This window comes from Callorhinus ursinus, unplaced genomic scaffold (assembly GCF_003265705.2).
Source record: "Callorhinus ursinus isolate GAN/ISIS: 27379988/994484 unplaced genomic scaffold, GSC_fseal_2.0 scaffold25, whole genome shotgun sequence".
Taxonomy (NCBI): Eukaryota; Metazoa; Chordata; class Mammalia; order Carnivora; family Otariidae; genus Callorhinus; species Callorhinus ursinus.
Window position 1 is genome coordinate 19,787,700 of NW_027397087.1, and position 72,089 is coordinate 19,859,788.

Below are 72,089 nucleotides of genomic sequence, written 5' to 3' on the forward strand. Positions count from 1 at the left end.
GTGGGCATGTTTGCTTAACATTCAGCACTTCCCAGAAGATTGTAAAGAGGAATCCCACCTCAGATTAGTCCATGGAAGAGAGTTAAAAAGGGGGAAATATATCTGCTTCGCTCTGTGCTGTGTCCTGCTTTGCATCAGTCAAGGTTCACCCACACTAACTCCCCACCTTCCCCCGCTCAGTTGTCTTGTCCTTCCAGCTTCGTTCTTGCCTGGTATATCTGTGCCTGCCCATACGTGGTTAGGGGGCATCAAATCTCAAACCTGAAATTAAGCTGGATGTATTAGTCTGCTCAGGTTGCCATAACAAAATACCATAGTCTAGGTGGCCTAAACAACTGATTTCTCATAGTTTTGGAGTCTGGGAAGTCCAAGATCAGAGTGCCAACGTGGTCAAGTTCTGGTGAAAGCTCTCTTGCTGGCATACAGATAGCCAGCTACCTTCTTGCTGTGTCCTCACATGGCAGAGGGAGAGAGACAGACAGAAAGCTCTTTGATAGAGCCCACCCTCAGGGTTTCAATATATGGATTTTGATGGGACACAATTCAGTCTATAGCATCCACCCCCTAAAATTCATGTCCTTCTCACATGAAAAATACGTTCAGTCCATCTCAACAACCCCAATACATTTTTAAATTTTATTTTATTAAGATTTTTTATTTGTTTATTTGAGAGAGAGAGAGCACAGTGAGCAAGAGAAAACACGAATTGGGGGAGGGGCAAAGGGAGAGGGAGAAGCAGACTCTCCACTGAGCAGGGAGCCCTATGTGGGGCTCAGTCCCAGGACCCCAGGATCATGACCTGAGCCAAAGGCAGATGCTTAACTGACTGAGCCACCCAGGCACCCCAGCCCCAGTACTTACCCCCGCCTTCAGTTTTCCCTTCCTGCAATTTTCTTCTTCTTCTTCTTCTTCTTCTTCTTTTTTTTTTTTTAACAATTAATGTATTATTTGTTTCAGAGGTACAGGTCTGTGATTCAACAGTCTTACACAATTCACAGCGCTCACCATAGCACATACCCTCCCCAGTGTCTATCACCCAGCCACCCCGTCCTATCATCAAGTCTAAAGTCTGGAGTCCAGAGTCTTATCTAAACATCATTTAAAGCAGATATGGGTGAAATTCAAGATTCATCCTGAGGCAATATTCTTCTCTGTGAACCTGTGAAACCAGACCAGTGATGTGCTTTCAAAATACAATGGTATTCCCATTCTAAAAGGTAGAAATAGGAAGGAAGAAAGGGGTGACAGGTCCCAAGCAAGTCTAAAACCTAGCGAGGCAGGGGCACCTGTGTGGCTCAGTTAGTTAAACATCTGCCTTTGGCTCAGGTCATGATCCCAGGATCCTGGGATTGAGCCCTGCATTGGGCTCCCTGCTCCGGGAGGAGCCTGCTTCTCCTTCTCCCTCTGCCACTTCCCCACTTGTGCTCTCTCGCGCCCTCTCTCTGTCAAATAAATAAATTAAACAAACAAACAAACTTAGCAAGGCAAATTACATTAGATCTTCAGGTAGGGGAAAATCCTCTGGTTTGATGCTCTGCCTTTTACATCCATGAGGGTGCCTGCATACCTACCGCACCATCACCCCCATGACCCTTTGGGGCAGCCCTGTCCCTTTTGGTCAATATTGGGCAGGAAACAATAGAAATAAAATACATTGTAATCATGTAAGTTAATATAATCTTTCTAGAGAGCAACTTTGTGATGCAAATCAAAAGCCATAAAATTTGGCATGTCTTTGGAGCAGTGATTCCAAGTTTAGCTATTTATTTATTATTTATTTGTAAAGATTTTATTTACTTATTTGACAGAGAGAGACACAGCAAGAGAGGGAACACAAGCAGGGGAAGTGGGAGAGGGAAAAGCAGGCTTCCCGTGGAGCAGGGAGCCCGATGCAGGGCTCGATCCCAGGACCCTGGGATCATGACTTGAGCCGAAGACAGACGCTTAACGATTGAGCCACCCAGGCACCCCCCAAAAAAAGCTTAGCTATTTATAATAATAATATTTCTATACTTGCACAAAATATTTCAATACAAGAATGTTTATCACAATTCATATATTATTTTCAAAAATATTTTATTATTTATTTATTTGAGAGAGCGAGTGCGTGCATACATGCGAGCTGTTGGGGGGTGCAGGGAGAGAGAGAGAGAATCTCAAGCAGAGTCCCTGCTGAGCGTGGAACCGAATGAGGAGCTCTAGCCCATGACCATGAAATCATGACCTGAGCCGAAACCAAGAGTTCGTTGCTCAACTGAGCCACCTAGACGCCCTCACAATTTGCATATTATAATGAAACATGTAGAAACCCCAAATGTCAACATACAGTGTCTCAATAGCCTAATATGCAAAGAAATGACAACATCATATTCAGACCATTTCATGTCACATAAGAAATCCAATGTATAATAAATAAATGAAGCAGGTTACCAAACAACATGTGAATTGTAGATGCTGTGTGTGCCATAGCCATGTACCTTCACCCTCACTATTTCAATGTATGCTTGCTATACTTCCAGTTGGCAGCATCTACTTCTGTTTGCCTGAGGTTTTGTTGTTGTTGTTGTTGTTGTTGTTCATGTGCTTAGCAGGCCAGGAGTGCTAAAGAATAATGTTTCTGAATGAGCAGTAATTGATAGAGTTCGTGTGTGAACAGCCCAGGTCATTCACTCTTTTGTTGAGATGACTTAACAGTGCTGCATGCTGCAGAGTTCCTCATTGGGATCAGCTCCAGGGATCCACAGAGTTGCCTTCCCAGGTAATGTACCCTCTATTGGCTGCTTTCTCTTCCCTCACTTTTCTACTCCTACCCATGTTTCCTGATATCATCTCTCAAGTGAACAATTAACACTTAAATCCTTGTCTCAAGGTCTTCTAGGGACATCAACCTAAAACACCAATTCAAACAATTTCAATTAAAAGTAATATGTATATGTATATATGTATATATATTATATATAAAACTGACTGGAAATATGTACCTTGAATTAGCAATATTGGTTATGAGTGGGGTTGGTGAGATTATAGATGGACATTTTCTTCCTTTTTACCTAGTTATGTTATCTTTAATGAACCTGGAAGAAGTAAAAAGTAATAAGAGTTATTTTAAAGAGGAGAAAACAACAAGTGCTTTTTCTCTTGTTCAGTCTTTCTGAATCCCATTCTCATTTCAGTCCCTTCAAAGGAAAGCTACTTAATATGAGTTCCATTGATTTATAGTGCAAGGGCTTATTGTGTAATTATATACTGGCTTTTAGTCAAAAGAATATTAAACTAACAGGCCTCAAGCAGTTCCTGTAGCAAGTGAATTTCAGTTTTAAACTTCCAGTATTCTCTCTGCCTTGGCCACATCTTTAAATATTTCAGAGCTAAGAAATTCTGTTTTTCACCAGAAGAAGATTGACCTGGATAAGTGAATAGTATTTTCAGAATTGCAGGTATAGATATGCCTGAAAAATACCCTCTTCCTAGATTATGTTATTTTAAAATAATCCTGATTCCTTTTAGGTGAAAAGATATCAGACCTCAAGATTTCAGACGTGTTCATTTTCAAAAAAGCTTAAAGGACAGTTATGCTTATCATACAATTCTATTTGTAGGGTTAGAGAGAAAAATAAATTCTTTAGACAAATCTTTAAGTCTTTGAAATGAGTAGTGTAGTGAGTGGTAATGGACATTGAACCAAGAGTTAAGAGACCTGAATTCATAGACTTAGACCAGCTAGTAACCTGTTTGTTGAGCTGTGGATTTGATAAACTTCAAGCAGAGAGAAAACAATGAGCAAATTGAAGGAATGAATTCATTAATTTCTACTGGGAACAGACAAGTTACATAAGTAAAGTGATCTAATTTGGACCATTTTTTTTTTAATGTTTGATAAAGACATGAGTACTAAGAAATATTTCTTTACCCTAAGAAAAGCAATGGTTGCAGGTGTGACTGATGAATAGTAAATGCACTTGGCCTCAGCTATAAAGGGCATATGGGAAGTGTGGTCTGTGGTAATTGTATTAGTTTGCTAGGGCTACCAAAAATATCACAGAATGGGTGGCTTAAACAACAGAAACTCTTTCCTTCCAATATTGCAGACTGGAAGTCCAAGATCAAGGCTTCTGCAGGTGTGGTTTCTCCTGAGGCTGCTCTCCTGGTCTTACAGATGACCACCTTCTCACTGTGTCCTCTCATGGCCTTTTCTTTGTACATACACTCCTGGTTTCTCTTCTTCTTATAAGGCTACCAGTCCTATTGGATTAGGGCCCTACTCTAAGAGGCTCATTTTAACTTAATCATCCCTCCAAAGGCCTTATCTGCAAGTAGGGCTACATTCTGAGGTACTAACAGTTGGGACTTCAACTCATGAATTTTGGGGGGCACTATTAGGTCTGTAACAGTCATGTAGGTAGGAAGGTGGAAGAATGATGAAAGCTCAGATTTTGGGACCACTAAACTCCATAAATCTATTTTGAATCTCAAGCTATATTTTTCTTGATATAGCTTTGAAAATCTGTTTCTAAAATTATATTTCTATTTATATATTTCTTTTATTTTGATAAATACAGAAAATTGCTAAAAATTGGCTCCATGTAAGTTGATTATGAAACATTCACATACAAAAAAATTGATTACATATTAAGGCAAAAGAAAATTATCAACAAGTCCCCCAAAGTGGAAATCCTGAAATTACAGCAATAGAACAAGAAATCAGTGACTAAAATATGGTAAAAACAAAACCAACAAAGTAAAGGAAGACAGTAAAGTAACAGCAAAGAAATCTTTTTTTTTTCTTTTTAAGATTTTATTTATTTGTTTATTTGAGAGAGAGAGAGTGGGGGAGAGGGACAAACAGACTCACTGAGTGCAGAGTCTAATGGTGGGTTCCATCCCACAACCCTAGATCGTAACCTGAGCTGGAATCAAGAGTTGGATGCTTAACCAATTGAGTCACCCAGGTGCCCTGAAATCATTTTTAAAAAGAAACTCTTCTAAAAACTCAGGTTAAAGAGGCAAGTAAAAAAACTATGTGGTAGACAGGGGTACTAATGAAAACTTTTCAATTATTCTTCTTGAGTACTCTGAAATGATGTTGGTAAATGTTATGTTATTAAATAAATTAATGTTTATAAATAAATAGCAGTAAAAAATAAAACATATTAAAACTTTATATTTTTTGAAAACAAAAAAATTTCTTCAAAATGTATGTGTTATACCTTCCACTTCAGAAGGCAGATAAGTTGCAATACTAAAGAAATAAGAATAAAAGAATTAATGACTGTAAGAACATAAATTAATCAAATGGAAAGGAAAAATATTTGTCTTCAGAGCTTTTTCTTTTTTCTTTTTTTTAGAACTATTTCTGAAACTATTTCTTTTAAAAGACCATCTAGACAACCCAAATATAAAACATCAATTATGAAGAGGTATTTTCTCAGCTAATGAAGAAATTTAACCATTTTAAATGAATACTAACTATACATTTATATCAACAAATTTAAAAATATAGATCAAATGAATAACTTTCCTGAAAAAAAATTAGCAATTCGGACTCAAGAATAGTTGGGAACTATAACTAAAGGGACTATAAAGAATAGTTAGAAACTATAAATCAGAGCTCTCTCCCCTCTTCATCCCCAGCCCATAGGTATCATATCCAAATGTTTGGGCAAAGTCCAATTCAGCTTTTAAGGCACAAAAAATTGAGATACTAAAGCTATTGCAAAACATAAAGATATACAAATTAGTAATTCATACTATGAAAATGGTATGTTACTAGTTCCAAAAATGTTGGAGGATAACACCAAAAAATAAATTTGCAGACTTATCCCATATGTGAACATAGAAAAAAAATATTAAAAATAGCCATCTAATATAGTCTAGCACACTATTAGAACAACACTGTGCCATATTTCAGAAGTACAAAGATGGCTCAGCATTTGGAAATCTATTTGATTCACAACATCAATAATTAAGGAGAGAAAGTATACGATTTTTTTTTAAAGATTTTTATTTATTAGAGAATGAGAATGAGAGGGGGGAGGGTTAGAGGGAGAAGCAGACTCCCTGCTTAGCAGGGAGCCCGGTGCGGGACTCGATCCCAGGACCCTGAGATCATGACCTGAGCTGAAGGCAGATGCTTAACCGACTGAGCCACCCAGGTGCCCAAGAGTATATGATTGATGCTAGAAAGGCCATTTGATGAAGTTTAACATCCATTTCTGAGCAACTTCTTTAGTAACTAATAAATCAAAGAAAATATGCTTAATTTTAAGTTTTTTTTTTTTAATCAGTATTTAAACAGCAGAAATCATACTCATTGAGAAACAGAGGAATTTCTATAACCTTAGGAAAAAGACAAAGATGCCCACTCATTACTATTATTTAACATCAGGCTGGAGATCAAAGGATACGAACAAAGGGGCAGTTACAGAAGGACATACCAATGAACAATAAACATGAGAAGACATGCTCATCTGTAGTAATAATAGGAATGAAAACTAAAACTACAATAAAATATGATTTTTACTTATCAGATAAAACAATGCTTGATTTTGATACAACTGCCCTCATTACATAAGCCCTTATGTGCCTTCCTTAATGCCCCCACTTCTCTGTGGATTAACGAAAATCACTTTACAACTATTCTTCACTAATTCCAAAACCTCAAGGCATCCACTGAAAGTCAATGACTTTTCTCTTCTGAAAATAACTGCAGACAGGAGAGATCTGAGTATTTGAGGGAGGTGTGGGATGTAGTAGAGGGAGAGCTTTGGTCCTGTGGATGGTGGTGGTTTTTTTCTAAATTGTCTAAGAATAAATACACCTTGCTATTGTAAGGATTGATTTCCTTCCTGCCCATTAACATGACTTGAATCCTATTTCCTGTAAAATAATAACCCTTACATTATTTTGCTAAGGTGCAGTCTTTTCTTCCTTGTTCAAGGTTATATTACAAACCTTTATCACATTAATCTATCTATGAATAGAAAATGGCCAACTTGCTGCTCTCTAATCCCCAGAAATCTCCATTGATCACCTGACTGGATTTGCAGCAGGCAGGGAAGGGTGGAGGATATTTTAATGCATTCTCACCTCACAGCAATTGAGAAAAAAATTGTATTACATGATTGCCCTGATCAACAAAAAAATGCAGCCAGAGGCCATCTGGACTGCTGGTCTACAGTTCTTAATAACAAAAGGACTAATTTAAATGAAAAGAGGTTGGGATGCCTGAGTGGCTCAGTCAGTTAGTGGCTGCCTCCCGCTCATGACCCCAGGGTCCTGGGATTGAGCCCCACCTAGGGCTCCCTGCTCTGCGGTGAGTCGGCTTCTCCCTCTGCCTTCCACTCCCCCTACAAGTGCTCACTCTTTCTCTCTGTCAAAATAAATAAATAAAATCTTAAAAAAAAATAAATGAAGAGAGGAGGTGTAGTGATTCATCTAAGACTCTGAGTTATCTTTCCTGGATCTGGAGGCTGAATGCTGGGCTTGTTTTGTTAATTGTGCTGCAGGGGTCAGAAGAAGGATGCTCAGGGAGACCTTATAGCTTGTGCAGCCTGCCCCAGCAGGGTCCTTCCCTCTGCCTAATGTATAAGTTATTCTTGCTTGGGAAAGTGCTCTGTCCACAAAAAGTCATATACCCTTTGTTATTAAAACCACAGGCAGTTAGGATTGTTGATTTTTTCTTTTGGCCAAACCATAAAGAGCTAAAAATGACCCATATAGTCCGGAGGGATGAAAATAAGATAAATTCTAAGTTATAGACTCAATTCCATTACTCAGGGATGTAGAAAAAGTGATGTTTTCTATAGAGACTTTACTGAGACCCAGATTTAACAACAAGAATAATAATAAGGAGAGAAAGCTAACTGATAGCCCAACAAAATGGATCAGAGACAGAGATCTTGGCTCAGAGTTTGGGGTTTGAAAAGTATAAATATTTAGGGCAGTGGATGACCAACGGTTTCTGCAGTCACAGAGAACCACCACACGGGGGCAGCAAGCCTTTGCAATCATGAAGTGGCCAGATCCACTTCTTTCTAGGTTGTGAGTCTCAGGTGAGTTACCACATATGTCATGAGCTACCAAAAAGCAATTGTTCATACACTGGTATAAACATGCATGATTTTGTTTTCTTGTGAGGATATTTCATGAGTAGAAGAAAATCATTAATATTTTCTTCCATGTCATGCATTGCTTTATAAAAAGTCGAATCCAAAAAGACTGTTGTAAGCTTACTCATTTTTATCTCAATATTAGGATATATTTCCCCTCCCCCCTGAAAACAGTTCATTAAGCATATTTGGGGGTTCCTGTAGCTTTGTTCCAAATATGTTAACTAATTCCCTCAGTATCCTTGTTACACGGAGATCAAATCTTTTGGGTTCCTCGTTATCCTTACGTAATACAGTTTTATCCAAATCCTTCTCTTTCAGTAAAACATTGGAGATATTTTATGTCTTAAGTTCACCAAGTCTCACCCACTAGAAATTATTTTTTCCTACTTTCCTCCTCATTCAAGCAGCTATTTTCTATCTTTACAACATTGACATACATTGAATATTGTTGGCTGCTAACTGTCCCCTGATGTGCATTCTCCCTTTTCTATCATGACACAACTCTTGCATTTTCGCTGTACTGTACATGCTGTTCCTTTTCACCCTTCTTTCTTCTTTTTTTCCGACTAGCTGGAATGGAAAGGTCATGGGCCACGTGCATAAGCACATCATCTCACTGATGGCAGAGCAACAAGAACCTTGACCATCCAGCTTGCTTTCCTAGGACTGCTTATACCTGGATCTAAGAGAATGCACTCTATCTTATTTAAGCCACTGTGGTTTGGGGCTTCTCTTATAGCATGTGAGCCTATATCCTAACTAATACAAGCATCTAATATGTGCCAGGTGATAGTGGAGCACATTGTGTGCATTGTCATATTTAATCCTCATAACCACTCTGTAAGGCAGGTCTTATCATTATTGCCATTTTACAAATGAGTACCTCAAGGGATAGGGACTTAAGAGGTTTGGCCAAAGTCATACAGCTAATAGGTGGGAAAACTAAAGCCTCTGCTCTGAACCACCATGCCATACATCTACTCAAGGATGACTCCATCCCTTCCCTCATTTCTCACATCTAATTAAGACCAAGTCCCGCTAGTCACTCTTGACACTAGTGTTGAAGTCTATTCCTTTCTTCCCAGCTCTACTACCACAAGCCATTCCTGTTCTTCCCAGGTGGTTTCCCAGTTGCCAGTCATTTTCTCCTTAATTTGTTCTCATTTAAACCTCCAAAGTTATCTGCCCCCAAGATAGATTTGATTGCTGGAATTCTTTGTCAAATCCTTTTACAAAGGCCTTCATTTATGTTATGGCTCCTGGAATGTCTTTTTTTTTTTTTCTTTTTTTCTTTTTTATTACTATGTCTTTTTTAAATTTTTATTTAAATTTTAGTTAACATACAGCACAATATTGGTGTCAGGAGTAGAATTCAGTGATTCATCACTTGCATATAACAATCCAGTGCTCATCAAAACAAGTGTCCTCCTTAATACCCATCACACATTTAACCCATCCCCCACCCACCTCCCTCCATCAACCCTCAGCTTGTTCTCTATTGTTGATTCTCTTGTGGTTTGTTTGCCTCTCTCCATCCGCCTCCCCCCACTTCCAATACGTTCATCTGTTTTGTTTCTTAAATTCCACATATGAGTGAAATCATATGTTATCTGTTTTTCTCTGATTGACTTCTTTCACTTAGCATAATACATTCTAGCTCCAGCCACATCATTACAAGTGGCAAGATTTCATTCTTTTTGGTGGCTGAGTAATATTCCTGGAATGTCTTTCTGACCTCCTTATTTTTGCCCCACTTCCTCTGCCAACCCCCACCCCTTCCTTTCTCTAGTCCCTACTAATACTAATTTACTTAACATGCTCATGCCATGTTCAGCCATGTTTATTCTTGCCTTGGAGTTTTTGCATGTGCCTGGAATATTAATTCTTGATTTCCCCTGACTGACTCTTTCTTCTCCCTCAGGTTCAGCTTATGTTTGAATTTTGGAAAACATTCTCTAAGTCTTCCATAACTAATCGCTAATCACTTCCATAACAACCTCTGGTCCTTTGTATCAGATGTAACATTCTGCTTTATGTCTTTTTTTTTTAAAGATTTTATTTATTTGAGAGAGAGAATGAGAGAGAGAGAGAGCATGAGAGGGGGGAAGGTCAGAGGGAGAAGCAGACTCCCTGCTGAGCAGGGAGCCCGATGCGGGACTTGATCCCAGGACTCCAGGATCATGACCTGAGCCGAAGGCAGTCGCTTAACCAACTGAGCCATGCAGGCGCCCAGAGCTTTATGTCTTTGATATATTCCTGACAGGTCTATGATCTCCTTGACGGCAAATCGATTTTGTTTATTGCTATATCCAGTTGAGATCACAGGACCTCACACAAAGTGGGCCTTTAATAAATATATTCTGAATGACTGAATAAATGGATGAAATTGGGAGGTGGCAGCAGATGTCCATGAGTCTCCCTAGGTCTGAGCCTGTGGCCTTGGTTTAGGTTTGAAATTATGAATTCTGGAAATTGAAAACATTGATTTTGTGTGGTTCCCTCTTCACCTAGCATCTTGATTAAACCCAGCACTTAAAATGGCCTATCCCAACATCAACCTATTAGGAGAGTGATTATTATGAAGGTGAGTACTTATGCTTTAACTCTTCAACTTGTAATTATGCATCCCGTTACCCCCCAAGAAATATATGAAGGGAAATATTCCTCTGCTACTGGTTTCTGGAGCTGGAGGTGTTGGAAATGTCCACACAGTGGGTGTGTGAAGTGGATTAAGCCAAAAATCTTCAAGAGAACCCACAGAGCAACTATTATGATGTGTTACAATGACCTCTGATCTAAGCTTCAGGAAATCTGGCTCACTGTTCATGTTTCTGGACTCACAGTCAGATGTCCTAGAGAGGCATGTGTCTTCTATATTTCTGCATCAATATTCGGTACGTTCCACCATACTACACCAGCTTCATTCTCAGAGCAGGGAGAACTAGTGGTGATGATAACAGCATCTTTGGATCTTTGGGAGGAAGTTGTGGGGTAGGGCGTGAAGATTTTATTAGTTGGAAAGGAGAAATAACTCTAGACCACATTGATCTCTTCATATTTTCTCTTAAAATGACTACCATTCAGTTTTCTCTCTTTCTTTTCTTTTCTTTCTTTCTTTCTTTCTTTCTTTCTTTCTTTCTTTCTTTCTTTCCTTCCTTCCTTCCTTCCTTCCTTCCTTCCTTCCTTCCTTCTTCCTTCCTTCCTTCCTTCCTTCTTCCTTCCTTCCTTCCTTCCTTCCTTCCTTCCTTCCTTCCTTCCTTCCAATACAAGATGGGGGGGTGGTAGTAATGGACAATGGTAATCATGATCTAAGTTCAAGAACTTCAAATCAAGTTAGTTATGCTTTATTGTTACTCCCTAGAGATGATTGCCAACATCTTTAAATTCTGCCTGTCAAATACCATTGCTGTCAATCCCTTATATTTCCATTTCGGTAATCATCACACAGGTGTAAGTCCCAGTGACTGTGAGTCATCAGAATTATTTTAACAGCTTTTTCTCCAGGCTCCATGTCTCTAGGCTCTGCATCTTTAATCTACCATATGCACTACAGCTCAATTAATCCTCATGAAGGTGTGTACTGACTGGTCCCAAATCTTGAATGTTCTCTATGACCAGTTTATCTTCAGGATAAATTTCAAGTGCTAGTAATTCAAGATTCTCACAATCTGGCCTCAGTTTACATTTGCAATATAACATCTCATTGTTCCTCTAGGCTGATTGTACCTATAACTGACCTTGTTGGGGGCACACACACCTTGTGGAGGAGAAATCATATTATTTTCTCTAGTCACTTTCTTCAGCAAGCTAAAGCTCTTTAAATGACAAGTTCATCAGGTTCCATGGCTTTTTGGTCAGTCTAGTTCTTTAAAAGCCTCCTCTAGTACAATTTTTAAATTCTAGTTTTATCTCCTCCCTTCCATTTAATAGGCTTCATCTGTGTCCCAGAGAGCTTCAGGATGGTAGGCTTGCTGTTGCCCTCCTCTTTCTCTTCCTTGCCTGGTTCTAGATCCTTTGGTGTGTTAAGGAGGAGGAAGAAAGACACGGGGAAGTCCCTTTTATCTTTGTGGTCATTGTAGTCTTCTTTCTGGGCTTGTCCCCGTTTCTCTCCTGTCAACTTGTGATCAGAGCTTTTTGTGTTTTCCTTACCAAATTGTGGGCTTCTGAGCTGCTCTACAACCACATCCCTTTCTTATCCCCACACCCACTTTGTCCTTTTCCCAGTTCAAAGAGGTTCAGAAGGCAAATCGTTTAGTAGTATGTACCAATATACTTCTAATAACAAGATAAAAGATCAGTTACCCTTATGTGCTAAGTAAATCTCTTGGAGGCCACCTCACTTGGCTTTGGGGAAGGACGGAGCTCCCCCTCCCCCTTTCATGAAAAGGAGAGGGGATGATAATATGAAACTCTTGCCCTGGCAGATGACTTACATTTTTGACATTTCCTCCACTCCCCTTACCCCCAATATTGTACATTCCTCTGCTTGTGTAGATTGGATAGGAGAGTTGTCATGGGGTGATAGTTTTAGGGTAGATAAGGTAGCTTAGTTGCCACTAAAAAGCCTTAAAGGGGTGTCTGACCTTTCAGGGGTTTTCAGAATGTGCTTGTTGTCAACTGTTGGTCCTTAGCTTTAAGTTCTGGGAAACGAGGAAAAGTGTGACTGACTGTTCTTATAGATTCCTAAATAGGTGTATTTCTTACAATTAAAATAGTAGCTAGATTTTACTGTGCATTTAAAAGGCTAGGCATTGTACAAAATACTTTGCTATGTTATCTCACTTAATCCTCTGACAGCCTAAGGAAGAATGCATTATTAGTATTGTTCTCATTTTATAGATGAAGCACTTGAGGTCTAAATAAGTTATACAACTTTTCTAAGGTCATACATGCAAGAAGTGGCAGTACCAGGACAAGCCCAGGTCTGTCTGATTTCTGTGCCCACACTCTTAACCTCTGTGACATATTGTCTCCAAATATACCATGTACTATGCCTTTATCCATATTGTTGAAATTAGACTTTAGAGATTATCCAATTAGATATTTCCATCATGCAGATAAGAACCTTCACCTAGAGAGGAGAGATGACTTTGTCAAGGTCACACATCAGAACTTTCTCTTCTGAAATACTTCCTTTACTATCCTATATACCCAAACCTTGTATAGCCTTCAATACCTAGCTCAAATCCCACTGCACCCCCCCTCGCAAAGCCTTTTCTGTCCAGCCCAGCCCTCAGTGTTCTCATGTTCCTCTGAAACTTATACCACGTTCTGCTGGTACCACTTATTTGGTACTTCCACATAGACTGTCTTGGTGTTTCTTTAATTCTGATGTGACTAATTTTAAAAATCATCTCATGTGCACATGACTTTCTCCCTCATATAGATTTTAAATACTGTGAGCAGTACAAAATACTGAATATTAGAAAATATTCTCTCAGGTTGCATTTTCAATTCAGTTTGTTGAAAATGTGTTGAGCACCTAACAAGGTTAACATCATGTACCTGGAGATGAGTAAGAAATTCTCTAATCTTAAAGAACTTTCTGCTTTGTAAGGAACATAATTTAAATGCACACGTTATTATTTTTAAAAGAACAAGTAATATAAATGCCAAAGCTATGAAACTTGAAAGGACAGATTATATCTGGTTTGAGAGGATTTGGGAGGCTTCGTAGAGGAAGCAGATTAAAGATCAGCCTTAAAGGTGAAGATGGGTTTATGAGCATTGAAGGCCAAGGAAAAGCAAAGGGAAAGAAATGGTGCTTAGGGAAAAGTCTCACTTTGGCCTCCCTTGCTCTGTGGAGACCCAGCAGGTTGACTATGGACTACAGACTTACTTTGTTTGGACAGTACAATATTTCTTTTCCAATTATAATCTGAATGTCTTTAGGTGGGTCATGCCTACTCTTATTCTCTGTGGTTTTCTAACAGGCCTGCCTAGCCCCTGAAGGCTTTTGAGTGAGAAGGTGGCAGGAGGTTGCTGGTAAGATGGCCGGAGGGCCAATGTTATGTCAGGGTAGAGATTTTCAAACAAGTCATTGGGAGAGACTATAGAGTTTTGGGAAGAGAGAGTAATGTGATTGAAGCTGCATTTGAAATGGTAGATCTGGCAGTGGTATGTATGATTGAGCAGAAAGAAATGGGGTTCAAAAAAATCAACATTCACTGTGTTCCCTTGCAACCTGTGGCACAAGGAGTTCTACCTCTCCAACAGTTCTTGTGGTCTGTGTCCCAGTTTGGCCCTGTCCTGTGTTCCCTAGTGTTTTCTGTTGCAGCATTCTTTACTCAAGCACTGGAGATCTGGGGTTGTAGCTTGTATTTTTGTGTGTCACACCATGCTGACCCAGGACAGGCAGTCCATGGACAGTTGTTTGGAGATTTCAGTATTACTTCTCTGGAGACAACAACAGTAATGAGGGAGGGACATTAATTGATATGTTGTATCAATTTAAATTATTAAAGAAGTTCTCTCAAATACCTGAGCACAGAGTGTGTGTTCTAAAATGTTTTTGTTGGTTCCAGTCCCACATAATGACCTTTTATACTAAATAATCTTTCCTGTTCAAGATAAAATATCTTTCTTTTTTGAGTCTGACATACATGATGTGATCTGAATTATTCATGATTGTTTTGGCTCATGTTGCATTTTGAAGTGTCATACGCAGAGACATTTTGACATAATGTGGTGCTAAACTCACTCATTAATACACTGGAGTCTTTCCCTAATTCAGTGGAAAGTTAAAACCTATAACCTCAAGTCCAGAAACTTCTGTTGAGTCTTAGGCAGGCACCTTCTCACTTGAGTCCTTCTCAAAATCAAACCTTCCTATTTCAGTATTGTAATTAAGAGTAAAAGCTCAAAGTACTAACTCAGTGGTATGTTGATCTCTGTTGGAAAACTGGAAGGACTCACAGTACAGTTGTCCCATATTATCTACCACACCATAAAACTAGAATGTGACGTTATTAAGAAAATGCAATAGACATGGATTGGTTTCTTCCATAAAAAGCCTCAAGTTTCATAGTGCTCACCCAGCACCTGGTCTTGGAAACCAAATAAGAAGGGCAGGAATTGCTGTTGGGGCCAGAAGTTTTTGTTCCAATTTTTATAACACTACTTTGGACAAGTATCTCCAAGTTTATGTTTTTCACAAAATAATGGGCAACAAGTTATAACTTCCTGTTCCCCTCTGTTTCATCCTAGAAGTATTTTTATTGTATCTGTAGACGTTTTTGTGATTATAGAAACAATATGCTGATTGTAAAAACAAAACCACAGGCGTGAATGGGATAGAATAGGCTTTCTATGATTCCTGTTCCCAGAGACAAACACTGCCAACTGTTTTGCTTTTTGATGTCAAATAAGATAGGCAGCTAGATAAGTGGGATTCTTGGTGCTTAAAGCAAAAGAGTAAATAATGGTGTTTCTGTAAGTCCAACTTTGCCATATTCTTTAGGAATCACTGAGGCAATTTATTTCATATTTGTATTTTATCTTGCTCTAAGGTCCAACAAATTCCATGGTGGATGTTTCTTAACTCCATGACTGGGCGGGGGTGGGGCAGGTGATTGCGCCTGGGTGGCTCAGTTGGTTGTGTCTGCCTTCAGCTCAGGTCATGTTCCCAGGGTCCTGGGATCGAGTCCCACATTGGGCTCCCTGCTCAGCGGGGAGTTGGCTTCACCGTCTTCCTCTGCCCCTTCCACTCCTTCTCCGCTCTTGCGTGTGAGCTCTCATTCTCTCTCTCATGCAAAAAAAACAAAAAACCAAAAAAACTTGCATCTGTTAAACTCTTCTATGCTACAATTTAAATCAGTGGCTGAGTTAACCTGGTGGATAACTTACTGGATCCTAGAGATTCTGAAAGTGGTTTCCCTGGGTAATTTAGGAAGTTGTCAAGGTAAGATCCCTCTGGGATCATATAGTAACATGCCAAAAGTCCAGCTTAGAAAAGTCATTTTAAGATAATTATCCAACTTGATTAGATGAATCATGCAAATGTTTCAGTGGTCCACAGGTAGTTTGTAGCAGAGCTAGAAGAGGCTTCCATTCTCCTTTTACCTTACTCTTACCAATGTGTCCTGTGCCATCAATCCATTCCATCCAGTGTAGTTCTGAAATCAGTTAAGTAAAAAATGTAAGTGCCCTGTTGCATTGCTGAAAAACTACTATTTTATTCACGGAATCAGCCAATAAATAATGAATCTATGGAGCAATTAATGTACTTATGCAAACCATTTGATATCTGGAGCAGTGATATTCTTTTGAAAATTTGTAATATTATGTGCTCTTTGACTTTCATTTTAAAATAATTTTTGCTTTTTTTTTTAAAGATTTATTTATTTGACAGAGAGAGACACAGTGAGAGAGGGAACACAAGCAGGGGGAGTGGGAGAGGGAGAAGCAGGCTTCCCGCTGAGCAGGGAGCCCGATGAGCTGAAGGCAGACGCTTAACGACTGAGCCAACCACGCACCCCCCCTTTGGTATTTTGTATTTTTGTAATTTTTGCTTTTGAACAATTAAATCAAACCTGGAGATGGTTCTCATTGAAAAGCGTCACCTCCAAACTCTATAAAGAAGACATGCCTTGTACATTTGGATTGCCTTATAAAAGTATATTGAAAAGTAAAAAAAGAAAAGAAAAATAGCAAAGAAAATATTCCTCCATGATTTTAAATAGGTTTCATTTTTCTCATTTTTTAAAAAATTTATTTATTTTTTAATTCTAGTATAATTAACACACAGTGTTAGTTTCAGGTGTACAGTGTAGTAATTCAATAATTCTGTACATTACTCAGGGCTTATCACGAGGAGTGTGCTCTTAATCCCCTTCACCTATTTCACCCATCCCCCCACCCACCTCCCGTCTAGTAACCATGTTTGTTCTCATATTTAAGAATGTGTTTTTTTGTTTGTCTCTTTTTTCTTTGTTTTTTTTCCTTAAATTCCACATATGAGTGAAATCCTATGGTATTTGCCTTTCTCTGAGTTATTGCACTTAGCATCAGATCCATCCATGTTGTTGCAAATGGCAAGATTTCATTCTTTCTTATGGCTGAGTAATATTCTTTTGTATAAATCTATACCACATCTTCTTTATCCATTCATCTATGGATGGACACTTGAGTTGCTTCCATGTCTTGGCTATTGCAAATAATGCTGCAATACGTATAGGGGTGCATATATCTTTTTGAATTAGAGTTTTCACTTTCTTTGGGTAAATACGCAGTAACAGAATTACTGGGTTATAGGGTAGCTTTATTTTTAATGTTTTGAGGAAACTTCATACTGTTTTCCACAGTGGCTGCACCAGTTTACCTTCCCACCAAGAGTGCACAAGGGTTCCTTTTTTCCCACATCCTTGCCAACACTTGTTGTTTCTTCTGTTTTTGATCGTAGTTTTTCTGACACGGGTGAGATGTTACCTCATTGCTGTTTTGACTTGCATTTCCCTGATGATGAGTGATGTTGAGCATCTTTTCATGTGTCTATTAGCCATTTGTATTTCTTCTTTGGAGAAATGTCTGTTCCATGTCCTTTGCCCATTTTTAATTGTATTACTTTTTATTAAAAGAATGTGTGGAAATAGCATTGATGTTAATGGTAATTTATAGACTCTGAGTAAATCAGGAACTTTGTTCTTGTAGCTCTTTTAAGTATACCTGTGACTTTTTTGAAGTAAATCCTGATTTTTTTTAAATAAAAAAGATATATTCAGGTCATCTAACCTAATGTATAAAGTATGACAAAAATTTTAAATTTCTTATGCTGTGTGTGCATGTGTAATTTTTCTTCTACATTTGCTTTTAGACAACACATTTTATCAAAGATGACTGGTGTTTTTTCTCAAACCATCCAGTTACTCTACAAAACTCTGTGATGTAAACAAGTACTGTGCCCATTTTACAGATGGGAAGGTAACCTTTCAATATTGAATTGCTAGAAAGAGGTGAGGCTGGAATGAAAATTCAGCCTCCTTTGAGAGATTTTCCAGTGTTTTCCCTGCTACACTTTCTTTTCTTTCTTTCTTTCTTTCTTCTTTTTTTTTTTTTTTTTCTTGTCTTTTTCAGTTTTGGTACAGCCACCCAAGGAAATAACCAGGAGCAAAGCCAAGAACAAAAAGAGTTTGCAAATGTCATAATGAGAGCTCTGGATGAACAGTGATTTTACTCAGATCTGAGAATTAGAAAGCTGGCTGAAAAACTCTATTATAAAGATTGAAGAAACTAGATGGCAAATCATTATTCATTCAGAGTGAACTTTATTGACCAATTAAATTTCAAAGAAGTTAATTTGTGTTGCAGCAGCACCTTTGCAACTGTTTTCTGAAGAACTGAAGAAATAGCCTAATAAAGTTGAAGCTGCATGTTTGGTTTCCAGAGAGAATTGTGGGCAGTGCCCTAGAGGACACCTGCAGGTCAGCATTTTGGTGACAGCATGAGCTTCCATGAGGTCAGCTGGGGGCTCTCCTGGGACCAAATCCTGATCTATGATTAGGATAACCCACTCTACTCCTGAAATGAGATTTCTAACGGGAATTAACCACAGTTGCTGCTTCCTCTCTTTAAAAGCAAGCTGCTTTGTCATCCTTCCTTTACTGAAATCATCACAAAAAAGGGGGGGGCGGGGTTGAGAATTTTCTGCTTATGACATTGCAGCAGACAATAGACAAAATAAGATGTAGGCAATTGCTCACTGTCCCCTCCCAACACCAATGCTTCTTACTCCCCTTAGAGATTACTCCAGTGTGTTTTAGGATAACAATGGCTTAGGTTTAATGTTCATGAATAAAACAAGGAGCCTGTGAGTGAGAGTCTGAATTTGGAAGGTAATAAAGAAACATATCAAGAGAGAAAAGAAACCTGGGGCTGAATTGGAAGCGGAATATGAAAGAAGCAATCTTTCTTCTGTTATAGCCCCAAGTAATGTTGGCCCTGTCAGATACATCACAGCTCTTAAGTCACACTTTCGCAGAGTCTGAGGCAAAGGGAGGAATAAGTCCATCCTTTAAGGGCTGCGTTAACTTCTCTTAGCCAGTTGGAGACGTTGTGTGTGTATGTGTTTGTGTGTATGTGCGTGCAAATTCACAACTAATTGGTTTTGTTTGTTTTGCTCTGTGAAGGGGGAGAAGTGATACTTATTAAGTACTTCCGTTCTTTTGAGCCTCAAAGTAGTCAGGCCAGTTGGAGAGATTGCTGCTTACCCAAGTTTGTATGGGTAGGGAATGTTAGAATTGAAAATCGTGTCCAAGTCTGTGCCAATATGTCCCATCCCTACCCCATTGTCAAAGTGGTCATTTTAAATATCTGAAAATTAAAAAATTTCCTCTTATACTGGGATCATAATTTCTGATTTGAAACATTTGAAATGAAATCTTTGTAAATTATGAAGAAGTTTTGCTCAGTCATCCATCACTTTCAGCCACTTTAAGCCAGATTAGCACGAAGGGGAAATAATGTAGCGGATCGAGGGGCTGCCAACTTCTTCGTCCTCTTCTCTGTTCCCAGTTTAATTATACGGCAGTGGGCATCTGACTCAAACCGCCAAATGGAGCTTTTAACCACCTGACTAGAACTTCTGTAGTCAGCTTTTTCTGGTCATGGAAATCGTGAGGTTTGAAAGTTGATTTTGTCACTTGTATTCGGAGTTCTGATCAGTACATTCATTTGTTTAAAGAGTATTCAGAAGGCGTATGTTCTCAAAAATCTTTCAGTAGCTTCCAGTAAGTAGATTATTATTCCTATATTCATTACATAAAATCATAAAGGACCCTGTTAAGATATGAATATTATTGAGAAGGACTGTATATCAAGCCTCTAACCTCTGTGATCTCTTTAACACGTATGATCTTTCTGATATCTACTCAGCAACCTCATCGAGTCTTGATAGAAGAATTAGCACAGGTCAATTTCAAAGGGAAAGAAAGGCCAGAAACAAACATCATAGGAGGTAGGGATAAGACACCTTCGGTGTGGGCCGTGCGCTACGGCAGCCGAGGGACACTGGCCATGGTAGCCTTGCGGCCCTCGAGGAGGGCTTTTCTCCCTCCACTCTGCCGTGCCTTCGCTGGCCCCGGCTGTCAGCTCACCCCTGAGCGCGGCGCGGAGCGGAGCGCAGGGATGCGTCGTCCAGCCGGGTCTCAGGATTCTGCACTCCAAGAAAATCTTGCCATGATTGGATAGGACTCCCAGATAAACATTCAAACCTTCGACCCGTTTACTTTTACGTCCCCGAAAACGAATCACCGTTGGAACAAAAGCTAAGACAATTAAGAAACACAAGAATGGAACCAACAGTTCTGGGCAAACCAGAATTTGACATTTCGTAAGGAAAAAGAAGAATTTATTCACTCAGGGCTAAAAGCTAAAGGCCTGGAACTGAGAGCCGGATCAGGTCAAAAAGCAACATTAGATGCAGAAGAAATGGCTGACTTTTACAAGGAATTTTTACGTAAAAATTTTCTGAAGCACATGTATTATAAGAGAGACTGGTACAAGTGTAATTTTGCCATCACCTTCTTCATGGGAAAAATGGCCCTGGAGAGAGTTTGGAACAAGCTTAGACCAAAACCAAAGAGCCCACCCTGACCCGCCCACTCTGACCCTCCCACCACTGCTGTCGGGGTTTTCTGAGAGAAGCGGCTGCTCTGGGAATCCATTTTACAAGGGCTCTAAAAACCTGTAAGTGAACTGAGTCCCACACCTACTTTATGGGGGCCCCTCGGCTTATGTCAGCACAGGGTGGACTGGGAGAATGGGAATCCTGGTGAGCTGTGGGCCATGTGACTGTCCTGACTGTGGATTCCAAGCTGGCCCTGGGTCATGGACATGATGTTAAATAAAACACAAGCACTGTGAGGAAAAAAAAAAAAAAAAAGACACCTTTGGTGTGAAGATGCCCAGAATGTGCATAATGGTGGGAAGTTAACCTCTAGAAAAGGGTATAAATAGTACTTAGCGCTAAGAGTTATATGAAGATAAATTGGGATAATGCATTTTAAGGTACTGAATATGGTGCCTAGTTATTATTTTATGGTCAGCGAATGTCAGCTGTTACTATTATAATAAAATACTAAAATATTTAACATAATCGAATATGTTTTTAACTTATGAACTACAAAATCTTCCATTGTCACATAGCTATTTTATCTTTATTATGCAGTTCTATGTAAAAATATGGTATTATATTTCAGACTTGCAAGTCTGGAAATTATTTTTTTCTATAGTACTTTTGTTTATAATAGTTTTGTATATACCTAAGGTTATCATATTATAATTCATTATTCCTGTGACCCAGAGTCATTACTTCTGCCTGTGTTCATGTGTTTATGTACAATAAATTTTATATGTCAGACCTATTATATGTCTCATGACAGGGAATCAGAATTATTCATATTGACAAGACTTGATGATTTGTATTGCCCTTTGAGAAAAGACACATCAACACTTTTTTTCACATTTCTACACTTTTCCACCATTTGCTAATATAACAGAGTTAATTGGGGCATAATTTATATTTGTTGAAAGTGGATTTGGTGATGGTGGGCCATTCTATTCCTAAAATTTTGTCTAATCAGTATGTCCAAGAAACAGTTTTGGTGGAGAGGTGAGTGTAACATTCCTAAGGTCCTGATTTATGTATTGGTATGATCTTTACAAAGGCTATTAAGCATTGAATAGTTTGGACAACCTATTCTCTATTCTCTACTGATGATGATATGACCTTTTTTTTTTTTTTTTTTAGTATACAGCTCTGGGCTCTGGTTCTCTTTTTTCATTACCCAGAGAATCTGTGAAGAGCTATATATCTATAGTATCTTAGAAAACCTGTATTATAGGAAGAGATGTAATGGAGAACTAGCAATTGACTTGTTTTAAACTTAAAATGATGCAAGTTTATTATCTTACCGTAGGTGAATGCCGGCCTTAGAAAAGAGCAAGGCAGATGCTGGTGGATCTGGGTTGCAGACTGTAACTATGGGAGACTCAAAAATGAGGAATTTGTTTCTTTTCACTTCTGACATCAAATATTGTCACTGTTTGCTTTGAAATACTTCCCCATGGTATCAGTCATAGTCTGCAAGGGCTGACAAGTAGAGCATATTTCTCAGTTTTTGGGGTGGAGTCAAGCAAGACTCTTAAAAGATAACTGTCTTTTTTTTTTCCATGAGATTCAAGAGTTTAATTTTCTTAAACCAAAAAGAGAGAGCCAACTGCCAGTTCGACTCTATCATATGCCCTTTCATAGAGCTGTTGGTAAAGCAATTAAATGCATAAATGACAGAAATGATAGATATTGGTTCTGTTATTGCTATTTCATGCAGAGTATATTTCCCCAAGATTAGATTTTTATGACAACTTTTTTTTTTTAGTCATAATACAGAACTGTTATTTGTCAAAGAAGTTGTATTTGTTTTTGGCTGTTGGTGAAGTCTCAGAGGAAAAATTTCCAGCTCCATTTTACTTTTAAGAAGTACATAAACCTGAAGAGTAAAGTTTTTTTCTTTCAAAATAGGTTTTGTTTTGCCTTGAAAACCTCAGACTTCCACAGAGCATTATAGTGTTTGAAATAAGCATATAAAATATTTCAGGGTATTGGTATTTATCTTTTTTCATAATTCTGGGCAAAAATTCCTAGGGAAAGTCTGAGGATAGGCTTTTCTCATCTTCTCTCTGCTGTTTTCAGTTTTCCAAGTTGCCTCGATGCCGAGGTCTGGGGGAAATGCTTCAGGTCCTGTGCATAGCCGAGTCTATCTAGGTGTGCACAAGACCAGCTGGGATCCTCATTGTTGTTACAGTGGTTAACACAAGAGATGCGCAGAGTGCTTCAGACTGGAAAGGATTGTCCAAATCAGCTATATAATCCTGTCATTTTTCAAATGGGAAACTGAGGCACAGGGAGATGAAGGGACCTGTCAACATCATCTGATCAGCTAGTGATCCAGACAGACTGACTCTTCATTTAGCGATTTTTCTCAGTAATTTCCCAGGATCCTTTTTGACTTCAGTCTTGATTTGTTCTGCTCCAGTCCGTTCCAACTGGCCCCTGATCTTGACCTGACTGCTATTTTAGCTTCAATCCTGCCCTCTGGCTGTATTGATTGGCTAAGATTTCCCCACGAGGAGTCTTGGCATTCTCTCAGTGGTTGGGACTTGGACTTACTTGTCCAGAGGCTTTAGTTCCTGCAGACCTTGGGAAGGACTCCTTCTCCACCTGCTGGCCTTTACTGCCCCTGCTGCTGCTGCCCCATATCACACAGCTTATTCAGGTACTGCTTTCTGCCAGGCATTGTGCTTGGCACGTCACAAAACAAGTTCATGTCCTCCACACAACGGCTCTTTAAGGTGGGTATTTGATCACCTTGCAGTTGAGGAATCAAAGCTCAGGAATCAAATCACATCCCCATCATCTTAACAGCAGTAAGTGCAGACAGAGATTAAAACCCAGGAGTGTCCAAATCCCATTCTCTTTTCATGACACCCCTCAGTTCCAGTCTGAAATGCTTAAAGCTCAGATTTTGAGTAACAAATTGTTGTAAAGTGGTCCTGCTTGGGGGGACTCTGGCTCCCATTAATCTGCTCTGCAAAACATCTTTAACTGTGTACTGACTCAGGAGCCTTCTCTGTGCAGGCTTGTCTGATGGTAGGACTTCCCAGCTTTCTGCTCTTAGAGCTGTTTTCCATATTCTGCCTTGTTTTATGTTCTGGATGTGGGAATGGGAATGGTTTAATGTCACTCTTGGCTGAAACAGTAACTTCCCGATTGAAACTTCAGCTGAAAACAGACCTTCCAAATGGCAAGATCATAGAATGCCCTGATATGTTTGATGTAACACTATTGAACATTTCCACCTGCTTTCCGACCTCTCACTTCTGCCGTTTAAGGGACAAATTCCTTTTTTTAACCATTTCACATTCACTATCATGAAGGCATCGTGGCCAGAAAGGGTCTGTAGCAGGATTGATTCCAACAGCTGCCAAAGGACATCAGCTGCCTTAGCAAGTTGAATTTACCTAGTTTGCCCTGCCTTGTTGCAGCTGCTTGGATTTAAAGAGAAGACCCTCGTGACAGCCTTACATTCAGTATTTCCTGGCAGGATATATCACTGCAGGAATGGAAAGGAGGGGAAAATATTCATTGAGTGCTTATTATGTGCATAAAAATATGTTAGAAATTTTCATATGTGTTACCTCAATTGATCCCCACAATAAGTATATGAAGTATGGAATTTATTCTCATTTTAAAGAGACATTAAATGGCTTACTTGAGATCACAATATTAGAAATGGATACTATTGGCATTTGAATCTAGGTGAGACTGACTTTATGTATATTGCCAGGCTACCTCTAATACTCCAGAAGCCTGGGGGCCCAGGCCCCCATCATCCCGTCTACTATTACTCTCACTCTATGTGGGTTAGACAGGGACCCTGGCTTCAGAAATGCTAACAAGAATCTTCACTAATCTTTGAAATTTTTATCTCCATTTATCAAAGAATGGTGATTTACATCCTTACACAGAGACTAAATTATAAATCTGTAGTTTTCATTTTCCCTACCCCACTCAGTGACTAAACAGTTTTCGGTAAAGAATAATACTCCTTTTTGCGGTGTGCCCCTGGTAGGTATGGGAGGGTGACATATTTTGGCCTTGGCAAAGATCCAGCACATCCTTCCACCTGGTGGTTTGATGAAAAACCAAGGTAATATTTGTTTTATCTATGCATTGACTCCCTAATGGAGAAAAATCCAGCTGACTTGAGCAGCTGACTAATTCTTTTTCTGGAATGATAACTGCAAACCTGAACTTGAAAAGAAAGTGAATCCATTCCTAACCATCGTACACTCATTTGCGTGCTCCTTCTTTCTCACCCCCTCCTTGTCTCTCCTGCTTTCATCTCCTCCGGCTAGCTCTACCCAACTCAACCACACCTTGGCCCCACACATGGCCAGTATGCACTGATTCTTCTTTTTAAAAGACATTCCTTACTGTGAAGCTGAAGATAGATTATTTATTTTTATTTTATTTTTGTAATTCAGGTCACCTTTCTAAACTTGAATTTCTTTTTTTCTGAAAAATGAGACTAATCTGGAAATATTTTAGGATTCAATATGTTTGCCAGTCTGTTAAAATGAATGAATCTTAATGAGCATTTTTTTATTTATCCTGCATAAGGTTTTAGCAATGGGCCCCCCAGCTACAGGTGACTTCCTCTGTCCAGTAATGTGAGGCAGAGATTTGTTGCCATTTCTCTCAGGTTCTATCAGCAGAGAGCCTCCTTTCCACCTCCTCCCCATGACATCCCATTCTCTCTACAGTTTTCCTATTTGTTTCTCAGTCACCACTAGTTCTCTCTGCCTCTGCCTTAAGGGGCTTACCAAAGGCAGGGGTTTCTGTCCCCGAATTTCCTCTGACTCCCCAACTAAGACAGGTCCTGTCCATACTTGTTACAGATTTCATCAGACCATATTCAATTCAACAAATGTTTGTCTAGTGTCAATCATGTGCAAGCCTCTGATGGTTGCTATGTTTCCATTCTAAGGATACAAACTCACCAGGGAACACGTTTCATAGAAAGAAAAACCTGCAGTCCCTTTTCGAAAGACCTCTGTATTTTTCTCAATATTCAAATAAAAAAAGGTTTTAAAAAATAAGCTTTTTTCTGTATTTATAAGAATCTTGATAAGAAAAAATATATATGACATGTTACTTAAAAGCTTCCAAAAGGGAGAAATAATATACTTATCTACTGGGTTCTGTATCTTATACATTGTTTTCAAGAGTATCCATGTCTTACTCATGAGGATTAGAATTTTAAAACCTTCACTTTTGTTTAAGGAATTTGATACGTTATGGAAAAAAATGGGATTAGATAACTGAGGTTACTTAGGAATTATGAAAGTATTTATTAATATATTTTATGCTCATTAAAATAACACAGTAAAGGCAGCCTATTAAATAAAGAGAAAGTCAATAATAGTTTATATATCTTAAATTAGTAGTAATGGGTAATATATCATTCCTTGCTCAAAGAAACTCATTTTAGGATTTTACTCCTCCAAGTTTTAATGAGATACCTATTAATTTATTTAGTGTTTTTGTGTATTATGTGGGCTTATCCTCCCAAATTGGTATTTGTTCCAAAAGAAATTAGAGTGGAAATGTTGATTTGTGCCTTTTAGGTCCCCACAGTGATTGCAAAAACACAAAATAATTAATAGATGAGATGAAACAAATAAATAAAGCATCAGGGATTCTTTAGCGTAGCTAAGGAAACATTTCCCATCCCTGATAGGTTATTCCTCTTAGTTCTTTTTATGACCACTTTAGGTCAAAGCACTTCCTAGAGTCTCCTCTTCCATAAGACCTTTCTTTTTCTACTAAAAGACCCTTAAATACAGCTTTAAGGCTCGGTGTTATTTTCTCTCAGATTTCTTTATGTCTCATTGGAATTATTACAGCTCCTTCACCCCTCCAGCTGGATGTCACTTCTTGCATGAAAACATTCTTGAACTTGGAAATTTGGAAATTTCCTTTTTGGAATTCCACTCATTCTAACTTCTGGTACAATTACTTTCGTAGTTACCTTATTCATCTTCATTATATTGTAAGCTTGTCAAGCTCTATATTCCCTCATCTTTATTTACCCAGCAGCATCTATCAGGGATCCTGCTGAGAATGGCTACTTAACAAACATTACCTGAAATGAATTATTGAGTTACTGTTTGGTACCATTGTGTGAGCAGTGCAAAGTTAATATTTATTGTTCAGAAAAGAATGACCAAAGCATGCCCTTTGTCTAATGTGTGATTGTTTCTTTTCAACTTCATAATGTGTTAGAGTGAACCATATTAAATTGCTATTTTGTAGTTCAAACTTGACAAAAGTTGAAAATATTGACAATTTCATATACTTCAGTTTATATTATTAATATATTTTCAAATGTTTCACAGGCATTGGTATAACTCTTGGGCACTCAGATAGCAACCATTAATTTTTCAGATTCCAAGGAGGTTTTTATCGTATGGAATCTAATTTGTGAGGATTCAAACCACTCTCTCTGAATACTCTTCCTTTTTTTCATTTAGCTTTTTTTTTTCAAACAAGCTCTCTCTCTTTATAGTGATTAAGATAATTCTCAAAATTTCAGAAGCATTTGGAATTTTATGTGACTAGAATGGAATTTTATGTGAACTCCTATTTTTATTGTTTAGAAAATGTATTTGAGAAGAATGGATTTGTTGTCATTCGGTTATGGGTTCCCCCCCCTTTTTTTTCCCTACAATAGAGACTTATTTGGGAAAAATTATATGAGTATCCAATTCAACATGCAATCCATGTTAACAATCTTAAGATTCATATATCAAAAACTGAACTGGTAACCTGCTCCTCCCCAAAACCTTCCTCGTGTCAACTAATGGCAACTTCATCATTCTAACTGAACAGGCCAAAAAGCATGGGATCACCACTAGGTCCCATTGTTTTCATACTCCACATCCAATTAATCAGAAATTCCTTTCTGAGTCTACCTTCACTTCCACTTCTCCCACCGTGACTCAGACACTGTTACTTCTTATCTGCACTACTACAATGACCTCCAAAAACCTGTCCTTGCTTCTATTCTTTTTCTTTCATTTTCTATTCTCAAAAATTAGTCAAAGTAACACTTCTAAAACATAAGTCAGATCATCTTACTCGTCTGCTCAAAACCTTACTATGGTTCTCCATTTCACTCAGAGAGAAAGCCAGAGTCCTTGTGATGATCTACGAGGCTCTACATGATCTACCTCCTCCCCCTAACACCACCCCATCACCTCTCTGACTCCGCCACTTAACCTTCTTGCTGTCACTTGAACATGCTAGGCATTCTTGCATTAAGAGCAAAAATCCAAACAAGTGCAATGCTCATAATGCTCAATAAATATTTATTGAATTAAATTGAACTGAAGTTAGCTCACAATTGGTAGCTATTATGATAAGATTTAGAATTTGGGATTACCATTCTTTTTTTTTTTTTAAAGATTTTATTTATTTATTTGACAGAGAGAGAGACAGCGAGAGAGAGAATACAAGCAGTGGGAGTCGGAGAGGGAGAAGCAGGCTTCCCACGGACCAGGGAGCCCGATGTGGGGCTGGATCCCAGGACCCTGGGATCATGACCTGAGCTGAAGGCAGATGCTTAACAACTGAGCCACCCAGGCGCCCCTACCATTCTTCTTTTGCTTGAGTTATATCTCATAGCATCCACCAATACACAAGTTCCTTTCCTCTTTCAAGTATCTTTTTTTCTTTCTTTCTTTTTTTTTCTATTTGGTAATGTGGGCTTGGGAGAATTTCCATGGTATATTTTGGAGATAAATACGATTTGGAACAGCATAAGTATCTTAATTATTCGAATTATGGACAAGCATAGATTTTCTAATTCTATGAAATGATTTGGCATAGTTGCCCATGATCAAAGCAGAGATTTATAAGGATGGATTTATTTACAGTTGTCTCCAGGATACCATCTGCCTAATTTAAATTTAGTGGTGAGTGAAAAAGATATATTATTAGATAAGTGCATAGTTACAGGCTTTGATTTTTGTAATTCATTCATAAACATGATAGTATTGGCAAATTGCCTGAATGGTAAGACCTTTATTTTGATCATAAATTATAACACCACTTAGAAAAATTTGTGAAAGGTTTTCTAAGTTTTTTGAGATGACTTTTCATAGCAATAAGTAATTTTGTTTTTTAAAAGGAACTGTAGAGCATCTTGGCTTCTCTGCTGGCCAGTGTAAAACTATACATTTATTTTTGCCTATGCTTGCAGTAATTCACCTGGAACATTGGGTTTCTTAATTTATGAAGTTAGTGTTCCCTAAGGACAATGTGAGTAATATGCAGAGATGCATTGCTTAAAAAGTTTTTATAGTATTGACCAATAATTTGTTCATAATAACTATGTTTTAATTATTAGTATATCTTCCAATTAAGGTAAACAAATTCATTTTTTATTAAAAATTTTCATTTACAGCCTAAAAGGTTTTGTTTGTTTGTTATAAAACAATTTCTATAAGGTTTGAGCAAGATTTCTATACTTAAGTTAAGAATATCACCAGTGACTAAAATACTTGGTAAACAAATTTTGAACTTATAAAAAAATTTGTCAGTAAACACATCTAATTCTACATTTTCTTATTTTTAGAAGATTTGATATTTTGCAGGCTTTAAGAAACTGTGAGGATCTAATGATTTTTGAGAAAAGTGAAAATATAGGCACTAATCTTATTTAAGTGTATGCATACATGCCAAGATTTTAAAATTACAACAACAACAAAAAAGTTGGCATGTTGATTTAAATGTATTCCAAATGAGCTTTAAGAACCCCCTTTAGGAATTGTGTTGAAAAAAAAAATAACAAAAATTGATAATGCTCAGATGGAACAATGCCCTCTATCGTAAGTGAATGATCAACTTCTGGTTGTAACTTTGACATATAAAAAGCTTGGAAGTCATCACTCCTATGGTCACAAGAGAAAAACTAGAACACAGTGAAAATAAATGACTATTTTTGGATCCATCAGATAATTTGGTTTACAGGGCAAACCACACTCAAATCTGTAGGTACAGCTGAAAACAGAAAATCACAGAAGCAACCAGCTTATCTGGAGCAGAAGACGCTAGAACCATGAACTTGTATCTTTCCAGTTTCTCCTGGTGAAGATCCCAGAAAAATGCTCTCTTGTTTCCAGCAGAATGGAGGGGAAAAGTAACCATTTTGAAATATTCCCAGAGGTAAGAAACACTTGTGAAGGTCACAGCCCAAGGACACAGGGCCATTAAAAGTCTGAGATTGAATTATAAGATTATAGAAAACCTTTCCTCCCCAGCACCTTACCACTGCATCAGTAGGGCTCCAATATAATAGCAGTGAATTACAACTGAGAGCTGCAAGGTGCAGATGCTGTTTAAAAAGGAGTTCTTAAGGAAACAAAATCAACAGAAGAGACAAAAAGCCACCGGAGGAAACAGAAGCCTCTCGCACCTAAACCCAGACCAACTCCTATCCAGATTAACATGAAACATCACTGTCTTAGTCTTCTTGGGCTACCATAACAAAATACCTTAGACTGAGTGACTTAAACAACAAAAAATTGATTTCCTCACAGTTCTGGAGGCTGGGAAGTTAAGATCAGAGTGCCCGCATGGTCCATGGTTAGTTTCTGGTGAGAGTTCTTTTCTTGGCCTGTAGAGCGCTGCCTTATTGCTATACTCTCATATGACCTTTCCTCTGTGTGTGCCTAGAGGTGGGGATAGGGGGAGAGAGAGAGAAGGAGGGCAAGAGGGAGAGGGACAGAGAGAGAGCGAGATCTCATCTTGCAAGGACACCAGTCCTCATTCCTATCAGATTAAGACCTTACCCTATGACCTCATTTAACATTAATTACCTCCCGAAAGCCCCTGTTCCCAAATACAGTCAGATTGGAGGTTAGAGTTTCAACATCTAAATTTCAGGGGTCACAATTTAGTATATAGCAGTCATGATAAAAGCACATTTATATTATATTCTGTTACCCAATGCATTATATTCAACAAAAAACGTCAAGGCATGTTAAAAGGCAAGAAACCTCACAGACTGAAGAGACAAAGCAAGTATCAAAACCAAACTCAGGTATGACACAGATTTTGGAATTATCAAATAGGGAATTTGAAATAATTATTATTAGTATGTCAAAGCTTCTAATGGAAAAAATAAACAATACACAAGAACAATTAAGTAATGTAAGCAGAGAATTGGGAACTCTCAGAAAGAACCAAAAGGAAATGCTAGAAATTAAAAGCTGTAAAGGAAATTCAAATGTCTTTGATGAGCTCATAGGTAGACTGGACAAGGTCAAGGAAAAAATCAGTGAACTTGAAGGTATGTGAATAGAAACCTACAGAACTAAAATGTAAAGAGAAAAGAAAAGCCCAGAACAGAACATCCAAGAATTGAAGACAAGAGACCAAATATAACAAATGATATTCCCATTGCTCTTACGACTTAGGAAATTCTGAAGGTTTTGGAAGTTGTGAGCCATAAAAAGTGGATGAAGAGCAAAATAAATAAATCACAATATCATGAAAAATACACAGATTGAGGAGGAAGAAATAAAACTGTTTTTGTTTGCAGATGACAAGATTGTCTATGAAGAACCTCACACAACTAACAAAAACAAAGCTTTCTTGAACCAAATAGCAAGTATCACAGTATCACAGGATATAAGGTTGATATACAAAAGCCAATTGCTTTTCTATATGCCAGCAATGTTAAAAATATACCATTTATCTAAGCACCAAAAAAAATCGACATAGTTAGCTATAAATCTAATAAAATATGTAAAAGGATCCATATGTGGAAAAAACTCAAAGTTCTGATGAAAGAAATCAAAGAAAATCCAAGTAAATGGATAGATTTTTCATTTTCAAGTATTGGAAGACTCAATGTTGTTCAGATGTCAGTTCTTCCCAACTTGATCTATAGATTCAGCACGATCCCAATCAAAATCCTCGAAAAGCTGTTTTGTGGATATTGACAAACTGATATTAAATTTTTATGAAAAGATGAAAGGCCCAGAATAGCCAACAAATGACTGAGGAAGAATGAAGTGGGAAGACTGATCAATTACCTGGCTTCAAGACTTACTATAGAGGCACAGTAATCAAGACAGTATAGTATTGAGAAAACAGTGGACACAAAGATCAATAGGAGACAATATATGAGAAAATTTATTTGACCTTGAGTTCGGTCACTCAAACTGATGAGTTTTTAGATACAACACCGAAAGCACAATCCCTGAAAGAAAAATATTAATAAGTTGAACATTATTAAAATTAAAAACTTAATTAAAGACACTATTAACAAACTGAAATAATGTTACAGACTAGGATAAAATATGTGTAATACATACATCTTATGAAGAAGTTGTGTCCAAAATATATAAAGAATTTCTAAAACTCAAAATAATAATTAAAAAAAACCAACCCACACACTTAAAGAAAGATCTAAAAAGATCTCAATAGACACCTCACCAAGGAAGATACACAGGTAAGAAATAAGCATACAAAAAGACTTATCAACATCATTTGTCATTCAAGAATGTAAATTAAAACAACGAGGTATCGCTAAGCGCCATTAGAATGGCTAAATTCCCAAAACTTATGCTAGCAATGATGGAGACCAACAGGAACTCTCATTCATTGCCAGTAGGAATGTAAAAACGGTACAGCTTCTTTAGAAGACAAGCGGTTTCTTACAAAGCTAAACATAGTCATGCCATATGACCCAGTAACTGTGCTCCTAAGTACTTATCCAACTGAGTTGAAAACTTATATACACACAAAAACCTACAGGCAAATGTTTATAGCAGCTTTATTAATAATCACCAAAAATTGGAAATAATAAAGATATCCTTCAATTAAGTGAATGGATAAAGAAATTCTGCTATATCTGTACAATAAAATTTTATTTAGCAATAACAACTGATAAGCTATCAAGTGATGGAAAGATGTGTATAAACCTTTAATGCAATTCTAAGTGAAATAAGCTAATTTTAAAAGGCTATATACTCTAAGATTCCAAGTATATGACATTCTGAAAAGGAAAAAATCTATAGAGAAAAAGATCAGTGGCCACCAAGAGTTCAGGAAGAGAGAGAGAGAGGGATGAATAGGTGAAGTTAGATTTTTTTTTTAAACCATAAAACTATTTATGTGTGATGCTGTAATAGTGGAGTCATGAGATTATGCATCTGTCAAAACCCATAGACCTTTATAACACAAAGAGTGCACCTTAATATATAGGCAAATTATTTTTATTAAAAAATAATTTAGAAGGTTATGGAATTTCAAGAAGCAATATAGACAGTGACAAAAGAATAGAAATGTACCATAAACATATAAAATCATATCTCTAATGGGGATCAGGGGAAAGGTGCTGATACACGTAAATTGGGTAATTAGTGGAGTCTAACACCAAAGACACAAGGAAAAACACGTAAGAACTGTAGTCTCATCAATAAGGTTTTTCCCATCAATGCAGGTTAACAAATATGATACTCTTCTACCTGTATATTGGAATTGAATGATTATGTGAATGAATGATGGGTGGGGGGAGGCAAATTTCTCACTGTTGGGTTGGCAATTTATAGATAATTAAAGAGAGGAGGCTAGAATGATCCATATGGCAATGGATAAGAGTTGGAGACATTAGTAAGAATTCATGTTTAGATGGTTATGTGTGGAAGTAGTTCTAGATCTGTGTATATACATTTATCTCCTTGCTGTCAACAGAGAGCGTCTAAAAACAGAAATGACATCCTAGTACTAATTAGTACATCTAACACCCAATCTTGATTTCTAATACCATTCAGATAGAAATACTTGATATTTTCTAATACCAAAACTCCTTGGAGAAAGAGCTATTTCTAGGGGAAAGACATATTCAAGATGAGCTTGGAGCTCATCTTTGTAGTTTTAGAAAGTTAGGGAGTGCTCAAACACACACACACAAACAGAAAATAACAAACCCAAACCCACAATGATAAGGGTATGGCAAAGGGGCACAGGAACCAACTGAAAGGGCTTCTAATCGCCAAAGCTAGAAAAAATTGACAACAAAATAAAGTAATATTTGATTATAACCTGAAGTATAAAGCAAGTATCTATGAGTTTATACTGATATAAGTAAATAAATGGGAGGGGGGAGACAAATCTCTCATGCAGAAATTTTATAAATAATTTATGAAGATACTCCATTCTAAAGGAGAGGCAGTGTAATTCTCTATTCCTTAGTATGGCTGTGCATAGTAGTCACATTCTCTCAAAAAATACAGTATCTTAAAGACATTGGGGAGGGTATGTGCTATGGTGAGCGCTGTGAATTGTGTAAGACTATTGAATCACAGACCTGTACCTCTGGAACAAATAATACATTCTATGTTAAAAAAAAAAAAAGAAGAAGAAGATCATAGGAAGGGAAAAATGAAGGGGGGGAAATCAGAGGGGGAGATGAACCATGAGAGACTATGTACTCTGAGAAACAAACTGAGGGTTCTAGAGGGGAGGGGGGTGGGGGGATGGGTTAGCCTGGTGATAGGTATTAAAGAGGGCACGTTCTGTGTGGAGCACTGGATGTTATACGCAAACAATGAATCATGGAACACTACATCAAAAACTAATGATGTAATGTATGTGATTAACATAACATAATAAAATAAACAAACAAACAAAAAAAAAGAAAACAAAAAGTGAAGGGGAGTGACCTTACAGTGGAGAAAACTAATAAACACTGTTTGAGCCAGATGATCAAGGTCAACATCACCAGTCATAAATCAGGTTGAGAGTATGTACCCTTGCTATGATGTGATGAAATTGACACTGTACCTCAGATTTTCCTCCTTAAACTCATAACTCTAGTCTAATCATGAGAAAAACATGAGACAAATTGCAGTATGGGAATTCTGTACTATCTTCTTAATTTTCTAAATTCTAAAACTGTTCTAAAAAAGTTTATTTAACACTTGACTACATTAAAAATATCCAATATTGTCTACATCCTTATAATTCTTTATTTATTATGTTTATTTTTCACTCTCTTCCACACAGCATTATATTAATAATGATAACGCTTCCAAATTAAATATATATAATTATCCAGTGAGCTTTTTCATGAACAAAGCTTTTTTTCTCTCTCTTTTTGTTTTTTGTTTTGTTTTGTTTTGTTTTAGAGAGAGAAAGAGAAGGGGGGAGGGAGAGAGAGAATCTTAAGCAGGCTCCACACCCAACATGGGCTGTCGCAGGGCTCAATCTCATGACCCTGAGATCGTGACCTGAGCTGAAACCAAGAGTTGGATGCTTAACTGACTGAGCCACCCAGGCACCCCAAAGCTTTATTCTGTTATTAGGATTATTTCTTTAAGGTATTTTCTTAGAAATGAAATGATCAAGTCAATAGGTAATAGTCTTTGTCTTTTGAAAGATAGGTTGTAGAAGGTTTAGGCTTGATATGATACCATTTAAGTCTTGGATGAAGTAATTGAATATTCATAAATTGACAAAATAAAAACATTTTCTGTAAAATATATTTTAGAATGCTTCTGTAAACATAATCAAAATAATCCCAGCCTAAGTAAACTGAATATCTAACTAGTAATACATATAATCCCTAGTAGATGAGTTTGAATTCTCCAGCTGTCCATGAGATTAGAATGTGTACAAATAGTTGAAGAGTGAATACTGCTCTTTGTGTTTTTTTAGGAGTTTCTTAGGAGTTACAGATGAGAAGGATTTACTTATCTCTGGATTCATTTTATTATTAATATTTGCACTAGTTTTATTATGTCTACTCCAAAATCCTAAAAGGTTTGAGAAATCAATGTTCTTTGATGAGCATTGAAAGCATAAACTAAAACTAATGTTATTCTATTGTTTAATCTTAATGCCTTTAACAAAGATAGGTTCTTGTAAGATGCAAAGACATTAAGAACATCTGAGTCTGAAGGTGAGGTTGAGGCCATTTAGTTCAGTGTTATTCAATAACTTTTAGCATTTCTCAGAGGTTCTTGCAGATATCTTCTGCAAAAATTTGATTTTTACTTAAAAATACATCTGAAGAGGCACCTGGGTGGCTCAGTTGTTAGGCGTCTGCCTTCGGCTCAGGTCATGATCCCAGGGTCCTGGGATCAAGCCCTGCATTGGGCTCCCTGTTCTGCGGGAAGCCTGCTTTCTCCTCCCACTCCCCCTGCTTGTGTTCCTTCTCTCACTGTGTCTCTCTACTGTCAAAAAATAAATAAAATCGTAAAAAAAAAAAAACTGAAACAAATTAAAATGATAATAAGTAAATAAAAGCACCACATGAATCTAAATGTGTTAATGTCACATGTGACACATTAGTGACCATCATCAAGTTAATTTGAGAGAGCGCCGAATCCTAACCACTAGACCACCAGGGACGATCTTCATCAAGTTAATTTGAGCTGCCAATGTAATATACTTTTGTGGAGTTCTAAGAACAACACCCCATTCATCTACAGGAATATATTGGAATATCTTATAAAGTTGTAGATTGAAGAACACGTTATCATTGTTTCATTTTGTGTTTGATTTTTAACTTACTTGTGATAAAAGTGAGAAATATACCACTAGAACCTGTATGTGCCAAACCTAATTAAGTGACAGTCTCGATCTACTAGTGAATTGTGTTTTAATCTTTCATTGTAGTTTTAACACTTACTCTTAGGTTGGTTGCTACTTTCCTCTTCTGGTTCAGTTTAGTAGATTTCTCTGATCTTCCACGGATTGTTTGTTTTTCAAAGGTATCATTTATACGAATCAGTATTTTACTCTTAATGCTGGATACCAGTATGAATATTGTTTTGCAATATTCAATATTATTATTATTACAATAGTACTTTGGATCCTGAAGTAGACATACATTTGTCCTCAAAGCAATCCTCTCATGAGATCATGACCCAAACCAAAACCAAGAGTAGGATGCTCAACCGACTGAGCCACCAGTTGCCCCAAGATAACAAAAGGCAACTGACATTTAATCTCATTGTCAGGAAAACAAGGGAAAATGGTGGTGAGGATTATGGATAACTGCAGTCACATAATTCACCTGAGGAGGGCAGCCATACTGCATGCCCAGGGGCCTATTACTGTATTAAAATGGAGTCCCAGTGTTCATTGAACTTCTGTTTTACTTTTTTTTCAAGAAGAACCAGAAATGCATATCTTTTATGTTAAATCATGCAATTTTTAAATGTTCAACATTTCTGAGGCCCAAATCTGCAATCTTTATTTTGTACTTTTGCAATGCCAACTCAGAAAATGTCCAATGTTGTTAATTAACTGAGTTCCAGGAGTCTGTACTTTATTTTACCCACTTTGTCTTCATTTTTATTTTCACTTAGAAACTATTCTTTTTTTCCTCCTCTCCAATACTAGTCTTAACAATTTACCAAAGATTTTAACAAAATATTTGATATGTACTTTCTGATGATGAAAATAATATATACATCTCTGTAGAAAACTTGGAAAATACTGAAAAATATTTACAAAAATATAAGAATAATTCTGTATCTTGCTATCATTTTATTCATTTTCTCTTTATAGTCTATGACATATTTAATTAACATAATAACGTCATTGGATTTATTTTTCATAAAAGAAATTCTCCATGAAATTAAAAATTCTTGGTAAACATTATTTAAATGTCTACATAGATTTGTATTGCTTGGACATACCATGATTAATTAATTTAATTAATAATTTAATATATTTATAATTAGTTAATAATAACTAATTGGTTTACTTGTAGAGCCACATTTCTATCATTAGACAATTAGGTTGTTTCCAGTTTTGCAGTGAACACTTTGGTACATAAACTATCTATATTTTGAATTATTTTATTGGAAATAAAGTCAATAGATTCAAATATATGAATATTTTTAGGTCAAATAGATTTCCAAAAACATTTTGCCAATGCTGCCAGCAATTTGAGAGTGTATATTTTACTGTATCCAGAACATTTGGATAATCTCATTAAAAAAAATCTTAAGGTAATTGATGATTCTATGTCTTTACCCTCTCCTCAGGTCTTCTCTTTTGCTACTGACTTATTTCAGGGGATAACCTTTATTCCTATTTAAAAAGAAAATTGAATGTTCTTATCCCTCTGCTAAAGTTACCCATACTCATTTTTATTCCTTTCCACTTGCCTCAATGAAAGAGATTCTTTTTGTTTTGGCTAATACTTCCACCTGTGCCTTATCACTCATTTCTTCCTATGTCCTCCAAGACCAGACTTTCACAGCCATACCTCTACCTTCAGTGTTTTCAGTATCTTCCTCATAACTTATAACAATACTTGAATTTGTTTTATTTAAAAAGTCTTTCTTCATCCTTGTTTCTACTTCCAGTTGCACTCTTATTTCTTTTCTTTCCTTTACAGCCAAGTTTCTTTGCATGGTCTTAACTCCCTACCTTTAATTTCTCCACTTCTAAGATTTTCCTGAGCACCAACGTCCTTACTTTTCTGGAACAAGTCTTGCTCAGATCACCAGTGATCTACTATATGTAAATTCCATCTAGGTGTACTTTTCTAGAGCTAAGAGACAGATTGAAGGAAGTTGGAGCTGAATTTTGACCTCAACAGGATGACCAGTTGTGTCCAAGGATTAGCAGAAATGGAGAAAGAAGACTGATACGGTTAGCAAGTGCACTGAAGAAAGTAATAATGTTATCAGGTAGTGACTAAAACACAAGGACCTAACATGAGTAGTTTTGGGGCAGCAGAAACCTAACATAGTAGCAGAAAGACTAATCAGGGTGAGGAGACCACTGCAGTGACAGGGGACAAGGAGCTAGCTGAGATTAACAAGTCTGATTTATCTATTCATTTATTTAATTAACTCATATTAAACACTTAATACATGCTAAGCGCAGGGAATATAGTGTTTCAAGGGGTAGATAGTTCATTTTCAATATCAGCAGAAGCAAGAAATTTGTAGTTATAGAAGCCAATGCAGAAACAGTTTGGTCAAGGGTCTTCAGGGGACTTAGTCACTGCATAGTGACTGGGGCATAAGTGAGTCCCAGTATCATCAACAACAGAGAAGGGAACTGAAACCCATTTTGGAATAATATAAGGTATGGAGGAAGGAAAGAATGATGTTAAAGGAAGTAAGGGATTATAGGAAAGATAGAGGGAAAAACCGAGGCAGGGGACATTTCAAAGGTGGTAGTGATAGGCTGGAATGCTGAGACATTTATTCCAATAAAAGTTCCTTTGGAAAATGTCAGTGGAAATCAACAGTCAATCTGAAGTTTTATTCTGTTAGAAATAAAGACAAGATAATGCAGGTACAATCATTTGTTTCCTTTAAAAGTATTCTCTTAATACAGGGGATAAAGTCTTCATAAAATAATCAAATAAGTTATGTTGATAGATATTAGTTTCCATTTTGGAGCTGTAAAGCTAATGCAGACTGCATGACATGAGATCATCTCAGATTTCAAGATTTCTTTGACCCCAACAGATGTAACACATTAGAATATTATAGTGTAAATAAGAGTCCAACATATTGTTCTACATCACAAAGTTTCTTTTTTTTTTTTAAGATTTTATTTATTTATTTGAGAGAGAGAATGAGATAGAGAGAGAGCATGAGACAGGTGAGGGTCAGAGGGAGAAGCAGACTCCCTGCCGAGCAGGGAGCCTGATGCGGGACTCGATCCCGGGACTCCAGGATCATGACCTGAGCCGAAGGCAGTCGCTTAACCAACTGAGCCACCCAGGCGCCCCATCATCACAAGGTTTCTTGATAGAGCCTATCGAAATAAATCAAAAGCATATTCATCAAATGTCACTTGAAATATTTCAGAGTATAATCTCTCAAGAGAAAATAATTTCCATTCTAATTAAGTTTCCTGAATTTGAAATCCAGCCAGAGCAAGACAAATCCAATCAGAGTCTTCGTTAATATGAGATTGTAATGATATCTCCATATGGAAGTGGATGGCTGCAAGGCTGACCAGATAACTCTGCCTTCTTCAATCCCATCGCCCCCAGCTATATCAATAGGGTGGAAGTTCCCACCAATCTCCAGGCTATCCACAATGATCAGACCAGGTACACTGCTGTCTGGTGACTTTGTTCTGTAGCCTGAGAGCAGGCTTAGGGAAGCAGGCAGTAGGCATGATCTGGTATTGGGAAACTGGAAGTTGAGGGGCTATGTTGAAGTCTAGGGCAGGCAGGAAGTCATATGAGCATCCTAATTATCTGTGAATGAGAAGGGATTTAGTGACTGAAGACCTCTCTGAGAGCTGCTTTGGTGGTTGTGGGGTAGTGAAAAAAGATAATGAAGTTTCAATCTGATATAGGGAATGGTTAGTATTTAGACCTTGGAAGCACATAAGAAAGGAAGGATAATGTGAAGTAGAGATGACCTTGTACAGTGATATAAAAGGCCAGAGAAACCCTTGAAACTCAGTGGGTCTTTAACATGAATATCCACATACCTAATAACTTTTAATTGATTGGCTAACTGATTGATTGGTTTGCTTGGCCAAATTCAAGCCTTAGAATTATTTTAAATCTTGAAGGTTCAATAGGAAGACCTTTGTCTGGGGCAAACTGAACTTTTCCTGCTGAAATGGTAGACCATGCTTGGTTCTGTTTCCAGTTTGAAATAGTGCCATATTTATCAAATAACACTTTTAGGCATCATTTAAGGAATTTTGGGATCTTTTCTTCTTTATAAATGAAGAGACATTTAATATATCCAAAAGAACTTATACAAATAAATGCACATTGTAAAGCATAATAAATTGGAATACAAATATAATGAAAAATCTCGTTTTAATTTTTATCCATATGAATTGTCATCTTACAAAATATAAATGCAAGACTATATCTTCATGTAAATATTTTCAATAAAAATGAATAAAACATCCTTTCAGCGTTTGCTGGATTATCTAAATTATTTTATTTGCCTTCAGGTCATTAGGGACATTGCCTCATTACTTTCACAAAATAACATTCTATTTTGCAGAATTGAAAATGTATTCAGACAATAGGTTACTCTGAACTTTATAGGAGAATCTTAAAATTTTTGAAATCTCAGGTTCTTATTTCTTATTATTTTTTATTTTTTTTACTTATTTTATTTAAATTCAATTATTTAACACATAGTACATCATTAGTTTCAGATGTAGAGTTCAGTAGTTCATCAGTTGCTTATAATACCCAGTGCTCATTACATCATGTGGCCTCTTTAATGCCCATCACTAAGTTACCACATCTGCCTCCACCACCCCTCCAACAATCCTGTTTGTTTTCTATAGTTAAGAGTCTTTTATGGTTTGTCTCCCTCCCTGATTTCGACTTATTTTATTTTTCCCTCCCTTCCCTGTGATCCTGTTTTGTTCCTTAAATTCTTTTTTTTTAAAGATTTTATTTATTTTTTTATTTATTCATGAGAGACAGAGAGAGAGAGAGGCAGAGGGAGAAGCAGGCTCCCAAGGAGCAGGGAGCCCGATGCGGGACTTGATCCCAGGACCCTGGGATCATGACCTGAGCCGAAGGCAGACACTTAACCATCTGAACCACCCAGGCGCCCCTGTTCCTTAAATTCTACATATGAGTGATCAGATGATAATTGTCCTTCTATGATTGATTTATTTCGCTCAACATAACTCCCTCCAGTTCCATCCATGTCAATGTAAATTATAAGATTTCATCCTTTTTTGTTGGCTGAGTAATATTCCATTGTACATATGAACCACATCTTCTTTATCCATTCATCTGTTGATGGACATCTGGGCTCTTTCCATAGTTTGGCTATTGTGGACATTGCTGCTCTAAACATTGGGTGGCAGGTGACCCTTTGGGTCACTACATTTGTATCTTTGGGATAAATATCCAGTAGTGCAATTGCTGCGTTGTAGGGTAGCTCTATTTTCAACTTTTTCAGGATTCTCCGTACCAGCTTGCATTCCCACCAACAGTGTAAAAGGGTTCCCCTTACTCTACATCTTTGCCAACACTTGTTGTTTCCTGACTTGTTCATTTTAGCCATTCTGACTTGTGTGAGGCAGTGTCTCACTGTGGTTTCGATTTGTATTTCCCTAATGCCAGGTGATGTGGAGCCTTTTTTCATGTGTCTGTGGCCAATTGTATGTCTTCTTTGGAGAAATGTCTGTTCATGTCTTCTCATTTCTTGACTAGATTTTTTGTTTTATTTTGGGGGGGTGTTGAGTTTGATAAGTTCATTATAGATCTTGGATACCAGCCAAGTATCTGACATATCTGATATGTCATTTGCAAATATCTTTGCCCATTCCATAGGTTGCCTTTTATTTTTGTTGACTGTTTCCTTTGCTGTGAAGATGCTTTTTATCTTGATGAAGCCCCAAAAGTTCATTTTTGCTTTTGTTTTTCTTGCCTTTGGAGACATGTCTAGCAAGAAGTTTCTGTGTCCGAGGTGAAAGTGGTTGTTGTCTGCATTCTCCTCTAAGGTTTTGATGGATTCCTATCTCACATTTAGGTCTTTCATCCATTTTGAGTTTATCTTTGTGTATGGTGTAAGAGAATGGTCCAGTCCCATTCTTCTGCATGTAGCTGTCCAATTTTCCTAACACCATTCATTGAAGAGACTGTCTTTTTTCCATTGGATATTCTTTCCTGCTTTGTCGAAAATTAGTTGACCATAGAGTTGAGGGTCCATTTCTGGGCTCTCTATTCTGTTCATTGATTTATGTGTCTGGTTTTATACCAGTACCATGCTGTCTTGATGGTCACAGCTTTGTAATATAACTTGAAGTGAGGCATTGTGATTCTCCCAGCTTTGGTTTTCTTTCTCAGTATTCCTCTGGCTATTTGGGATCTTTTCCGGTTCCATACATATTTTAGGATTGTTTGTTCCAGCTCTGTGAAAAATGTTGATGGTATTTTGATAGGGATTGCATTAAATGTGTAGATTGCTGTGGGTAGCATAGACATTTTAACAATTTTATTCTTCTAATCCATGAGCATGGGATGTTTTTCTCTTTGTGTCTTCCTCAATTTCTTTCATAAGTGTTCTGTAGCTTTTAGAGTACAGATCCTTTACCTCTTTGGTTAGGTGTATTCCTGGGTATCCTATGGTTTTGGGTGCAATTGTAAATGGGGTCAATTCCTTAATTTCTCTTTCTTCTGTCTGATTGTTAGTGTATAGAAATGCAACTGATTTCTGTGCATTGATTTTGTATCCTGCCATATTGCTGAATTGCTGTATGAGTTCTAGCAAGTTCGGAGTGGAGTCTTTTGGGTTTTCCATATAGAGTATCATGTCATCTGCCAGGAGTGAGACTTTGACTTCTTTGTTGCCAATTTGAATGCCTTTTATTTCTTTTTGCTATCTGATTGCTGAGGCTATTTTTGCTCTCTGATTGCTGAGGCTAGGACTTTCTAGTACTGTGTTGAACAACAGCGGTGAGAGCGGGCATCCCTGTTGTGTTCCTGACTTTAAGGGTAAAGCTCTCAGTGTTTCCCCATTGAGAATGATATTCACTGTGGGCTTTTTGTAGATGGCTTTTATGGTATTAAGTTATGTTCCCTCTATCCCCATACTGTGGAGAGTTTTAATCAAGAAAGGATGCTATATTTTGTCAAATGCTTTTTCTGCATCAATTGAGAGGATCATATGGTTCTTGTCCTTTCTTTTATTAATGTGATCTATCACATTGATTGATTTGTGAATGTTGAACCACCATCGCATCCCAGGAATAAATCCCACTTGGTCATGGTGAATAATCCTTTTAATGTACTGTTGGATTCTATTGGCTAGTATCTGGGTATTTTGACATCCATGTTCATCAGGGATACTGGTCTGTAATTCTCCTTTTTGATGGGGTCTTTGTCTGGTTTTGGGATCAAGGTAATGCTGGCCTCATAGAACGAGTTTGGAAGTTTTCCTTCCATTTCTATTTTTTGAAATAGCTTTAGTAGAATAGGTATTATTTCTTCTTTAAATGTTTGGTAGGATTCCCCTGGGAAGCCATTTGGCCCAGGACTCTTATTTTTTGGAAGGTGTTTTTTTGTTTTGTTTTGTTTTGTTTTGTTTTGTTCTGTTTTTTGATTACTGCTTTAATTTCCTTGCTGTTTATTGATCTCTTCAGGTTTTCTGTTTCTTCCTGTTTTAATTTTGGTAGTTTCTAACTTTCCAGGCATGCATCTATTTCTTCCAGATTGCCTAATTTGTTGGCATATAGCTGCTCATAATAAGTTCTTAAAATTGTATTTCCTGGGTGTTGGTCATGATCTCTCCCCTTTCATTCATGATTTTGTTAATTTGGGCCCTTTCTCTTTTCTTTTGGATAAGTCTGGCTAGAGTTTTATCTATCTTACTAATTCTTTCAAAGAACCAGCTTCTAGTTTCATTGAACTGTCCTACTGTTTTTTTTGTTTCAATTTCACTGATTTCTGCCCTAATCTTTATTATTTCTCTTCTACTGCTTGGCTTAGGCTTTATTTGTTGTTCTTTCTCCAGCTCTTGTGTATTTGAGATTTTTCTAATTTTTTGAGAGAGGCTTATATTGCAATGTACTCCCCTCTTAGGACTGCCTTTGTTGTATCCCAAAGGTTTTGAACAGATGTGTTTTCATTTTCATTAGTTTCCATGTAGTTTTTAAACTCTTCTTTAATTTTCTGGTTGACCCCTTCATTCTTTAGTAGGATGCTCTTTAACTTCCGATTGTTTGCATTCTTTCCAAATTTCCTCTCATGATTGAATTCAAGTTCCAGAGCATTGTGATCTGAAAATATGTAAGGAATGATCCCAATCTTTTGGAATCTGTTGAGACCTGATTTATGACTCAGTATGTGATCTATTCTGGAGAATATTCCATGTGCATTCTGTTGCTTTAGGATGGAATGCTCTAGTATATCTGTGAAGTCCATCTAGTCCAGTGTGTCATTCAAATTTCTTGTTTCCTTTTTGGTCTTCTGCTTAGATGATCTGTCCATTGTTGTGAGTGGGGTGTTAAAGTCCCCTACTATTATTGTATTATTGTCAATGTATTTCTTTAATTTTGTTAGTAATTGGTTTATATAATTGGCTGCTCCCAAGGTAGGGGCATAAACATTTATGATTGTTAGATCTTCTTGTTGGACAGACCCTTTAAGTATGATATAGTGTCCCTCTTCATCTCTTATTACAATCTTTGGTTTAAAATCTAATCTGTCTGATTTAAGGATTGCTACCTCTGCTTTCTTTTGATGTCCACTCACCACAGCTTATTGAGGGGTCTGCAATCTTTCTGACTTTCTCCCTCTTTCTGACTTTGCTCCCTGAACTGGGCTTCCCCCACTTCCCAGCCCTGTGCCCCCCGACCCCAGTCCCCCAGTTCAGGGCTCTGAACCTTGCTTCTGCCAAATTCACTCACTCCAAATGTGCGGATTGTTTCTATACTCCTCTGATCCTTTTCCTACTTGTTCAAAATAGTTGAAGGTTGATCTAATTGTACTCAAAGGACAAGGCAAGTCCAGGGTCTCTCTACTACTCTGCCAGCTTGGAACCTCCTCAAAGTGTTTTCTCAGGTTCTTATTCTTAAAGCAAATGTCCTTCTCACCTACTTTAGATCAGATCATTGAGAAAAGATCCTATGTTTTCATGGTTATGAACATCAACTTTGGAGTCAGTTTATAATCAGGTTTATACCCTAGTTCTACTACTTATTAGTCATGATACCTTGGGCACATTACTTAACCTTTACGATGTCTCATTTTGTTCAGGTAGTTTTATAATAATGCTTCCAACCTATAAGTGTTGCTGTGAGGATTAATGAAATCAGGAAAACATTAGAACAGTAACTTACATAGTAAGAGTTAAATATTCTTATAAAAAATCTCTGTAAGGGAAATAGATATCCCAAGAACTGAGGTATGCCCAGAGTGGAAATCGTAAGAGAAATAATTCATATTTGTTGGACAATGAATGTATGGCACATGGAACTCCCTGCTTCAGGGTAGAGATTTTAAAAACAGAGGGCATGCTGCTACCCTTGACACACATTAAGCAGATTGAAACTGCAAATATTCTAACACATGTAAGTATCCACTGTCCTAAGTTCTTGCTAGAATGAAATGTTTAGAGGCTGGGAGAGTCCTGGGAGACCACTGAAAATCTCTATAATGGATTTATATAAATAGTCCTATTACTGTTCCAGGGCTGTCAGTCTGACCCAGACTATTTACCTTGCTGCATCTGAACTTCCCACAAAATTCTGATTTCAATATTCACTTTAACAACATCTGTTTAGGTGGCATCTGATGATTCTTCTGGCAAGTATTCTCCATTCTTCTAGTAATGACCTCCTCCCTTCTGCTTGGCATGTAGATGAACTAGTCAGTCAAGACGTCCCATTCTTCTCTTGCCAAGGGATCAACCAGGAGCCCCTGGAGCAGCGTGTATTTCTGACTTAGTTACGAATAAAAACCTAGAGCATAAATTTAGAGCCCTCTGGAATTTTGCCATGGTCCTCAGACCTGAGTAAAATGAGTTGCTGCTGCAATTACTAGCATTCTGCTGTCCAGTACAAAGGGGAGGGATTTCTTCTCCCTCCTCTCTAGCCCCACTTCGTGGTTGTTCCCCCATGTGCCAGCCTCAGACTGGGGTGGGTCCAAGGGAGCAGCATTAGAGACTGCAGAGAGTCCAGGCCAACTCCTCTAAAGGTTGTTCAGGTCTGGGCCTGAGTCCTGGGGCCCGGGTCAGCTCACTTCACCAATCAGTGCTCCCAGGGCACTTTTCACACAAACACTACCTAATTAGATAAGATATTTTACAAGCTGAAAAATCTGTGGGGATATTGCTTTTTCAGACACACTGGGGAGAAAATCAGTGTGTGTGTGTGTGTGTGTGTGTGTGTGTGTGTGTGTGTGTGTGTGTGTGTTTTCATAACTTGCTTTCCTCCTAGGCCAAATCAACTCACCCATGACCCATGTCATAAGTTCTGTCTGAAAGCCCCATCTATCTGCTTCCCACAAAACAGGCGCCCTTCTTGATGGGGACTTTTCTGAGTATCTTTAGCAAAACACCATTTAAATTTACATACAACTGTGAATTTAAGAGTTATACCATCTTTCTGTTAGAACTACACCACTAGTACTATAGTTTATCAGAGTTAGAATTTAAAACATTGAAAATATTTAATAAAGCCAAAGGATACTGACTTTCAATTTATTCTGTAAATATAATTTTGAACACATTCTTGGCATCAGTCTCTGTGCTGAAATTAGGGCAGGCAGGGTGGCAGGGCAGAGTGAGTGATTAATATAATAGAGTTTCTACCCCAAGGAGCTCATACTCATGCAGGGAGTCCAATCCATGTATGATTAGCTATAATACAGAGGATACCCTTTAATGTTTGCTTAATCCTACTAGGTTTTAAAAAAGGAATACAATAACCATGTGTAGAGAAGACAGTGTCTTGGATATTGTAAAGGCCTAAGGAGAAACTGTGAGACAAATGCAAATCCTATTCCAAATTCCAGTAGTATAAATGAAAATTAGGGAAAAACAACACTATATTTATCAAACATCTGGAGAGAAAATAATTTTTATGTCAAGTAAAAGAAAAAAGCAGATCATAAATGAAAACATTTACAAATGGAACTACTTAACATGATTTTTAAAATATTTCAAATATATGAAAAATTTTATTTTTTATTTTTTTATTAAGATTTTATTTATTTATTTGAGAGAGATAGAGAGAGAGCATACCTGAGCAGGGGTGAGGGGCAGAGCCAAAGGGAGAAGCAGGACTTCCCACTGAACAGGGAGCCCTGTTGTGGACTTAATCCCCGAAGGCAGACACCTAACCGACTAAGCCACCCAGGTGCCCTTTTTTAAGGTTTTTTTTTTTTATTTTTTAAAGATTTTATTTATTTGTTTGAGAGAGAGGGAGAGAGAGAACAAACATGAAAAATTTTAAACCACCAAAATAAAAATACAGACTACAGACTGAGAAAATAATGTAGCAATTATGATCAACAAAGAATTAACAGTTTTTATTTTATTATTTTAAAGATTTTATTTATTTATTTGAGAGAGGAAAATGAGGGAGAGAGAAAGAGAAGGAGCAGGGGTGGGGCCAGAGGGAGAGGGAGACGTAGACTCCCTGCCGAGCAGGAAGCCTGTTGCTGATACGGGGCTCAATCCCGGGACTCCAGGATCCTGACCTGAGCTGAAGGCAGACGCTTAAATGACTGAACCATCCAAGTGCCCTGACAATTTTTATATATAAATTGTTTTTAAACAAAAAGTCACAAAGGCCTCAAAAGACAAATGGAGAAAGGATTTAAGTGGATATTTAATAAATAATGGAGTACAATTAATAGACAACTTTGAAAATTATGTTCAACTTCACTAGCAATCAAAATAATAAAAATTAAATCACAAAGTTGTATCACATTTTGCTTATTATATCAGCAAAAGTTTTAGAAGAATATAAACCAGCAGTGTGACACTACTATATTAAATATTTGTTAATGAATATATAAAGAGATAAATTGGTGAACATTGGGGGAAATATAAGATACAAGTGGGTTTTTTTTTTAAGATTTATTTATTTATTTGACAGAGGGAGACACAGTGAGAGAGGGAACACAAGCAGGGGGAGTGGGAGAGGGAGAAGCAGGCTTCCCGTGGAGCAGGGAGCCCGATGCGGGGCTCGATCCCAGGACCCTGGGATCACAACCCAAGCTGAAGGCAGAAGCTTAATGACTGAGCCACCCAGGCACCCCAAGATATAAGTCATTTTATTTTTTTAATTTATTTTTATTTTATTTTATTATGTTAATCACCATACATTACATCATTAGTTTTTTTTAAGATTTTATTTATTTATTTGAGAGAGAGAGAGAGAATGAGAGAGAGAGAGCACGAGAGGGAAGAGGGTGAGAGGGAGAAGCAGACTCCCCGCTGAGCAGGGAGCCCGATGCGGGACTCGATCCCGGGACTCCAGGATCATGACCTGAGCCGAAGGCAGTCGCTTAACCAACTGAGCCACCCAGGCGCCCCACATCATTAGTTTTTGATGTGGTGTTCCATGACTCATTGTTTGTGTATAACACCCAGTGCTCCATTCAATATGTGCCCTCTTTAATACTCATCACCAGGCTAACCCATCTATTCATGTGACTAAAGGTACATATATGAAAAAATACAGTTGGAATGCTGCTCATTGTTCTTTATCCCAGTTTTCTAATTTGTAAAATGGAGAAAAAGAAGTGTATTACTTTCAATATTCGTTCATTATTTAATTTATTTTTCCAAGTTTTCTCTTTTCCCCAAATTTCTGTTAAGGTATTGCTTATGCTTTTGAAATGCAAATATGTAAAATAAGTCTTCAAAGTAAATAAAACAAAAGCCACTTATATTAAACATAGATTATTATAAAAGAGGGGGAAGTGTAGCAGGAAAGTCTGAGATCAGGACTAGTCACAGTTCAGGGGATGGTAACAGAAGAGCTGGCAGTCCAGGGCAGGGACCACCAATACAACTTAAGGCATTAGCCATGCCTGGGTTTGAAGCATAGGCTAGGGGGAGCTAGCTGTAAGAATGTCACCCAAGTCAGGGCTGGTGGCAAGGTGTTCAGGTCAGTTGAGAGTGGTACAACATGATTTATCCGAGAAGGACATCCTGAACAATGAGATTCCTACTTGTGATTTATCTCTTCCATAGCTGCATTTTCCATGAAATATTCTGCATCCCCAGTGAAGTTTCTTTCTGCACTTGAATCTAAACAGTAGGCTGTACAGTAATGGAAGCATGGGGGTAAATTAGTACTGGGGAAGGCACCACAGAGAGAACAGGAAAGACCAAGACTTGTAAGATAAAACTGAGACCTATCAGTAGTCAAAGAGCTGGGTAGTAGAGCTGCCTGCATTGCACAATACTCAGAAACCATGCAGTGTTGTGAACAGTGTGCTCCTATTTCAGAATTACTGGAGTGGCTTTCTAAAAATGCAGGTTACTGTGGTCCCAATAGTTTATTTTTGCTTTTGTTTCCCTTGCCTCAGGAAACATATCTAGAAAAATGTTGCTATGGCTGATGTCAAAGAAATTACTGCCTGTGTTAACATTTCTTTAAATGAGGTTTTATGGTTTTAGGTCTCACACGTAGGTCTTAATCCATTTTGGGTTTATTTCTGTGTATGGTGTAAGAAAGTGGTCTAGTTTCATTCTTTTGCATGTTGCTGTCCAGTTTTCCCAGCACCATTTATTGAAGAGACTGTCTTTTCCCCATTGTATATTCTTGTCTCCTTTGTCATAGATTGATTGACCATATAAGTGTGGAGAAAAAGGAACCCTCATGCTCTGTTGGTATAGCCACTGAGGAAAACAGTATGGAGGTTCCTCAAAAAATTAAAATTGAAATGCCATATGATCTAGTCATTCCACTACTGGGTATTTACCCAAAGAAAACAAAAATGCTATTTAGAAAATATATATGCACCCCTGTTTATTGTAGCATTATTTACAATAGCCAAGACATGGAAGGAAACCAAATGTCCATCTATAGATGAATGGTTAAAGAAGAGGTGGTATATATGATAAAGAAGAGCTGGTAATCCGTGTCTAATATATATATATATTTTTACTTTGAAGCCATATACATATATACATACATATAAATAATGAGATCTTGCCATTTGTGTCAGCATGGGTAGACCTAGAGAGTGTTATGCTAAGTGAAATAAGTTAGACAAAAACCATGCTATGTGATTTTGCTTCTATGTGGATTCTAAAAAACAAAACAAATGAATAAACAAACAGAAAAGCAGAATCAGAACCTATAAATACACAGAGCAAACTGATGATTGCCAGAGGGGAGGAGGATGGGTGGTTGGGTATAGGTGAAGGGGAGCGGGAGATACAAGCTTGCAGTTATGGAATGAATAACTCACAGGAATAAAAGGTACAGCACAGGGAATATAATCAATGGTATTGTAATGGCATTTTATGGTGACAGATGGTAGCTCCATTGTGGTGAGCATAGCATAAGGTATAGAGTTGTTGAATCACTATATTATGCACCTGAAACTAATGTAACTTTGTGTGTCAACTATACTCAAGAAACAGAAAAAAAAAAAAAAAGGAAAAAAGAATCTAAATAAGTTAAAAAAAATAAAAGCAGATTGGGAGCCTCATCCAGAACCACTGAATCCCAGTCCAAAGATATGCATTTTATGCATATTCTCAACATGATTCTCATGCACTTTAAAGTTTGAGAACCCTTCAAATATCAGCATATTTAAGAATCATCAGGAAATTGAGGCACTGTGCTTGGGGTACTGTCAAGTTATCTGCATTTTTAGCAAGCATCTTGGGGCTTTGAGGCAGGTGGTTCACATATTGGATTTAGGGAAACGATGCTACAGGTTGTTTGAATAAAGTTAAAAATTGGCAGAAAAAAAAGAAGCACATGACCTGACTCTGATAGATCCTAAGCACAGCATCAGAATGGCATCTAATTCCTTGTTTGTTTGTTTGTTTGTTTGATACTCTAGTCCTGGTGAATTCAATATTTAAATAAACACAATATGAAAACTTTGTGAGAGAATCTTGTCCTTTCCTATTCCTGCACCATCCTTACTGGTTATCATGTAGCTTGTGAACATGCAAAGGAGTGACTTTTGTGAGCTCACTTCTTGAATGTGAGAAGTAATTTCACCCAATTGAGCCTCCCGGAACTCTCACTGGTGGCTGCAGCTAATGCCTGAGTTAGTCGAGGTGCCAAACACCCCCCTTCCATTTGGCTATGCCTGTTAAGACTGGAAATTAGAGCAAAGTGGGAAGGTACTAGGCTCCCAGAGTTCAATAAATACAAAGAAGAAAGAAAAAAGAAAGTTGAGTTCTCTCACGTCTCTGGAGGGATCTTGTATAAGTGAGTATATCAGTTCTGAGCTATATGTGGACCTCGATTGTCATTTGTTTGAAGGCAGGCTTGCTGGTGATGGAGATTCAGGGCAACCTGCATCCCAAGACTCTCACAGGGAAAACTTTGGATTTAAAGAAATGTAACAAAGTGGTAATTCAGACTGTGGACAGAAATGTGACATGGGGAGGGGAGGCGGTGGGGGTGGGTAGGCCTCTTTCCTACACTCCTCAACACACATGCACGTTCATACACATTTTAGTTGTTCTGTTATTCTTTCTCTAGAAGACAGGAAAGCAGATACAAAGTAGATACAAAGTGGAACGAGTCTTTTTGGCCTAGGGCAATAGGATGTGGGGCTATATAAACTTTTTGGCTACTTTCACTGATTTTGTTTGAGAAATTTTATTTTTAAATTATTTGTTAGCTACTTTCATTGATTTTGCTTGAGAAGTAGTTTTGTTCTGTTTTAGTCTTTGATTACCATTTCCTATTTGGTCCTTCCTAAATTTTTAGTAACTTAAAATACGGTCATCTGTCTTAGAGGGAATAGAAGGAACGGCAGCGTTTTCCTAAAATATCGTTTAGCTTCACATGTTCCAGGGAAGTAAGACCTTCGAGGGGCTTGGGCGTGCTGGTTGCAGCAGGATCAAAAGAAGAGAACCCAGAAAGGGAAGTGAGATGAGAAGAAAAATTTGCGGATGCTTTTTATAAGAAATGCTCCCTCCGCCTCCAGCAAGAGGCTCCTGCCAGAATTTTATTTGCTGAAAACTTGGATGGCTTTTAAATTCCGTTTTAATAAGATTGATTGATTATCTACTTTCAATCCTAATTCATTGTTTTTATGCTTGTTTTTTGTTTGTTTTTGCTTAACAAAGCCACTCAATTGCAGAAGCAGTAGGGACTCACATCCGTGGTGTACTGAGGCCCTGTGTGTGCTCCCCTCCCTCCTTGGCCCCCAGGCTGCAACTGCAAGGAAGGAGCAGGTATCTGGCCTCAGGCCCAGTTGCTTTCCTTCTGTTGTCAACAAGTGTTTTCTTCTCTCCTCAGATGATTTTATTTTCTTACCCTGTTGTCTCAAGTCGCACTAATTAACAGTCTTTTTGGTGAAGGCCGAGGTGAAAATAACCTCTCAACCTTCAACCTTTCATAGCTTGTAAATGATCTTCCCTCCCCCCCCAGAGGAGCATCAGTCTGTGACATTGATATTTTTGTCCCTGTCTAGTGAGCCTTTTCAGTGTCGGTTCCCTGCTGTGACAGCCACGTCGATGCTGAGCCTAGGGACTGTCCCTGTCCTCACAGCTGATATCACAGGCTGTCTGGGCCTTCTGGAGACGGCACACTCCCATTGCCTGGTGACGGCTGGACCCACAGGGACTCGAAAACTGGCTGTTTTCCAAACCAAAGACTAGTAGTAAAGTAAGGATCGTCAGCCAGATGCTTCTTCCTGCAAGTGCCTGTCATCGGAGAGCCTCTAGCCCACATACCATGGAATTTATCTGGTAGTATAAATTATGCGCTTGTGAATTCGGGGCATTATGTAATGCTTTAGAGAACTTTTTAGAAAGATGGGGACACTAGGGACTTTTCTACAGTCACAATATATGTGCTTCCCTGACTCTGCAGGAGAGAGAGGTTAACAGTGGGATGTCTTTTCTTCTCCAACCTTGGTTCGTTTCTGATCATACGTGGAGGTATAAGCAGCTCTATGATTCATGTGAATTTAATAATATAGAATTGAAGCAGGCATTTTCTAACTTGATACTTTTTCCCTAAAGTTTTGCAATTCTCTCATTTTCATGGTAGCATAGTGTAATGGTTAAACGTGTGGGCTCTGGGTTCAGTTCCTGGCTTGGACACTTACTGGCTCTGTGAACTTGCATAGGTTATGTAAGCTTTATGGTGTCTCAGTGCCTTTTGTTAAAAAGTGGGGGGTTAATAATTATGCCTGATCCACGGAGTTGTGAGGATAAAATGGAGTGGAACGGTTGGCATCCTCAGAGACCGGTCTGGTGCATCACAAACAAACATACTGGCATGCCTATCAGAAGAGCCTGTTTTCCTAGGAGACGGGTGCATGCCTCAGTGAATCAGTGCTCTTAGGGTACAGCTTCCCAGGTTGGATAATGAATTAACTCCCTGATTGGAATCAGAGAGGGATTCTCAAAGGATGGATCCTTGTAGCTGCTTGGGTGCTGATTCCTAAACAAAATGTAAATGTGCTCATTTACATTCCAATCCAATCCAGCCCGTGTCCATCTCTAATACCATCATGTAATTGGAGGCACACTGTAATATTCCAAGAAGCTGACACGATCTTCTGTTGAAACAGTGTTAATTTCAGATTCTAGCCGAGTGTACTCAATAATTGTAAATCCCAGAGTTTCTAAGAGTAAGACTAGATATCTGTGGGTACTCAATCTTTATTCAAAGGCATAACCCAGTTGTCCTTTATACTGGAAAAGATGCCACATATAACATGATACAGTGTTCTCAAGAATCTAAAATTTTGGTTAAAAATAGTCTACAGCCAGCCTCTGAGTGGTACTATATGTATACTTTTAAATGATTATCTTGATACAAATAATATTGCAAAAAATAAAATTATTCATTATAATCTTACCACCCTTATCTTATTATATGGTTATAGGATTATATGACACTCCCATATCACATTGCTTTTCTTTTCCATGTTCTTTTTTAATCTTTATACATATACATATGCTTTGTATATTAGAATATAATGTATAATTTTATATTTCATTCTTATCCATTTAGCCCTGTTAAGCATTTTTTCCTTTTATAACAAAATCCTTATAATTATCCATTTTAATGTATAGATAGATAGCATTCTGCTGGATAAGTGTATTGTGTTTTACCATTATCTTCTTTTGGGGTACTAAGGTTATTTTTGTATTATTGTTAACATAACCCTCCAGCATATTTTTGCATAACCTCCTTCCTTTTCTCTGGGATTTTTTTTCTCTAGCCATCAATTTACAAAGTAATAACATATGCATGATTATTATCTAGATTGTCTTATTCTTATAAGCTATTAGCTTCTTCATGTATAAGGCCCTTTCAGAATAGACTCCAGACATTGAGTTGAAGGAGGATATGAAACATGGGGACTGAGTGTGGATGAGGTCTTCTCGGGGAGAGCCGTTTGTTGTCTCTCAAAAAAAAAAGTATTTTAAATGTTCCAGGCACTCTGTTAGGCCCTGAGGATATTATGAGCAAAAAGACATGGTCTTTGTCCCCTTAGAGATTGAATCTAGTGAGGGAGTCATCTTTAATTAAATAATTGCATAAATAGATAACAAATCACACTGCTAACAATAGCTGCAACAATAAAATGTGCGTATGCTTTGAGGGTTTTATTATGGCAAGAACTAAGGGTAATTTTCTGAAGAAGTAATATTTGAGCTTTGTTGTGAAAGATGAATAGAAATTAAATTAGGGGGCCAGGGTGTTTTCTGGGTAGTGGGTAGAGCATTCGACCACAGAACGCCGTGGCAGGAGGGAAAAGGGTCACTGGAGATAGGAGATGCTGTGCCAGGCTAGCTGGAGCACAGATACTAAAGTGTCCTCTGTTTTCTGGAGCAAGAAGCTGCATTGCTCTAGAATATTTACTCTGAGTGAGAATGGGGGAATGGACTGATTGCTTTTATTACTTTTTTATTCTGCAAACCTTTCATTGCTGCTGTAAAAACTGGTTCTAATATTGGTAAAAGCCTTCAAAATTGCTTGGTGTTCTCTATATGCTTATTAAAAATGATATCCCATTTATAATCTATAAGAAAAAAGTCATATCATTTATATAGCTCCTTTTAAGAAAGGAAATTTACATCTGTGACTTTATGTTAATAAAAAGCATTTCATTTCAAGTTGACTTCTGAGCCAAGCAAAGCAAATATAAATATTCTGGTTGATATCAAAGTTAGACGAATCTCTGTAGAGATTATATATTGCATGTGAAAGGAAGTCAAATTGCTTAAATATCTATTTATTATTCTCATAGCTCTCCAATCTAATAACTTCTTCAGTGGTGTATCAACTTTCTAAATGTCAGGATGAATTATGGCTGTTTATGACTTAAACTTTCTCTGAGCTATAAAAAACTCAAAATGCCTGCACTTTCACTCTGGCATGTAGGCAGTGATGGGTGGAAGTTGTTGTGCTTTGGGTCCATACAGATGGATAGATATGCATAATGGTGCGCTATGGCCACCTTCCATCTTCATGGCACTTTACATTTTCTAAAGCATTTTAATATCTCTTACTATATTAAAAATCCAGTTTTAGAACTGGAATGGACTTTAAGCGTTAGTTTAAAGGTGTTTTTAACAAAAAGCAATGGGCTTAGAGAACTGTGTTCAAATTGGAGCTCTGTGATCTACCAGCTAAGTAGCTTTGGGCAAGTCACGTAAACTCTGTCACACAGTTGCCTCATTTCTACACTGGGGTTAACGAGTACCAAATGTGCAAGACTGGCTTGAGCGATAATTGAGGTCATAAATGAGAAATGTTCCCAGGAGATGTTTAACCTATATAAATACTTTTAGCAATACAGCACATGGTCACACACAAACTAATATAGGCAAACATATTAGGATAGAGTTCCCAGCCAAGTATTCCTGGCTCAGTTTTACAGGTGATGAAATGGAATCAGATGGGGACAAGCCGCTTATTCAAGACGACTTATCAAGAATGAATCACAACGAAATGAATGTCTCCTGCCTGACTCTTGGCCTATCATATTTACCTCCATTCTCCTTCACCTTTGGAATTTTTTCCCTGCCTTATGTTCTCTTCTTTGGGGATCTATTCCTTTTCATATTAGGCAGAAAATAAATAGCAACAGGGATGGGTTTTATTAACATGACCCTCTGACCTCAAACTAGCATTGTTACATCTTACAAAAGACATCTCAGACCATAAACTAATGACTTATAATGGTAGAGAATGCAAAATTGCAGAAAGAAATTAAGCTGGAGATTGTAGTGACTAGCTGTATGATTTTTAAATAAGACACTTAACCTTTCTATGCCTTATCAAAAAAATTATATTGGACTGGGATATAGCTATGAACTTTTCTGCCCTTAATATTTTGAGAGTCCATGCACAGAAGTAATAATTAAAATGCCCATTACTTATCAGAGCAGTTATCAGCTGTGAAATGCTTAAGGTGCATTCCTGTAGTATTTCCTAAGCCATTATATACATTGTACTAGAGGTTTCTTCTATTAAAATATTTCAACACTAAGTTGGTAAGGACTTCCCCTGGGACTTGATGTAGTCATTTTGTATTTATATGTTTGTGAACCACAGCAGGAATAAAACACTACCTTTTGCATTCCTTGTTTACTGAACTACAACTAAACTTACAAGAACCAGATCAAATGACATAATTTTTGTGATGCCTTCCCGTTCGCCCAAGTAGAAACAATCACACTCAAAGCACATAGTTATACCATCCATCAGGAAGCAGAGTGATCATTTGTTTGTATGTCTGTCTCCTATGTAAGACTCATGTATTTTCAGAATCTATAGTAGAGCCTGGCACATAATAGATGCTCGATAATTATTTACCAGATGATAGAAGATTCTGAAAAAAATTTAATAAGTCTCCATGTGTCCATCATTGAGTGTACTAAACAGAACAAGTTTCAGATTATTCTAGGATTCCCTTCCTTGCATATTTGATACTATGTGATGTTTATGGTAAAAACAACAATGAAGAGGGTTGTGACAAATCAAGTAACCAACAGCCCTGAGGACTTGCAGCAACTTCCCCTGTGACCCTTGATTGATACTCTGAGGTGACTGTGCAACCCTATGTGTCACATCTTCCTTCAGTATCAGCTGTCCTTACAGAGCTCACATTGTTTATTTGTTTTCTGGTACAAACTATTAAAAGGTGGAGCTGCAGAGAATAGGATGTGGTTGGAAAGAGATGAGCACACAAAAAGCCCGGGGCATACTGAAGGAGAATGTGGTTCTTCCTTGGAGTGGAAATTTCACCCTGAAAGTCTTCTTTTAGTTTGTAAATGCTCCACCAGCTACTTGTCAGGAACACTCCAGCCAAGGCTACCAGATTTGGGGAACTAGCGCTAGAGTTAATTTACAGCAGACTGGCAACCAATTGTAGTTTGGCTGCTGAATGGATTATTCCTGGTAACAGTAAAGTTTATTCGGGAGAGGTAGCAATGTGTAATTCAGTGCCAATAGACTGGATTTGTTTCCAAGTCTGCCATTTACCAGCTGGATGACCTTGCAGAAGCCATGTCATCTGAGACTCAGCTTCTCATTTGTCAAAGGGATTAATGACCCTTTTCCTGCTCTTTCATAGAAGTGTTGTGAGTCTCAATTTAGAAAATAAATGTTTGGGAAATGTAAGATGTTATTATTTACCTCTTTGGTTTATATTTTACTTTCATGAATTAAGAAAATAATGACAGACTGCACTATATTATTAGCTTGTGGTTAGGGGTAAATTTTAGCTTGGGATAATTTGGGCAATCACACTGGTTTATGATATTGTGCAAATTTAGAAGACTTGGTGCACCATGCATACAGGTTTTTAGTCGGAAAATTAAAAAGCAGAAGATCTCCTTTCCTAATCCCAAAGAAAGTCTTTGTTTCTTTTGACTAAATCATAGGCTTTTAAACACTGAATCATCTGAGTATACCACAATCTACATATGTTGTCCTTAAGCACAAATAAACTCTGTTGATTTCAAAAATTAATGTTTCCCCTTGAAGATGGAATGTTTATAAACCGTGTTGATGGTCTATGGCTATCTGTGTTTGCAAGCCTGCTTATCACCAAGAATCCCAAGGTGAGGTGGGAATTAGCTATCAGGAGAAAATTGTGCTTTCACAGCTCTTCTAGGCCAAATATTGAATCAGAGTACTGTCAATGGTTTTTATAAAGAGAAAGTAGCACTTCGTCTCATGGAGAATGTCCCAGAACAAAGAGAATTTGTTTGCATTATTCTGCTTTTTTTCAATGGAGGGGATAAATGTCACTCAGTGATTCGACTGGGTATTCATGAACTTTTATAGCAATTACATTAGATTCTTATTTCAGATAGTCTCAAAGGGTAGATTTTTTTCTAAAAAAATAACATAAACTACATCATATTATATCTTTAATTTTTTTGTAACATAAAAACACTGTAAATTTATGAAGAGGAGACAAAAACAAGATACTTTCGTTTGGGGCCTGTCAAGATTTCAAACCCCAAAGGGTCTGTGTGTGGTAATACAGCCTCTCTTCTCCCCAGGGGAGAGGCTTGTTTTCTCTGTGGCTAAATTGGAAGGACTTCTGAGGTAAGGAAAAAAGTCGTGTTAGAGCTTTAGTATAAAGCTCCTTGGTCAAGGCGGACAGAAGGGTTTTTGCATTTTAAATTCTGGTGTTTCTTAAACTCCTTGGAAAGGTAGGCTAGTCCTTTTGTTTAGATTTTAAACATACAGCTCTCCTGGTAAAATTGCACGCTCTGGGAGTCTGGCTGCCTCATTTAACTTGTAGTGTCAGGAGAAACAATCCCCAGTGAAAATGTAAACACCAGACTATTATTTACCAGTGACACTGTCTCTGAGCCTAATCTTCAGGTGTCTCCAAAGCTATTTTTTAAAGAAAGATCTTCCTTGTTTAGATCTGATGAAAAATTTCCATGCCTGACCAGATGCTTTGTTTCTGTGACCATTCTTGCCTGGGTCTGTAATATATGAAATGACAGTGCAGACCAGGCCTCCTTGTCTGGCTTCAAGGACTTGGTGCCCTTGGATAAGAACCATGGATTTTGGTATCATCCTCGTGTGAACACAAAGTATTTTAAATGAAACCCATCTGGGAATTTATAAGACATATTTGTGAGAAATGAATGCATTTGACCAGGAACAATACTATTCTTGTTGATTAAAATAAGATAGTTTAGTTGTCTGTTTTTGATAGGAGTGTGTGAATCTCACATTAAAGCAGAGGTATTTTGTGAAGGAGGTAGAGGGGACGGTATCATTAATTTCCCAGTGTAACTAGGACAAAATGATCATCTGGAAGGTAGAGACTGATTGTAAGGGGTAGTGGGGGATGGGGTAACATAAGATTTGGAATTGCAAGCCCAGGGAATCCACGTAACTCCTGAGATGTCAGTTTTATCAGCATATCAGTAGTAAAGTAGGGATATAAAAATATATATATTTGCATATATTTTGTGTTTTATTCTCTGGATCAAAATAAAATGATATAATGTGTTTCAAAGTGTTCCGTGAATATTAGCGTGGTAAGATATTATTATTATTAATACTGCTACTACTACTATTAATACTGTTTAAACCCAAAATACAATTGAGTCAAGTTGAAGATCTAATTGGCTTTATTAAATGATTGAGCAGCATCCCATCTAGCAAGTAGAGGCGAACTCCCAGGAATTGTACAAAATGGGAGGTTTTTATAGGAAGGAGGGTGGGGCAAAAACTTCATTAGGAAAAGAAAAGGCTGCTTTCCCTTAGGGGGTAAGGGAAAGGGTCTTATCATGCTGATTACTTCATTTTTCTTGGGGGATGGAGAGGACCTGTATGGCAGATTACTTCACTGGCTCTATTAAAACTACATTTCTGGGAGAGGTTGAAACCCCAGTTAGATTATATATTAAGCCCCTGTTTGGGAACTCTGCCTAAGTGGCTCCATTTTGGACCTGAGGTTTCTTCTTCTTCCTCCTCCCCTTTTGTTTTCTCTTGTCTAGATCAACCAAACTGACTCCACAGAGTCACCCTTCAATATAGCAGTTGCTCACTAAACTCAGTACACGTGGATGACGCTCTATTGGGAAAGTATTCTCAGAAGCAATGAATCTATGTCTAGATTATCAACACACTGTGGGCAGGAGCCATCTATTCTTCCTCTATCTTAGACCTTATATATTTTTCTGAGCCTTGCACAAAGCAGGGATGCTATATTCTTTTGTTTTTTTACATATTTTTTTATATTTCGTTTTTATTTTTTGAGTTGAAATTAACATACAATGTTATATTAATTTCAGGTATACAACATATTGATTCAGCAATTCTGTACATTACTCAGTGTTCACCACGATAAGTATAGACATCTGTCACCATTTGTTATTAGAATATTATTGATTATATTCTCTATGGTGCACTTTTCATCTCTGACTTATTTATTTCATGACTGGAACTTTGTATCTCTTAATACCCTTTATCTAATTCACCCATCCTCCATCCAACTCCCCTTTGGCAACCATCAATTTGTTCTTCGTATTCAAGAATTTGTTTCTTTGTTTGTTTTGTTTTTTCTAGATTCCACATATAAATGAAGTCACCTGGTATTTGTCTTCCTCTATCTGACTTATTTTACTTCGTATAATACCCTCCAAATTGATCTATGTTGCAAATGGCAAGATCTCATTCTTTTTTATGGCTGAGTAATATTCCATTACATATGCATGCCATGTCTTCTTTATTTCATTCATCTATCAATGGACACATAGGTTGTCTCCATATCTTGACTATTGTAAATAATACTGCAGTAAACAGGGATGCATGTAACTTTTCAAATTAGGGTTTTGATTTTATTTGGGTAAATATCTAGTAGTGGAATTACTGGATTGCATAGTATTTCTTTTTATTTTAATTTTTTATTGTCATGTTAATCACCATACATTACATCTTTAGTTTTTGATGTAGTGTTCCATGATTCATTGTTTGTGTATAACACCCAGTGCTCCATGCAGAATGTGCCCTCCTTAATACCCATCACCAGGCTAACCCATCCCCCCACCCTCCTCCCCTCTAGGACCCTCAGTTTGTTGTTCAGAGTTCATCATCTCTCATGGTTCATCTCCACCTCCGATTTCCCCCCTTCATTCTTCCCCTCTTGCTATCTTCTTCTTCTTTTTTTTTTTTTAACATATATTATTTGTTTCAGAGGTACAGATCTGTGATTCAACAGTCTTGCACAATTCACAGCACTCACCATAGCACATACCCTCCCCTATGTCTATCACCCAGCCACCCCAACCCTCCCAACCCCCACCACTCCAGTAACCCTCTGTTTGTTTCCTGAGATTAAGAATTCCTCATATCAGTGAGGTCATATGATACATGTCTTTCTCTGATATGACTTATTTCGCTCAGCATAACACCCTCCAGTTCCATCTACGTCGTTGCAAATGGCAAGATCTCATTCCTTTTGATGGCTGCATAATATTCCATCATATATATATACCACATCTTCTTTATCCATTCATCTGTTGATGGACATCTTGGCTGTTTCCACAGTTTGGCTTTTGTGGACATTGCTGCTATAAACATCAGGGTGCACGTACCCCTTCGGATCCCTACATTTGTATCTTTGGGGTAAATACCCAGTAGTGCAATTGCTGGGTTGTAGGGTAGCTCTATTTTCAACTTTTTGAGGAACTTCTGTACTGTTTTCCAGAGTGGCTGCACCAGCTTGCATTCCCACCAACAGTGTAGGAGGGTTCCCCTTTCTCTGCATCCCCGCCAACATCTGTCATTGTTAATTTTAGCCATTCTGACTGGTGTGAGGTGATATCTCATTGAGCTTTTGATTTGGATTTCCCTGATGCCGAGCAATGTTGAGCACTTTTTCATGTGTCCATAGACCATTTGGATGTCTTCTTTGGAAAAATGTCTGTTCATGTCTTCTGTGCATTTTTTGATTGGATCATTTGTTTTTTGGGTGTTGAGTTTAAGAAGTTCTTTATAGATTTTAGGTACTAGCTCCTAATCTGATATGTCATTTGCAAATATCTTCTCCCATTCTGTCGGTTGTCTTTTGATTTTGTGGACTGTTTCTTTTGCTGTGCAAAAGCTTCTTATCTTGATGAGGTCCCAATAGTTCATTTTTGCCCTTGCTTCCCTTGCCTTTGGCGATGTTTCTACGAAGAAGTTGCTGTGGCTGAGGTCGAAGAGGTTGCTGCCTGTGTTCTCCTTTAGGATGTTGATGGACTCCTGTCTCACGTTTAGGTCTTTCAACAATTTGGAGTCTATTTTTGTGTGTGGCATAAGGAAGTGGTCCAGTTTCATTCTTCTGCATGTGGCTGTCCCATTTTCCCACCATTTGTTGAAGAGGCTGTATTTTTTCCATTGGACATTCTTTCCTGCTTTGTTGAAGATTAGTTGACCATAGAGTGGAGGGTCCATTTCTGGGCTCTCTATTCTGTTCCACTGATCAATGTGTCTGTTTTTGTGCCAGTAATCTACTGTCTTGATGATGACAGCTTTGTAATAGAGCTGGAAGTCCGGAATTGTGATGCCACCAGCTTTGCTTTTCTTTTTCAACATTCCTCTGGATATTCGGGGTCTTTTCTGGTTCCATACAAATTTTAGGATTATTTGTTCCATTTCTTTGAAAAAAGTGGATGGTATTTTGATAGGGATTGCATTGAATGTGTAGATTGCTCTAGGTAGGATTGACATCTTCACAATATTTGTTCTTCCAATCCATGTGCATGGAACGTTTTTCCATTTCTTCGTGTCTTCCTCAATTACTTTCATGAGTAGTTTATAGTTTTCTGAGTACAGATCCTTTGCCTTTTTGGTTAGATTTATTCCTAGGTATCTTATGGTTTTGGGTGCAATTGTAAATGGGATCAACTCCTTAATTTGTCTCTCTTCTGTCTTGTTGTTGGTGTATAGGAATGCCACTGACTTCTGTGCATTGATTTTATATTCTGCCACTTTACTGAATTCCTGTATGAGTTCTAGAAGTTTTGGGGTGGAGTCTTTTGGGTTTTCCACATAAAGTGTCATATCATCTGCAAACAGTGAGACTTTGACTTCTTTGCTGATTTGGATGCCTTTGATTTCTTTTTGTTATCTGATTTCTGTGGCTAGGACTTCTAATACTCTGTTGAATAGCAGTGGTGATAGTGGACATCCCTGCCATGTTCCTGACCTTAGGGGGAAAGCTCTCAGCTTTTCCCCATTGAGAATGATGTTCGCTGTGGGTTTTTCATAGATAGCTTTTATGATATTGAGGTATGTTCCCTCTATCCCTATACTCTGAAGAGTTTTGATCAAGAAAGGATGCTGTATTTTGTCATATGCTTTTTCTGCATCTATTGAGAGGATCGTATGATTCTTGTTCTTTCTTTTGTTAACGTATTGTATCATTGATTGATTTGCGGATGTTGAATCAACCTTGCAGCCCAGGGATAAATCCCACTTGGTCGTGGTGAATAATCCTTTTAATGTACTGTTGGATCCTATTGGCTAGTATTTTGGTGAGAAGTTTTGCATCCATGTTCATCAAGGATATTGGTCTGTAATTCTCCTTTTTGATGGGGTCTTTGTCTGGATTGGGGATCAAGGTAATGGTGGCCTCATAAAATGAATTTGGAAGTTTTCCTTCCATTTCTATTTTTTGGAACAGTTTCAGAAGAATAGGTATTAATTCTTCTTTAAATGTTTGGTAGAATTCCCCTGGGAAGCCATCTGGCCCTGGGCTTTCATTTTTGGGGAGATTTTTGATGACTGCTTCAATTTCCGTAGCAGTTATAGGTCCGTTCAGGTTTTCTCTTTCTTCCTGGTTCAGTTTTGGTAGTTGGTACATCTCTAGGAATGCATCCATTTCTTCCAGGTTATCTAATTTGCTCACTTATAGTTGCTCATAATATGTTCTTATAATTGTTTGTGTTTCTTTGGTGTTGGTTGTGATTTCTCCTCTTTCATTCATGATTTTGTTTATTTGGGTCATTTCTCTTTTCTTTTTGATAAGTCTGGCCAGGGCTTTATCAATCTTGTTAATTCTTTCATAGAACCAGCTCCTAGTTTCATTGATCTGTTCTACTGTTCTTTTGGTTTCTATTTCATTGATTTCTGCTCTGATCTTTATTATTTTTCTTCTGCTGGGTTTAGGCTTTATTTACTGTTTCTCCAGCACCTTTAGGTGTAGGGTTAGGTTGTGTATTTGAGACCTTTTGTCTTTCTTGAGAAAGGCTTGTATTGCTCTATACTTTCCTCTCAGGACTGCCTTTGCTGTATCCCAAAGATTTTGAACAGTTGTGTTTTCATTTTCTTTGGTTTCCATGAATTTTTTTAAATTCTTCTTTAATTTCCTGGTTGACCCATTCATTCTTTAGTAGGATGCTCTTTAGCCTCCATGTATTTGAGTTCTTTCTGACTTTCCTCTTGATTGAGTTCCAGTTTCAAAGCATTGTGGTCTGAAAATACGCAGGGAATGATCCCAGTATTTTGGTACTGGTTGAGACCTGATTTGTGACCTAGGATGTGATCTATTCTGGAGAATGTTCCACGGGCACTAGAGAAGAATGTGTATTCCGTTGCTTTGGGATGGAATGTTCTGAATATGTCTGTGACGTCCATTTGGTCCAGTGTGTCATTTAAAGTCTTTATTTCCTTGTTGATCTTTTGCTTAGATGATCTGTCCATTTCAGTCAGGGGGATGCTAAAGTCCCCCACTATTATGTATTGTTGTTGATGTGTTTCTTTGCTTTTGTTATTAATTGGCTTATATAATTGGCTGCTCCCATGTTAGGGGCATAGATATTTACAATTGTTAGATCTTGTTGGATAGACCCTTTAAGTAGGATATAGTGTCCTTCCTCATCTCTTATTACAGTCTTTTTTGTCTGATATAAGGATTGCCTCCCCAGCTTTCTTTTGGTGTCCATTAGCATGGTAAATGGTTTTCCACCCCCTCACTTTCAATCTGGAGGTGTCTTTGGATTTAAAATGAGTCTCTTGCAGTCAGCATATCGTTGGGTCTTGTGTGTGTGTGTTTTTTTTTTTTTAATGCAATCTGATACCCTGTGTCTTTTGATTGGGGCATTTAGCCCATTTACATTCAGGGTAACTATTGAAAGATAAGAATTTAGTGCCATTGTATTGCCTGTAAGGTGACTGTTACTCTGTATTGTCTGTGTTCCTTTCTGGTCTATGTTGCTTTTAGGCTCTCTCTTTGATTAGAGGACCTCTTTCAATATTTCTTGTAGGGCTGCTTTCATGTTTGCAAATTCCTTTAGTTTTTGTTTGTCCTGGAAGCTTTTTATCTCTCCTCCTATTTTCAGTGACAGCCTAGCTGGATATAGTATTCTTGACTGCATATTTTTCTCATTTAGTGCTCTGAATATATCATGCCAGTCTTTTCTGGCCTGCCGGGGTCTGTGTGGATAGGTCTGTTGCCAATCTAATGTTTCTACCATTGTAGGTTACAGATCTCTTCTCCCCAGCTGCTTTCAGGATTTTCTCTTTGTCTCTGAGACTCGTAAGTTTTACTATTAGATGTCGGGGTGTTGACCTATTTTTATTGATTTTGACAGGGGTTCTCTGTGCCTTCTGGATTTTGATGCCCATTCCCTTCCCCAAATTAGGGAAGTTCTCTGCTATAATTTGCTCCAATATACCTTCTGCCCCTCTCTCTTTCTTCTGGGATCACAATTTTCTAATGTTTCATCTTATGGTATCGCTTGTCTTTCTAATTCTGCCCTCGTGATCCAGTAGTTGTTTATCTCTCTTTTCTCAGCTTCTTTATTTTCCATCATTTGGTATTCTCTATCACTAATTCTCTCGTCTTCCTCATTTATCCTAGCAGTTAGTGCCCCCATTTTTGATTGCACCTCATTAATAGCCTTTTTGATTTCGACTTGGTTAGATTTTAGTTCTTTTATTTCTCCAGAAAGTGTTTCTCTAATATCTTCCATGCTTTTTTCAAGCCCAGCTAGTATCTTTAAAATCATCACCCTGAACTCTAGTTCTGACATCGTACTAATGTCTGTATTGAGTAGGTCCCTGGCAGTCGGTACTGCCTCTTTTTATTTTTGTTGAGGTGATTTTTTCCATCTTGTCATTTTGTCCAGAGGAGAAGAGATGAATGAGAGAACAAAATGTTAACAGGGTAACAACATTCCCAGAAAATATACTCTGAACAAATCAGAAAAGACCTGAAACCAGGGAAAAAGAAAGGGAAAGAAAGAAAAAAGAACAAGAAAAAAAAAAGAAAAAGAAAAATATAAAAACAAACAAAAAACAAAACAAAACAAAAACAGAATATGATCAAATATGATCAGGCTGGGACATAGATCAGTGCCACACACTAGATTTTGGGTGTTCTGTTAGAAGAAAGTGCCTCCCAAAATTTTAAAGAAAGAAAAACTTATATATGTACAAAAATAAGGGTTAATATGTTCAAGGGATGGAATGTGGAATTTAACTTCTGGGGAATGTGAGGCATGAACAGGTTAGGTAACATTCCCAAGATTACACAGCTAGTATGTGATGGAATGAAGATTCCACCCAACCTCTGGATTCCACATTCTTGACCACTCCACTGGGCTACCACTCAGGATTATTTACATGTTTTAGAAAGATCACCCTGGCTACTGGGCAGGGAATGGGTTGGGGAGGAGGCAGGGCTATAGGTAGGGAGACCAGTTGGGTATAGGTGCAAAGTCCAGGTAAAAAATGGTGTATTAGTGAGGTAGGAGGGGGGAAATGGATGGGTTCAAAGGGTATGTTTAAAAGTAGACTTGATAGTAATTAATGTGTGCTGACTGTGGAGTATAAAGAGGTTAAGGGTCTCTGCTTTTAGGGTAGGTGGTAATTAAGTTAACAAAACAGGAAGTAGTGGATTAAGAATGGGAGGAAAGGGTAATTGTTCATATGCATTTTGAAGCAGCTGGAATATGTAGGTGGTCATGTACAGAAGGCAGATGGTTATATAGAGCTAGAATTCAAACGAAAGTTCTAAGTCTGAAATTGCAATTTAGAAGTCATCATTGGAAACTGTAGGTATATACATGATTGCCCAGGGATATTATAAACAGATTCTTTCTGATTTGATCTGGTTTGGAGATGCACATATTTAAGTTTGCCCTTTTTGGCATGAAGTGAGAAGAGCGAAGGGTTGGAATAGAACTCTAGGGAGAGCCAGCCATCATGATCTCTTCAAGAATGATTGAATAAGCCAAATCATATTAGTGTATTCTGCCAGCTATTAGTTGAAATAGACTTTTATAACTGCTCAACTAGAGTTTGACAACTACAGAAATAATAATTTATATAAAAAAAAAAGAAGGGATAAAACCTGTCTACATGTTGAGCATTTCAGCACAGAGGTATTCTGTCTACAGTGACTATTCAAAATCTGTTTAGATTCCCATGGAAAGACACTTGATTATAACTGCTTTTAGCTTTGTTGGGAGAAAGTGTCATTGTAGGCTCTTGCAGTTGGGATCTATTGTAAATAGTTTTCCGGAGGCTGGATAGGAAACAATCTCAGAGGCACTGCTGCTTCCACAGAGTACTGGGATATCTCATTTACTATTTTACCCATCGTATAAGTAATCTTGATGTACAAGAGATAATTTATGGCAGTGGAAGAACCAATTTCAGGAAGGGGCCAAGCCTTTCATTTTCTCTTTGGGAAGATTTTATATTGACTTTCAGCCAAAAGAAAGGAATGAAGATTACATTATGGCAGGAGTCATTGAAGAAAAGGATCATATTTAGTGTTCACTAAGATGTTTTATAGAGAATTTACCTCCTTGTGCCATGTTATTTTGAAATGCCATTTAGTAAAAATGATGTTGCCAGAGACTTAATGAACGTATCTACCCTAAATAGTTTTAAAGCACTTAATACTGAAATTAAGAGTGAATAGAAAATATGTGATATTTAGATATGTATTTAACTGTATAAAGGATCAGCTTAGACCTAAAGGATTTTTTTAGGTGCATGTACTGGGGACCGGTTACATTAAATTTGGGCTTTGCTCTTGTGGTGACTACTTAAGAGTAAAACTTCTGAGCATTTGAATATTTCAAGTTTACCGAATTTGATTATAAACACTTTAGGGACAGACTGTCTCCATTATAATAAAAGTCATGTTATCTGGCACTGTACCCACTGGAAAGTTATAGAAACCAGCATTTTCCAAGTATAGCTCTTTATTCTAAAAAATGGTTTCAACAGTACAGTTAAAGGAAGCACAGTAGAATTTCTATGAGAACAGTATCAAAAAGAAAAAAAAATGAGATGTTAATAGTGACAAAAGAGGAGGACTGTGATGTCATTGGTTTTAGTTATCTAATACTATGGAACAAGCCACCCAAAACAGGAAATTAAAACAATGGTTTCTTTAAGATTTGGTAAAATTCTTTTTTTTTTAAAGATTTTTTTTATTTATTTGTTGGAGAGAGAGAGCAAGAGCACGCACAAGCAGGGGGAGTGGCAGAGGGAGAAGCATGCTCCTCACTGAGCAAGTCTGCCTGATGCAGGACTTGATCTCAGGAGCCTGGAATCATGACCGGAACTGAAGGCAGACACTTAACCCACTGAGCCACCCAGGTGTCCCAAGGTTTGGTAAAATTCTCCAGGGAAACCATTTGGGTGGGCCTGGAGTGTTTTTCAGGAATTGGTATATTTCATTAAAGTTGTCAGCTTTAGGGTTAAGCCTCTGCCTTCAGCTAGGGTCATGATATCTAGGTCCTGAGATAGAGCCCTGCATGGAGCCTCACTTTGGGCTCCCTGCTCAATGGGGGAGACTGCTCCTCCCTCTCCTTCCTACTTGTGCTCTCTCTCACTATCTCTGTCTCTCTCTCAAATAAATCAAAATAAAATTAAATCTTTAAAAGAGTTGTCAAATTTATGGTGAAAAGTTGTTCATAGTATACTGTAATTACTTTTTTGTCTGTAGAGTCTATGATGATATCCCCTCTTTTGTTCCTAATGTTAGTAATTTGTGTCTTCTCTCTTAGTTTGTCAGTCTTGCTTGAAGTTTGTCAATTTTACTGATATTTTTAAAGGACACTTCATTGCACTGATTTTTCTCTGTTGTTTTCCTGTTTTCAATTTTTTTTTTTTATTCTACTCTTCTATTTCCATCTTTTTGCTGGCTTTGGGTTTATTTTGCTCTTCATATTCTAGGTTCATGAAGTGAGAGCTTAAATTATTGATTTGAACCTTCTTTTTGATTGTATGTGTTTAGTGCTTTAAATTCCTTTCTCAACACTACTATAGTGTTTTTACTCAGCTCAGTGTACTTTTTAAATTTCCTTTGCGATTTCTTCTTTGACCCACTAACTATTTAGAAGCATGTGGTTTAGTCTCCAAGTGTTTGGAAATTTTCCTGTTATCTTTCTGTTATTGATTTCTAGCTTTGATTCGTTGTGGATAGAAAATACACAGAAACGATTTCAATTCTTTTAAATTTGTTGAGGTTTACTCTTCTGCCCGTAATATAGCCAATTTTGGTATATGTTTTGTGGATGCCTGAAAGAAAATGTGTTTTCTACTGTTATTGGAGGATTGTTCTACAAATGTCAACTAAGTTCTGTTGGTTGGTACTATTATTGAATTCTTCTGTATCTTTGCTAATATTTTACTTAGTTGCTCTATCCATTGTTGATAGAGGGTTGATGAAAGTTTTCAACTATAAATGTGAATTTGTCTACTTCTGCTTTCAATTTTATCAGTTGTGTGACATATTATACAGATCTGTATTTGGTGTAAGTACATTTAGTATTGGTATATCTTCCTGGTGGATTGACCCTTTTGTGTTTATGTAATGTCCCTTTTATTTTTTAATTTTTTAATTTTTATTTTTACCTTTTTTAAAGATTTTATTTATTCATTTGAGACACAGAGATACAGAGAGAGAGAGAGAGAGCATGAGCAGGGGGAGAGGCAGAGGGAGAAGGAGAAGCAGGCTCCCTGCTGAGCCAGGAGCCCGATGTGGGGCTCGATCCCAGGACCCTGGGATCATGACCTGAGCCGAAGGCAGACGCTTAACCATCTGAGCCACCCAGGCGCCCTGTAATGTCCCTTTTAGTGTCTGATAATTTTCACTGCTCTAAAGTCAATAGTCTTATCTGATATTAATATAGTCACTCCTGCTTTCTTTTAATTAATGTGTATGCATTATCTTTGTTTATCCTTTTACTTTCAACATGCCTATATTGTTATATTTGAAGTGAATTTCTTATAGACAGCATATAATAGGATGATGCTTTACATAGTCTGTCAATATCTGTCTTCTAATTGACATATTTAGATGATTCACATTTAATATAATTATTTGTATTTAAATATAATAAATATGAAATGGCTTATCCTAAGATGGTTCTAGGCTTCCTAATTGTTGTTGTTGTTGTTTCATACAGTTCAAAAAAGAAAAAGAATTATTTTATTATTTTAATAATTTAATTTATTTGGCTCAGTTTTTAAAAAGTCTTTAGCACAGAGCTTAGCAGGTTGTAATAAAAGTTCTAACTTAGTATATTTGGATTGTGGGCAAATAAATGGAATAGCAATCTTTTCTCTTGTTCTCTATATTTGCAAATGTAAATAGAAAAGTTGGCCCCAACCCTCCAGTGATGATTTATGTGCAGTCAGTCAACAACAATCCATATGCCCTGCTGTGGAAACTTTAATTTATGCTCTGATGACTTCTGGGATTGTATATTGCCTTAGACTTGCAAAAAAACCAAAATGCAGTAATGAGGTAGATAGAGGATTTTAAACTCTAAGCTCCATTAAGGTAGAGTTGTATCTTTTTTGTTCACCACTTTATACTTAAAGCAGAGTATAGTATGGTGCCGCAGAAAACATTTGGTTAATATTTGTCAAATGAATGAATTGACAAATGAAATAGAGAACTGATTTATTAATTCTCAGCTCAAGAACAGTCCTCATTTGTTAGAATATCCTTTCTTGAGTTTTATTTTATTTTTTAAATTTTATTTTAATTCCAGTATAGTTAACATACATGTTATATTAGTTTTAGGTATACAATATAGTGATCAACAATTTTATACATTATTCAGTGGTTACCATAAGTGAACTTTTATTCTATTTTTTATTTTTATTTTAAAGATTTTTTAAATTTATTTGACAGAGAGAGAGAGCAAGAGCAGGAACACAAGCAGGGGGAGTGGAAGAGGGAGAAGCAGGCTTCCCGTGGAGTAGGGAGTCCGATGTGGGGCTAGATCCCAGGACCCTGGGACATGACCTGAGCCAAAGGCAGACACTTAACTTCTGAGCCACCCAGGCACCCCAATAAGTGTACTTTAATACTCTTCACCTACTTCACCCTGTCTTCACCCATCTCCCCTCTGGTAACCATCAGTTTGTTCTCTATAGTTGAGTGTTTTTTGGTTTGTCTCATATTTCCTTTGTTCATTTGTTTTGTTTCTTAATTTCACATTTAAATGAAGTCATAGGGTATAGTCTTTCTCTGACTGGCTTATTTCAGTTCGCATTATACCCTTTAGATCCATCCATGTTGTTGCAAATAACAAGATTTCATTCTTTTTTTATGACTAATATTCCATTATATATATACTATACCTTCTTTATCTGTTCATCCATTGGTGACATTTGGGTTGCTCCCATAATTTGACTCTTGTATACAATGCTGCAATGAACATAAGGGTGCATCTATCTTTTCAAACTAGTGTTTTCCTATTCTTTAGGTAAATATCCGGTAGTGGAATTAGTGGATCATATGGTAATACTAT

At 37.5% G+C, this 72,089-nt stretch overlaps 1 pseudogene; it reads left to right on the forward strand.

Annotated features, from left to right (window-relative positions):
• The first annotated feature begins 18,951 nt into the window (after positions 1-18,951).
• Positions 18,952-21,172, forward strand: LOC141370055 (cytochrome c oxidase assembly factor 8 pseudogene; annotated as a pseudogene).
• Positions 21,173-72,089: the final 50,917 nt, after the last annotated feature.